Raw genomic sequence first — 71,486 nt, 5'->3', positions numbered from 1 at the left:
AAGATGAATATAATGAATTATTTTCATTGACGGAAAAGTGAAAAATCATGCGATATATTTGCATCGTAAATATCGAGTCGGTTTATCAATTTATTGTTTCACAGACAAAACTTTAGAATGAACGGTACATTTTATTTTTAACGCGATTCTTCGTTAATTATACAGTATGTGTGGAATTGGGAGGAAGTACGGTCGGTCAGCGGCATCCTGCATGTTAAAAACTGCAAGTTGCATGTAAAAAGACATTGAAAAGTGTTAGCTCATACTTGTTCGACTTGAATCTCATTGTCAAGCCCTGCTTGTATATAAAGTCATGTCGCAAACACGTGTCTATAAATTTCACGATTGCACGATTTTGAGAGACGCGAATTCTTTCTGTCTGTCGAAAAGTTGCGTTAATAAAATAAACTTTATAAAGTCAAGATTTTCAAGATGGAAAGAAAACTTTTGCTAGCTGAAGTGTCTAAAAATTTGAAATATAAATGTGAAAATAATTTTCATCAGCCACCAAAATAATTATGTAAAGTATCAAAAATTTTTTCAGGATTATTATCATGCTTAAGCGTCAATAATTTTGATTGGCCAGAATTATTTTCGGATCTATATATTAAGATAATTAAGCAAAATGGTTCTTTCCGTGTAATACATTCGAGAAAGTACGACTGACATGTAGATAAAGATTTATATTTCATTGCGGAATACAATTTTCTAACAAAGTTTCATCGACATTGCATAAATAAACTTATTCACTGACATAAATTTTATTTCTACCGATGTATCTCTTGAGAGACATCTACAAACGTTAAAAATTAAAATCATACAGGCAGAAAACTTAATTCGCGATTCAATTAGCATAACGGATATATCCCACGGGTGGATTATTGTCATTTTCTACGGCGTTAGACAACTCGGAAGCCTATTTTCTCATTGCAGTCGTGTACAAACTGATGTAATCTTGCACCATTTTACGATCGCCGCTATTGACGCATGACATCGACATCTTTGAAAACCATTTAATTCCGCCAATTGAGCTCCACTATTTGCCGAGAACGTACGACGTTTTACCACGTTCGCTTTAACATTTTTATTTTTCTCAACTTTTTCTATGCCATGTTTATATGTTTCACTGGTTATCTTGTTTGGCATGCTCGCGCATACTTATCAGTTTCGTGCAAGTGTATAGATTTTTCCTCTTTCTTACGACCGTGGCAATTTCGATTCCTTCTCTCGGAAATACATTAACACGTGGCGGGTTAGGGTAAAAGAGTAAGAAAACGCGAGGATTCCCGTTGAAAACATTGCTCAGTGATATTTTGTTAATATTATTCTTTTTACTTTATCGCCGGATCGAGTATTAGGCAGTATTTAAGTACAACTTACTCGAATCAAACTTAAGTCCTACTTTATGGCAATAAAATTAAATAAAAAGAATGATGAATTGACGAAATATTATCGAGCAAACGTCCTTCTTCAGGAAAGTCGAGTACACTCGAGTACGATAACGCGATATTAAATATAAATGCATTAACCAAATTGCGAGTACAATGTGCAACATTGATGGCAAAAGCCGTACAAACGCGCGGATGAAATTATGTAAATAGCATTATGTTACATCATGTACTACGAGTGAGCGTAGTGTGACTATTTTACGAACGTCACGTCGTGCATTATATAACGTTTACAGTTCGGTTTCCATTGATACGTATATTCTTTATGACGTCGTTCACAAGGTAGCCGGGCTCCGGCGGGCCGATTGTGTAACGATAAATAAATCCGCGGCCAACAAAAATAAATAAACCGCCGGCGCTCCAGTTTGTCGAATCGTTAACTATTACGGCCAATTTATTCGTCCATTCTTGTAGGTCAAGTGAATAGTGACGGGAGATAACCATCCTGCCGCCGCTGTCGGACGGATTGTGTTCCCTCGGTCGTGGATTCGTCATCGTGAATTCGGCCGTCGTGTTCCGTTAACCGAAAGTTGAAGACGGAATCGGATATAGCGCTGATAAATATGTCAGTGACCAGACGTTTCACCGTTGAATCGCGACCCTTGAATCTTTAACGCGGCGAACATTTCTGATCTCGGTCGAAGTAAAATGTCGTGACGCGAAAATCTCGGGGAGCAACAGTTCTACCCGCGACTTATTTCATCGATATAGCCCGAATTCTCCGAAAGTAAACCAGTCGCGATTTACCAAGGACGTTTTCAATTCGATCTTCGGCGGCGGCGGCGGCGGCGGCGGCGGCGGCGGCCGTCCGGTTCTTATTTATGATGTGAGTAAGACGCGTCGTGTTGCGTCGCGTCGCCTCCCGTTGCAGACATCGCTATCGTTTCAATTCTGATGACAGGCGACTTTCATAAATCATCGCGAGAAGACGCTTGCTTAATCGCTCGAGCCGCAAGCCCGCGAATCCACGACGTTGCAAATCGCGCGACGGCGCGCTCTCTTGCGAATGAGGAAATGGAACACCGGAATGCTAGCTCGAGCTCGAAAAAACGCGAGGCTGGGAAAGGGATCCTCGAGGAGGATTTTCGATCGGGCGAATCGGGTCTACGCCCGGAAATAAGATTTTCCCTGCGAATTTGGCGCACGCCGGTGAGACCTTGCACGCCAGCAGCAAGTCGAGTGACTAAAATTAATTAGAGACGTCGTAATAGATCACGTTTCCCCGCATCCGCGTCGTGGATCAATACGTGGAAACGCGAGCGAGAAACACAGATTCGCGGAAAAACTCTTTCAAATTTGCATAACGTTATAAATTCTCGTTTTAATGTAATTAAGAAAGTAACGATCAAATTTGAAGAGGAGAAGACTAGTTGTTCGCGAAAAATAATCCGTTGTTGAGGGAAAAAGGATCCGTCGTTCTCGCGAGTTTCTTACGAAACTCCTCTTGTCGAGGAGGAAAAGATCGACTCCTCCTTTAAGCGTTTCTCCTCTTGCACGCAGAAAACTCCGCGGTATCGCTCGGCTCGCGGAGGCAGCGGGATCTGCGTTGGCCGAGATCCTCGTCCTGCCGCCGCGGCGAGCTGTACGTGACTCATCTCCGGTTACGAGCGCGGCCAGTATCGGCACTTATAACCGAGTTATCGCTTGGCGGGGAACGGCGTATCTCTCTCGCGCGGATTTATTACGCATTTTCCGTTCACGTCTCTGCGCGCGCGCGCGTGCGTGCGTGCGTGCGTGCGTGCGTGCGTGCGTCCGGTGCACCGGTGCTGTGCACGCGACTCTCGGCAGCGTATCTCTCGCAGCACAGAGCCCGAGTTCATATTTTCTCTTATGCACGACGCAGGGATTGCCCCGGGGTCGGCACGTCCTCCGGGCCGGCCGGCAAGGAGGTTTCCTATCACGGGAACGTGGGCGGAAGCAGCGTGGGATATAAGCCGCCCCCGCAGCACAGCCCGCAGACGAGGGGCCCGCCGCCGCATTTCCCCCAGGAGCCGGTTGGCCCGCCGGCCAACTCGCCGCCGTTGCACATCAATATCTGCGGCCAAGTAACATATCTCTTCCTCTACCTTCTCCTCCGTCTTCCGCTCGTAAGAGGGTTGTCTAATTTCAACCACCTTCGTGATTTCAGGAGAACACGATGCGCGGCCCTATTCTGAACATGAGTCCCGGCCTCGGAGCCAGCGGAGTAGACATGGAGTACCGCAGGAATTCTCAAGGTATCTCGTCGGTTCCGTCCTCCGGTCTGTCCATCCGTTCATCTGCGACGGAAGTTCATTGTCCGAGTCCGCGCAATTCCTTTCTTTTTTTCTTTTTTTTATTTTGTTTTGTTCTTTCGTCGTGTCAGTTTAATTCGGTGAGGTGGAGACAGTCTCTCGTGATCGGATGTCGCGGGGAAAGTTACGTAAAGTTACTCTTGCTTTCAGCCACGAATCAGCTACCTCTGAGTCCCGTGCAGATCCAACCGTCGCCGCCGTACTACAGGCAGCCTAGTCAAGACGACGGTAGAAAGGTGAGTGAGTGTGTGTTGGTCCACTTGTTTCTTTTTTTCTTTTTCTGCGCGCGTTTTTATCACACAGTTAAAATGACACCTCGATGTCAATACGTTTATTCATATCTTCCATCGAATAATTTACACGAGAAAAAAAAATTCGTTGATAATGACGTCACGATTGACACAGAATCAACGAACTGAACTCTTTCGATCAAATGAATATTATTTTATACATTTAATATTATTTATACATTTCGACAGTTCGACAATCAAAAAGTAGACTTCTAAGAGATTTTTCTAACGACCCACAATATTCTTTTTTTCTCTGAAGAGAGAACGCTTGCGCGAAAAGAATAGAATTTTGCTGAAGTATCTAAAAATTTGACCAGATACAGATCTGAAATAAATATTAATTGAAATGATCAGTGCAAGCTTTTTAATGTTTCACCGGGAAGTTGAGAGTCAAATGGCATTTTCTGCATAATGTAAATGAGTAAGTAATAAGCGATACGGAACGCGATGTTTTGCCAGAGCGAGTCGCCGTCGAGGAAGCGTCGTCGAATTTCTCGCAACGGCACTGTGTCTGGTATAGAGGTCCGAGAGACGACGCCGCCGGCGCCAACGCCACCCCTGCACACGACCCCACCGCCTTGGGAATTCGGGGGTGCGCCACAACGACGTTCACCTCGCAATCGCATCTCCACCCGCGGCAGCCCAACCGTCAGGAATCGTTATCAGCGATACTTGGAATCGTACGGACTCTCCTATCCTTTCCTGCCGAATCCTCACAACATCCACAATCACGGCCTCCACAATTCGCATCACAACATCCATGGTTCCCACCCTCATGGACTGCATAACTCTCACCACAGCATCCATAATGCGCATCAGGCGCATCCCCATCCGCATCCGGCGGCAGGCGGCACAGGGCATCATCCCGCGCAGGGTACGAACGCCCCCGTGGTCGTCGACGTGGGTCAAGTTGGGGTGTCTGGCCTAGGGGTTGCCGTTAGTGGAGAGCCGCTGTGGCATCCGCAGGCGACTGGCTATAGAATCCCATGTCAGCTCCACAGTCTCTATACGCCACACGGAACACATCCGTTTGGACATTCGTGTCAGGTAGGTCGGTTATGAATTCATCCACCGTGAATGACTGAGCGAATGGTTGCTTCAGTTTTTTATTATATACACAGGTCGTCCCTTATTTGCAGACTGCGTTGTATTTATAACTCTGATATAAATGCTATTTCCATTAACTAAATCTTATGTTTTACCATGACATCGTTTATTCAGGTGACTCATCATCACAATCATTATTCTGCTGCACATCCGACGCATCCAAGTCATGGAATCGTCGGTTCTTTGGTGGGTGCCGCTCCCAGAGGGTACGCGCCACCGGCCGGGGGTGTTGCAGGTCTGCACACTGCAGGTCCACCGCCCGTCCACACCGATTACACAGCACATCATCAATTATCTCAGCAGGTAAATTTGGAAAACTTATCTTTGGTTTTCGTAGTCCTATCTTATCTCAAGACTATCCTAAATTTAATCTTGGGTAGTCTTAAGATTACTCGGTCAATATAGCGAAAGTATTATATAATATTTCGAAATTGTATCTCAGACGATCTTAAACTTTATCGAAAATTTACCTATACATTGTTTGACATAATTGTATTCTTCCAAGAAAAGTAAAATGTCATTAATCAGAATTCTCAGGAAAACGTTAACAATAATAATTTTTTAGAAAAAAGCTTTTTATTATGCTACGATATTTTTGCGCAGTTCTTAACGTTCTCTCTTTTATATTTCCAGAGAGATGTTGAGCTGGAACTGATAGAGTCCCATCATCATCACAGAGTGGGCGCCGCAGCTGGTGCGCCATTGCCATTACCACATTCGTATTCCCCACCGGCTCTTACGCCGACAGTGACGACACCGCCGCCCATATTCCTATCAGAGACGCGAAATAGTCAATTGGAGATTGTACAGAACAGATCTCGGCGACTGACGTCTAACATTCTGCGACGGCCGAGATTCGGTAGATGGAGGAGCACGACTCAGTTACCACCCATGGCTTATCCGGGATATTTACTACACTTCCTGTGCGTAAAGTTTCTATGTATCATAATAATTTCAAGGAAACGTGCGAAATACTGATTTAATCTGTATGGCGATCTGTATTTATTTTTACAGAGCGATGTTCAGCAATCCACCGCTATCTCCCTACAACCAGGCTGAATTATCTTCGCCGGATTCGGTGACGGAGAATTACGAGGCGCTGCTATCCTTAGCCGAGAGACTAGGGGAGGCAAAACCGCGAGGTTTGACTCGCGCGGAAGTCGAACAGCTACCCTCTTACAAATTCAACGCGGAAACACACCAGGGCGATCAGACTAACTGCGTTGTGTGCATGTGCGATTTCGAGGCCCTCCAGTCATTACGTGTTCTACCGTGTTCTCACGAGTTTCATTCAAAGTGCATTGATAAATGGCTTAAGGTGAGTCGCAATATCTTTTTGAATTTAACAAACCATATAATTATATCTTTTTTATATCAACAATATATTTTTCTGAAAAAAATAAAGCTTTATCTTACTTTGTTAAATTTATTTTCTTTTCCTTTCACCTTATATAAGTTTTTATTTGACAATGTCACATGAGAACAAAAGAGTTTTTATTTGACAATGTCACATGAGTTCAAAAGATGTAAATCGATGTTTTTTAACATTTTAAAAACTATATCAATTTTCCTCTATGTGTCAACTTAATTCTATAAATCCGATGATTTTATCTTTTCAGTCTAATCGAACGTGTCCGATATGCCGTGGTGACGCCGGAGAATATTTCGGTAATAGCAGCGGCGGTTCTGACTGACGCCAGGCCAGCGATGTACACTAGCGCGAAACGTCGCAGCCATCGAGAACATTGCCACTGCGCATTAGTGCGGGAATGCCAGTCGTTGCGTTGCTGCTATTTCACGCGAATCTGTGCCGTTAAACATTCGATCATCTGCTTACGTCGCTGGCGAGAGATGTTTTCACGGTCGATGGTCAACTACAAAACCATGTTTCGACCATCGGAAATAACGATGCTGTGACTGGCTGAATACAAATGTGATGGGAATGGTTATGATCGTACGATCTTGTTATATATCCCAGAGCGTCGCGTATAAGCAGAGATATCAGGCTCGAGGAAACGGTGCAGCGTCTTTTCGTCTTGCGTTTCAAGAGGAATAGCGAGATGCAATAAAAGCAATTTAGCGAAAACGACGAAAATAGGAGATTCAATGTTCCGTTTAAACTACAGCGCATTTTCCTATTAAAACGAAAGAAAAAGTGAAATCGATATTACTTGATTTTTGTTTATAATGCTTTAATGAATATTTTAACGCTCATTAATTATTTGTATCGCTACTCTGCATTCTCGAATTTATGTACATAAATAACTGTATACGCAAACATTGCAAACTTTCTATTAACGTTCCATTTTTTTATAGTTTGTCTTTCAATTCAGTAATTGTATATATTTGCATAAACACCCTTATTCATATATGTGTGCGCATACAAAACCAGTGTTAGTTTTGTTTGGACTTAACCAAATGTAGAACACTAATTCTTTTGCAATAAAAAAAAAAGTGTTTATCGTCAGGTAAGGGAAAAATTGTAACTTCCTATTGTTATAGGCTCTTGTGTCTTTGTAGTATATATACATATATACATATACATATATATATACACATATATATATATATATATATATATATATATATATATAGACCAGCTAATTATTTTATTATATAATAGAAATGTATGTAAGTAAAATTAAAATTAGTTGGCGCCTTAAGTGCCGTAGGTAGAAATTGTTGGATTATTGCACCAGATGCCACGTAACTATTTTACAAAATATCTGTAGGTTCGTGTTTAATCCAAATTTTGTTTCTCTCTCTTGCGGCAATTAATCATAGTTATCTTTTATCTAAGTGTGCTCTAACAGTGTGGTAAGATTGTTACATTGTGCACTTCATGAAGTGCTGATTTAGGCGATACTTTTGAATAACGCGTGAATTGCGGAGAAGAGGATTGCTTTTAAACCGCGAGAGAGACGACCTGGCGCATTAAAAAAAAACCAGTCAAGTGCACCCGAAAAGAAACAAAAAAAAAAAGGGAAAAAGTGGAAAAAAGAACGTAAGAATATCGCTTCTGTTTCCTGCGTATCTACCTCTAATAGAAGAAACGAGACGATTCATATTTTTTTATATACACATCTCTTAAACAATAAACATACCTACGATAAGTAAAAGCAAAAGCAACCGGCTAGGAAATGAGGTCTAGATGTTTCAAAACATTCGAAGAACGATAAAAAAAGGATTAATGATTGTAGAAAGAACTTCTGAGAATAAGCGAACGCCCTAAATACGGAATGCGGATATAATCTCACGGTTGAGAAATTTTTATTCAATATATGTTGAGTTTTTCAATTGGAATTAAAAATGTATATGTTTCGCGATTCACATTCGTAGAAGCGCTTACAGTACAGATCGGATTTTGCGATCGACTAAGTTGTGTGCTTTTAGTTAATTATATAACGCTTCCTAATTTACACGATATTTTTATATCAGTGTCAGGAGAATTGAGAAGATTTGTTTATTAGTCTTGTTATTTTTAGAGTGTTCATGTATACATTGTTAGATAGCGTATGTTATTGGCAAAAATATGAATTGTTGAAGATAGTTTATTATGTTTCCAAATTAATAAAATTTGAGGAGTATATAATGCGCATCGTTTTGGCGAATTTCTTTGACGTTATTTTTCTTTTTTCAATACGCTCCTTTCTGACAAGTAAACTTCCGTTCCAATTTCTCACGATAATCAAAGAGAGAATTTCGAATACGTGATCGCTGTGAAAACTCGATAGTCATCTCCAGATGTAATTTGCAAAAAATTAATATAATAGCGCATTGTGAGATCGCACGTACGAAGTAACAGTTCGCAAGCGAAATGCTCTAGCGAAATGCAATGTGGGCGATCCGAATGAAATTTACTCGATGGATGTGCGTGTATATCGCGTGTGTGTGTGTGTTTGTATGTGTGTGCGTGCGTGCGTGCGTTTGTGCGAAGAAAGATGCGTTTGCCTCTGTACATTTATTTCTCTCAGATGTAATACAACTAGAATGCGCGAAGAGATCGTTTTATGATATCTGCGTATGATGTCTAGTTCTATAAAATGCATCGATATCGCCTTTAAGCTTCAATACCGTTAATTGCGATATTAAGCGCAAGAGAAGTGCTATCCATTGCGAATTATAAACGTGCGTAAAGCGCCTCGCGAATCCCTGTTACAATTATCTTTTCTATTCGTTTTGCGTTAGATAGTCTCGTTTAAGCACATTCGAGAAGATCGACGTTACCACGAAATCGCGTCAATTCGAGGAGAAAATTCGACAGCTGGTTACGATCAGAATGCTGTTTTCCGGACGCCCCTCGCGCGATCGAAAAGCTTCCTCACATTCCAAGCACTGCGGAAACTTGGACACTCGAAAGAGAAAAAAAGAAAGCACGGAGAACGTGGGGGAGACATCTCTCACGCTTCCGTCTCTCCTGGATATCCTTCCAACTTTTCATTGCGTGCCTTTCTGTACACCGACCGAATCGTCGCGAGAACGCGCGTGCTTTGTTTAGGGGAATCCGAGCGATCGACCACCCGAGTGTCACACACTCGTGAAGCATGCGAAGAGAGGGGGAGAGAGAGAGAGAGAGAGAGAGAGAGAATAAAAAATATGTATATGTATATGTGTGCGTGCGTGTATGATATGGTCGAAATTTACATTTTTATATCTGGCAAACGTTTAGGAATACTAATGTGTCGGCGATATCAGGCCGATGCTTGATGAACGCGTTAATAACTCCCGGATAAAATGTCTCGGGCTATCGTATTCATGCCCCTATCCGGCGTCAAACGCAGCTTATCGGGGTTTTCGTTCTCGTCCCAAGGGAAAAAAAAAAATGTTCGATAGGATATGAGCGATAGGATGAAAACGAACAGAGGGAAAGAGAAGGAGGGTAGCTGCGTTCGGCGCTTATAAGTGCGCGGTGAAATACAGGCCTCTTGTAAAGCAGCGTCGTAGACGCGAGGAAGATCGAGCGAATGTACTCATTTGCGACTCATTGTGTCGTGAAACGACACGATGAGATATCTCGATGGCTCTCCTCTGCACTAGTTTAATTTTAATTCCACCGAGAGATCGACGGATTCTTTCATACGGCAATAGCCCAATTTTTTTTCATAGAAATCTTTGGAGGATCAATATTTTCGATATTCTCAAAGCGTTGTTGAACCTTCAACATACTTACTGATTGTACCAATCGTGATCGACGCAAAAGAAAAAAATGTTAAAAAAAAATGAAAAAAGAAATGTTGTATCAACGGTATCAAGTCTAATCGAAGATCTATCTCTCGTTAGCTTAACGATATTAAAATATAACTACATATATAACAAGATTATTTTTACTTAGCTTTGCTCTTGATACGATTGTACATTTTTTTTTTTTTTTTCGTATATTTTCTATCATCTACGATGTTTTCAATTTTAGAAAAAAACTATATATAAAATATATATGTATATTTGTAAAATTATAAATTATGTATATATGTATATATAAAATTTGATCGGTCCGTTGTTTCAAGCTCGTCTGTGCTTGCTCACGATCAGTTAACTCCCGAAGGTTCATCGCTCTTCATTTTGACTTTTCGCCTCAGTTTGTGACTTCGAAATATTGATCGCCGAAGCGTAATCCTTTTTAACTCGACATAACTCGTCCGTGTGTTCTACGCTTACGCATATACGTAACAAGCTATGTATACTTTCTAATAGCGTCTAGTTTCTAGTGTTATACGGGTCCTAACTTGTTGTCACGTGTGCCGCGGGAAAGCGCCAGAATTCTATGCCCTACAGGAATATCAAAAGTTTCACGAGGAAGGACGAGCGAAGGAAGCACCTATCGATCCTTTCTAGATGCGTAAGAAGACATATCATTTCATCGCGAAAGACACGCTGCCTCGCATTGCCGCGCTTTCTCTCTCTCTCTCTCTCTCTCTCTCTCTCTCTCTCTCTCTCTCTCCATCGCGCCGCGGTGACAGGAGAGAGGCGAAAGGAAAAGTCAAAGACGGCTCATTTACAACTAGTTTAAGCTTAATTAAGCGAACCGATGAAAATTGCGAGAAGGAACGAGCGCTCGATGGATGGAAGGCAACTCCAGAATTCGAGAATCGCGCTTAATTAACGCCTAACGAAGAGCAGATCCGCGTATTCTTCGAATGTTCGAACAAATCAAGTAAAATTGCTTTGTCATTAGTATCTTCCTATATTCTTTAGCATCGAATTATCTTTACGTCTAACAATTTTCAATGATCTCGCCGCATATCTCGTGAGTCATTTAAATTCATTTATTCGCATTGTAAAATTAACTGACCATGAAGATACGTTTGGTGTGTAAATAGAAGTCAAATTCTTACAGGAAATTTCCGAAGTTTCCACAATTGCAAATGATGCGATAGATAACAATGAAATAACTTTAATTACAGCAATTCCGACCATCTAACGTGGCGTTCCTTGAAAACTCTAGTTTAAAATAGTGTATAATTTGTCAGTAATACGTATCTTTAAGCATACTTGACCATTATATCAATCGTAACGGAAAACAATCGATTTTCAGAACGTCTTATAAAATGAACTTGATGAAATTGCTGTACTTTGAGAAGAAAATCTTATCTTAATATAAGAAGGAATTCTGCAGCATACGTCTGAGAATCAGTAATAGGATTAAAAGAAGCATTCCTGAAAAACGTTCGAGAAATCGATTGTTGAACAGTACCAAAAGTAATTGTTCCGTACTAACAAACTCGCGAGCCGTTTTTTAAATACGCTAAGCCTAATGTATATGTGTAAATAGGAAGGACCTGCATTACGTTTTTTGTGCGATACGCAAGTCGACTTGAACTTCTCGCCTCTTTCGCAAAAATTATTAGGGACGAATCGAAGTTACATGGTTACTTGATTATTTATCTCTTTGATCTCAAGAAAAATTTATAACGAGCATATATTATTGCAGGTATACAAATTTCTATATCTCCTTTTTTTTCTTCTCTTTCTTTTATTTAATACATCTCCTCCTGACACAGACAGTATGTGAATTTTTGCGTTTCATTTTCTTTTTTTTTTTTTTTTTTTTTTTTGAAAATTTAGATTTAATGCTATTTTTTGAAAGAGAGATATATTTTCTATCTGCGTTTTATGAGTAATACTTTCTTTATGATTTTCACATATTGAACTGTGTAAAGTTTTTGTTATGTAATTGTAAATTGTACTGCCCCGTGGACATCTTTGGCAATAAATACGACAAAACGAAGCGCGAGGCTTCTCTGTGAACGGGCAGAATCCGATTTTTTTATCTATACAATTAACTGTGTACTATAATTCGGTTACATAGTCAGCTTTATGAAGTCGACGCACCCCCGAGAAAGAGAGAGAAAGAGCGAGGGCTCGCGACTCGTCACCCCTTCAACGATAATCATATCAAGTGACCTGATAGAGGCTTATTTTTCATATTTCCGAAAATAAAAGACGTCGCACCGAGTTTTTCGATAATGCGTTTTTCGGTTCAATTAAATTCGCTGTCCGTGGGATGGAAATAGACACGACTGACTGGGTTACCATACGTATTATACAATATGTAGCTATTCTACACGTTAGTCGTTAAATACTTTGAAGTCCTATTTTCTCTCGCGACCGAAATAAGGAATGTGTTTCCAAGCCATTGTATCTTCTTCAAATCGTGGGTTTTTCAGCGAACAAAAGGACCCAAGATAGAAATAAAAAATCATATAAAGATATTAAGATGACGTCAAAATGATATCATGGTGGTGTCATCTTGATCTTTATATGATTTTTTATTCTACTTGGATAGTTATTTAGGTTCGAAACTGAAAAGCGTGATGTGGCATGCCGAATCTCAAGAAGACATCAATATATATAATGTGTCGTTTTTCAATTGATATTTGTACACACACACCACACACACACACACACGCACACGCACGCACGCACGCACGCGTACACAGTTGCGATTAATTAATTAAAACTTTAACAATAAATTTAACTTAATAAAAACTTAATGCGGCATTGAATAATCAAAATATATAATATCATAAATTAAAAAGTTATCAATAACGATCTCGAATTTTATCTAAAAATTTTAGATAAAAAGATAATGAATATTCGAAAACTCTTCTGAAAATCGAAGATGAAAGAAAATAATTCTGAGATATGTCCTGTCACAAAAATGATTCGTTACATATCCAAGAGAATCGGTCTATTAATTTTTCCAAAATGTCACAGACCGTTCGTCGTTTTCTGATATGAGAAAGAGATATGGTTTAGAATTTTGTAAATACGAGCGATATCTTCCTATCGTTTATTCTTTTTTTTTTTTTATTATCCAGCATGAATGTAAAAAAAAGAAGTTCATCTCGTTTTACGCGGAGGCGTTAATATTTTGGGAAGAGGAGCTTCGTCAAAAACTACGTGATAATGAAATATGCATAGACTTTGTTAATTCATAGGCTGTCACCTTGGCAAAATGCGATTGTGCGAGGTGTTGCGCGGGGGAAAGTGCGTCGTCGTTTCTAACAAACGAATATATATGATTGTTCTCGTATGTTAACTATGATCGCTAATAATTAAGAACGGCGGAGTGGCTGTCGTTATCGCTGTAATCTAATTTGTTTCTTAGTTATTGTTATCGCAATCAATATATTTTCGCTATCATTTATCCATTTCACTTCATCGCAACGCCGATTGTTATGGCTATTATTTCCGTTATTATTGATTAATTTTGCAATTTTGCTGGTTTACCGCATTATTATCTCGCGTCCGCCAGCCAGACGAGAGGATATAGGCTTTACTCGCTATAATCTACAATACGTTAATTTCGAAATGTTATGTGGCGAAAGTCCACGGGAAAAAAAACTCGAAAGCGCCGCAGAAAATAGACTATTGTACAGATGCAAACACACATAACGATGCCAAACATTACATATTACTAGCATTACGTTTTATTATTATTATTATTATTATTATTATTATTATTATTATTATCTCCATGATTATATATCATTATTATTCTTATTGAACAAATTACACATTTTTTCATATTAAACTAACATTGAGTTGACTCTCTTTCGTATTTATTTTAGTTTTTAATTTTAATTTTCTCCCTTGCTATCCCCATTAATCTATTCCGTTTTCTCACCGATTGTTCCTTGCGGAGCTTTAATTCGTAAGATGATTTTAAATATATATCGCGTGATTCTCATTATTATTTAAATCTGTAATGAATCGTGCTATTGTCTCTGATTATTTATCAAAAAATTTTTTTTAGCCTTCGATACGTCTGGCCTGCAATATTTTTCGAATTCTTAATTATTTCGTCATCACTCTTGTTTCTTGGCGTGAAAAATACGGACCATTTATATTGTCGAACTGCAACATCGCGCGTTCGCCCTCGGTCTCTCAAGCTCGAGCAACATTTCTAAAGCGGAAAGGGAAGGGCGCGAGGGAGGGGCGGGGGAGGGAATGAAAGGGTGAAGAGAGAATTGGCACGCGAAAGCAAGAGGAATGAAAGCGAAAGAAGAGGGACGAAGCGAGGGAGAAAGCGGGATGGGAAGGGGTGAGGTGGGATGCGGAGATTGGTTCGGGCGCGAATGTGCTACACGAGAGGGTGACCAGCGAGGAAAGGGGAGAGAATGATGTTTGAGAGGAATATATATATATATATATATATATATATATATATATAGAGAGAGAGAGAGAGAGAGAGAGAGAACCAGCTACGCACTCGAGAATTTAAGACGGATATGCCCATATCTCCCGGCATTCGGGGCGGCGATTCACGGACACCTTCATTCCCTTTAAAGGGATGCTCACTCCGTGCCGATAGCTCAGCTTTAACGAAAAGCTTCCTCTCCCTGGCACGTAGAATTTATGGAGGGTGAAGCCACGGGCTTTCGAGTATCGAGAGTTTCTCCCCTTTGGGCTTCCCCCCCTACGATGCGTCCCGCTCTCACCCTCTTCCCCTTCGCCCTTCGTGTCTGTAAAAAAAGTCGTTATTTCTCCTTTTTCTTGTTGTCTTCCCTGTTCTCTGTTGTTCTTTGCGCGAGTCCGCAATTGATCCCTGCTAAAATCGAACGTGTTTCGAATAGCTTCGTGTCCTTCGCCTTCCTCCCGCCCTTTTCTAGTTCGGGCGTATCTCTAGCACAATTTACCGGACTTGTATGAGATTGTATCAACTCTTATGCCTCCCTTTTATTACATATGTAAATATCCGAGATACTCACACCATTTTTTGAGAGATACCCTCTCGCCTTTGTCGTTCTTGAAACACGTCTCGCGTCAGCTTCCTCCCCTATTACGAAAAAGCAAGATCATATATTTTTGTTCCTTTCCACATTAACATTCATCCCAATTTTTACCCAATCGCTCATTCGTTTTTCATCTTCAATTTTCATTCTATGCATCGGGTCCGTACACTCTCTTTGTACAGTGCTTATTTTCACTTCACAATATTGATGCAGCAAACGGTAACAAAAGAGCAAGAGAAAGAGAAGTATGTGTATATGAGAGAGAGAGAGAGAGAGAGAGAGAGGAGGAGGATGGCCTGGTCAAAATCAATTCGCCCTACAGGATTAAAGTGCCCCTCAGGATCGTATCGCATGGGCGATGACGCAATCACGAGACACCCCTGTAGAAAATCAGTGAACTGTGAAGAGGGTAATTGGAATCTATTTTTTAAACTTGCAAATCCCTAATCTCGTCTCGCGATCACTCCGAAGTTCTTTCGAACACTTATTAATTCTTTTTACGCCACCCTTCTCAGGAATACACGTGTGAACTTTATAATTCAATCCATGATCATAAACTGTGTTAATTGACTTTTATTACCCGTGGCTTATCCATCCAGTCGTAAAATTATGCACAAGGAGAATGATATAGCTTGAACTTGGAATTATGACTCTTTTTAATGTTAAATATTTTTATGATTAATCGATTTTTCTCATTAAATGTCGCGAATGTGTATCGAGAATCATGCGAAATCTATCGAAAATTAGAGTTATCAATACAAAACGTCAAATCAGAATACATCTTTTTGTTCTCTTTACGATAAGCAATTGACTCAAACGCAATACATACATTATTCATCATAAATCTTTTGTCCACCCTGACTTTTCCCTCCCGCCCAGTCGTGAAAAAATTCCGTAGAGTCAAAAATCAAACGTGAAAGATTTATTTATTTTTGTGTATATATATATATATATATATATATATATATATACCTTTAGAAATACATATAAATCTTTACACGTACACACGTACACATACATTGTATATATAAAAAAAAAATATATATATATATATGTATTAGAATTCAATAAGATTTTTATACGCGATGCACCCTATATAAAATCGAAGATTTAAAGATTTACACAAATATATAATAATAAATATATATATATAATATAGATTGAGACACACACACATACACAGAGACCGATATACTGCGCGGATATTTTTCTAGTATGTCGTTGATGTTACTTCGTATTGAATTTCTTTCGTTTTCACGGAGAATATCCGTTTCGAGGATCGTCTTTACGGAATTTTCGTCGCAACGTTCTGCTATAATGTATGAGAGAAGAGAGAGAGAGAGAGAAAGAGAGAGAGACGGGTGAAAAAGATCTCTATCAAAATAATCTTCTGTAAAATGTCAAGTGAATTAGAAGAAATTGAATAGAATTTGCTAAACAACATCTATAATAAATTTTCCTGCTTTTTTTAAATCAGCAATCTATAAGAATTAAACATTTTTAATTTCTTTCTGTATTTCTCGCTGCGAATTTATATGATGAGATAGTTTTGTAAGAAACAAGATATATTGCAAATTTATATTGTGCCTTCTTCGAGCTTAATTATTTGCTGCATTTTAAGAAGAAATTGAAAAAGGACAGTATTTTTTTTTTTTTTTTAAGGAAAGATAACTGCTAATCTTAAAGAGATGAAATTTAAATGTAGAAATTCCCATCGGTTTCTTCTAAGCCACCTTTCCAGAATCGTGACACATGATCGAAAGGAATCTACCGTATATGTATATTGTAAAGTTGCAATAGAACTTCGTGAACTGTAAACAAAATATTTATTTTTCGGCGTGACATAGGTATCAATTAAATCAATGAAGCCCTAAGTGTCGGTCCACAATAGGTGATTTAAGCTTTAAGAAGTAAGAAATTGACCAATTATAATCGAATATGAAAAAAATACTTGACTACAATTGGTCAATTTCTTACGGCTTAAAGATTAAATATTTATTGTGGACCGACACTAACGAGACCGCGTACTCGGTCGACTTGGAATAATTGCGTTTAATGGGACAAAGGAAGGTACTATCGCCGCCCTTAGAAAAGAAAAAAGTATATATATATATATATATATACTTATATATATATATATATATATATATATATATATATATATATATATACTTGTGTACTATCTTCACGAATCGCTGCTTTATTGCCTTTCCCTCTTCGAAAACGGTCAGCGAGGCGTTATGTGAAGAATAAGGAGCGTTAAGCTGTAAGTTACGTGTACATGTGTATACCAGGAATACAATGTACAAAAAGCAATATTTACCGCATACTTAACTTATATGATTGTTACGTACACACTCGTACGCATATACGTAAAAAGAAACGATTATACGCCCATCCTGCTCTCCCGACTCGATATTGCTCGATCGTCGGAAATTTGCCATTTTCGATTGTAAATTACACCGGTATAGGAATATACCGCGCTTTGTAAGGACGCAAGTATTGTGTATATTGTATATATAATTTTTGGTGACGAGTGTGTGAACGAAAGCAGCTGAGACATTGTTTAGAGGGAGGGTCGTTGTCCAAGGAAGATAATGTGTCTTACGTATGGCAAATAGATGAGGTGAGAGAGAAAGAAGCTCTCACGCGATATTTCTCGTACTACACAATTAACGGTTTACGAAGTAATAGGTGTGTTCTTCTCGCGTTAGAGGGGCTGACGGTGTAATAGTTTGATAATTATTTATGAGAGAATGTGAGAGAAAAACAGAGAGAGAGAGAGAGAGAGAGAGAGAGAGAGAGAGAGAGAGAGAGAGAGAATGAGAGAGAAAAAAATACAGATTACAAAGTCACGAGGTCTGCTTTGTCTTGTTATAATCAAATACTTTGTATTATGTAGCACAGGTTGTCATTAAACGTGTGAACAAACCTATATCATTAAAGTCACTTCAATCAAATTGACATATATCGAAATGTGACATCTTATCGTCTTGCCCTTATGCACCCTCGACCCGCCTTAAGGGAGAAGATGGAATTTATCAGGAAACGTAGAAATGTAAATTTCCCTTTGCAAGGATTAAGCAGGGAAGCATAATTTTCTTTCTTATTTTGCAACTCTGCTAATTAAATATTTTAGCAGTGACCGACGCCAAACGAACTTTGTGAAACTTGCGATTGATTGAACGCAAGAGCAGATTGAACGCATTAATTGCAAGAGATTTTCGGAAATATTTTTTTAATTATTACGCTATAGATTCTTGTATCTCACTTTGCATTTCAGATTCATTTTTAAAATCACAAAATCGTTTCATCGAATAGATTTTTCCTGTCGCGATCATTGATGCGCCGCGATCGTTTTTCTGTCGCTCATCTTCAACTGATTTATGTTCTCTTTTTTCTCACAAGGCGTATTCTCCTGCGCTTCGTCGGAGTCGATCTCCACGATCGATTGCCAAGGAATCGGATTTATATACGCTGGCTTCGCCTTCTGATGAGCTGTAAAGTAACGCGTCGATTTGCTTCAAGATATTCGATTCGCTTTCCATGCGTAAAAAAAAATCGCAAAGCAAACGCGGGCACGTATGATCATTCTCACTTTATATAATGGACTCGGGATTAATTCGTTCGGGATTGCCCCGCTCGTTAGTTGCAATTACAAGAGTAGTTATTATCTTTATCGCAACGCAAAAATGTTCCACAGAGAGCGACCCTTAATTACATGTTACTAATTAATTGCATTGTCAGTGCATGATTATAGATGTAATTAAGAATCATCCCCCACAAGCGAGTGGCGCTTGTGCTCATTTTTTTCCTTTGTACTGGCCATTTTGTTATCACATCGTATTATTTTTCTCTACGTACGAAGCAGCCCCTGCGTGGCAGGCTTGGGCTTGTTCTTGGAATTCTCTCGCCACTTCTCGTACGCTTTTGCGCTTTGCTCCAGCCTCTTTTCGCGCTCCTCGTCCATCTTCTTTTGCCTCGTCTCCTGCTCCTTACGCCGGGCTGAAAAGCAAGATATATACATACATATATATATATATATATATATATATACAACGAGATATATATATATGCAATTTTTATTGTCGCAACCCTCTGTTGTTTGGTAGGCTATGCCGGAAGTATGCCGCACCCTTTTGCTCCGCCTGCTTCCTGTGAAACCACTGACGAAGATACTGGATGTTCGCGTCGGCGAGCTTATTCTCGAGCTCCTTCACGCGCCTCTGCAATTCCAATTCGTTCTCGAGCACCGCTCTCCTGTCGAGCTCCTGCTGCCTCTTCCTCTTCACCCACTTGAGAAAGTTCTCCTTTTCCAGCCGCATTTTCTCTTCCTTCTCCCGCGCGGCTTTTTCCTCCTCCGCCTGTCGCCTCTTCGCGGCGCGTTCTTCCTTCTCCTTCGTCCGCTGCGCAACCTCCTGCTTCCTGCGGATCCATTCCGAATGATCGATCCTCTTGCCGAGATCGGATTTGCCGGGCTGATGATGATCGCTGACATTTGAATCGACCGACGTCGTGGAGATTCGTGCGCCTTGGCGATCATCCAGGGCGACGTGCCTGCGACATGGAGAAAACAATTTTTTTTTCCAGAAGTAGCCACAAATTTGGTCAGATGGGAAAATAATTTTCTTAAGTCATCAAAAAAATTATGTAGGATGTTTAAATTGATTGATTGGAATATTCAACATTTTTGCGGCCCTATCGTTGTGTTTAAGAGTCCGAAAGAAATTATTTTTAAATTTGATCAAATTTTTTTTAGGTATTTTAGTAAAATTATTTCTCTCTGTTTATTCTTGAATATACGCTTTGAATATACGATTGAAAAATTGTATGATGAAATAAACGTACTTTTCCTGTTTTGTTGCCTTATTTTGATCAATATTCATCAAGGTACCGATCTTGCATCGTTGTTCCATTCGCGTGGACGAGATTGTGGACTGAGATATGGACTGTTCGAGAGGCATAACGTCCGAAAAGGATCCCGTCTTGTAACACCTATAAGTGCTCTGCCCCTCATTCGTATGATCGCTCGCTGTATCTTTTACGACAATAGGCAGATCGATCGCCGAAGCATTGGAATCTCCGTTACAACATTCTGCCAAGAAAATCAAACATTAAAATGAAAATTTATTTAGAGAAATTGAATTCTTGGATATCAAGAAAAGATAAGATTCTGTTAAAACTTTAATTTTTTTTTTAATTATAAAAATTATAAAAATCGCTGATTCTATAATAATTAGAGTTTTTTTTTTTATTTATTTTTACTACTGTGTTTACTCGATTAATTTAGTCTTTTGAAAAAATCTCAAAATAGATTTTTGTAAAATCCAGATTTTCGATCAAATTTTGCATCGACCTTGTTGCTCGCGATCGCTGTCAAATTCCTCTTCGCCGACAGACTCCGTATAAATGGCAGGGTTTATGTAACGGATTTCGGGTCGAGAACACGAGTTTTTCACTTGAATCGCAGTTACATCTTCGCCGAAACGCGCACTATGATTGACGATTTCCCTTTGATCAAATCCAACTATCTTCCAGCTGTCAATGTTGGTATCGTTGACCATCGTTCTTTCGCATGCTTTTGGCAATAAGTCGTTGATTTCACTTATTATGCCCGACGTGATACATAATCGCTTTGTTACGATTCAATCACGCGTAAATGTTTTTATGGAAATGTCATTACTCGTTCGAGAAGCCATCCACGTATGAACGTTCATTCATAATGAATTCGATGCTATATTTTTTGGAGAACAATGGACGAATCCTTTGAAGTGTTGGATATGTTTATTGACGTGTAAAGTGAAGAGAGAACCTGATACAAACTCTCATCATTAATTAGTGATTTAAACAGTTTTCTAGAAATCGATTTATTTGAGGAAAAATAAAATAAATTTAATATTCTGAAATTGTGTTTATTAAAATATTTAACTTTAATGTTTGTATGTTTCCTTTTTCCGAAATGACAAAAATGAAAATCAAACTTTGATCAAAAATATAAAAAATTATGGAATATAACACAGGTTTTTAGATGGGAAAGTTAAAATTGAAAAATAACAAATGATCAAAGATTAATTTTTAATTCTTTCTTCTTTTTTCCACAGTTCAAAATAGACTAGTTTTAAAAATATTCTAGTTTTTCTTACTTTTGGTTGATAACAAAATTTACATAAATTCCTTCGCTTAGTTAAATAATATTTATACAATTTATACATACTTTCATTATCCTGCTTACATAAAAATTGTACATAGACTATACTTTATAAACAGCGGTACGATTTTATTTTTAATGAATTAATGATTGAATGGTGACGATGATAATGATAATTTATACAAATTATTAATGATAAATCTAGACAAATAACATTAAGAAACAATATCTTGCTATTTTGCTTTTGTACAAGTTTTCTCTTTTAACTCCCAACAAGATTCCCAGAACTCTTTGAGTCTATTATCTCCATTGGAACAGAAGTGTCGAAAATCCTGTATAATTTTTTTCTGAAATAATTCATCGCCCGCCGAAAGGGACAATGATTTCCATTTACGGCTGACCATATGATTCCAGGACCACAAGAAGCCCATCTAAAATTAATAACAAATTGTAAATAATTTTATTAGATGATACAATGTATCTTTTTTCAAAAAATATGCCATTGAAAAAAAGCGAATGGCTCTAAACCATCATAATATATTTGAATATTTTTTTTCATATGTCAAAAGAAACTCTTATTATTAGATCAGAATCTTATCACTAATTAATAAAAGTTCAATCATTCATATGCGATCAATCAATATGCGATAAAATCACTCACTTTTCTATCTATGCTATGATCGTCTTTATTCTTTCCACCGACGTGTCTAGTAATATATGCTTCATGCGGACTAGGCTGGTCTGGATGAACCGGGTATCTTTTTTGCCCTGTATTCCGCCGTACGACATTGGTACCGGTTCGCGGACGTGATCGGGTATTCGTAGTGGATGGCACTAATATGAACGCATTACCAGTGATGTGAACGTACTGACGGTCATTCTCACTGTTTTCGACTAGACATGGCATGAAACCAAATCTTTGTAGAATTGCTTCTTGGAATAAAAACAATCTTTGCGCGTATGTATCTTCTCGAAATTCTGCAAATTTGTATTTATTGTTTTATCAATTAGAATCATTTTTCTTCGAATTGATAATACAGTCGAATTAATTTAGGACGAACCTTCGAAGAGATATCGTTTGTTTGCCATCAAGCATTCTGTGTCGAGTGGAATAAAAATGGGACCTCTGAGGGGATCGCTCTTCAGGGTATATGGCAGCGCTAATAAATCACTAGGAATCGGCACCATTTGTATTCCGCACATTTGAGCTTTGCGTTGCCAGAGGAATATCTTACAAAAATGGATTATTAGTGCTTCGATTGCATCATCATTTTTTCACGGAAAAATAAAAGATAAATTATTTACCAGATCGGCCACTATACTGCCGGATGATGCTACCCATTGTGCAACGAGTTCATAGGAATTATCTACTTTGTAAATGGACTGATACCTTAAGTGACCCCATTCAATCCTATCGCTTTTATTATTAATATCGATATCAAGATGAGTATGTTTATATAACGGTACTGAAAGAAAATGAGTTATATGAAGTGACTTGTTTTACATCGCTATGAACATTTTGATAAACGATATTATGGTATTGTTTTATAATTGTATATCTGATTTAAACTGTCTATTGTAAATTAAAGATTAACTTTAATACTTAAATGTTATAATATGTATGATAAACGAGCATATTTACTTGTTGCACTTCTATCATCCACTGATTCAGTCAAATCGATTTTCTCTCTCAGAAAAGATGGAACGTTAGATTCATCGATAGTATCACAACTGGGTATTGTCATAGAAGTCGATACTGTTGTCGAAGACGTTGGTTCGCACCATCCTTTCGGTGGTCGCATTTCCACTTCCACCCACTCGTTCTCGAAACTCTGCAGATCCCCAAGCGGAGCAGAATAGTCCGCGACTATTATCAAAAATTCAATTAAATTAGCTTGAATCATTCAATTCATTAGCTTGAATTAAAAAAATTCAATCATGCTATTTACCTTTCTGATTTTCTTTATCCTGCACAATATGATACAAATAGAATCCTAAAATAAATGATTTCGAGAAGTCGCCAGATGCGTGACATATCAATTTGTCTTGAATCATTCCCTGCGCAAAAATAAATTATTATTATTTATAATAAAACTTTAAATAAAATGCGCAATTAAAATATACTTTTTTTCTTTTTCAGTAGAATTCAATTTGCCAAAGATACTTTTATGATATAAGAAGATACATTTTTATTTTAATCTCTGTCTTATAGAATTTTGTAAAATAGATAATAAAAGTGAATATATCGATATTACATTCAAATTACAAACTATGTCAATAGATAAAATCTTTACCTCCATGACATTAATACCCTGTTCCACTCCCATGCCGCCTTCTATGTGCTTATTCAACCATTGGATCGCATCGGCGCTAACAAACGTTTGGCTAGGAAGCGAAGGATGTTGCGTTAAAAATCCAACACCAGTTTGAGGATGTTTCATGGCTTCCAAAATTTCTGCATTTGTCGCATTGCTTTTTATTTTGGTCAGTTCCATGTTGGCACTGTAAACGTGAGTAATCAATTCTATAATGATATTAAATGTTTATATATCTGAATTAAAACGGCAAAAGCCGTTATCCAGAAGATTTACTGCTTATTTTTAATACTGAACAAAATGAGAAATGTTTTTTCTCTAATTTTATATATAAATTATGATAAATATATAAAATCAATAATTCTTCGTTTCATAAGTTTTGTAAAGATTTATCTGAAATTATGATAAGTCACTAGATAATTAATGCAACTTACTGAGGACAATTCAAATGAATTATTCAAATGAATTATTTTGATTATAAATGTCGATATTTTTAAACGAATTGTCACTCGAGCAAATTGATGCGTTTTATTGACAAAGCAAATAACATTCTTGTACCTGTCGTCATTAGTGTCGAAATGATCCTGCTGTTGTTGCTCAAGCGACAATGGTAAAACGGCTTCGCTGGCAGGTGACACACGTCCTCTATCCATTACCTTGGAACCCGATCTGTAATCATGTGTAAAAATGAAAAACGTTCTTATTCGTATCGATGCGTACAAGAAAAGGCAGAATAAAGCAATTTATATGTTAACACTATCTAAAACAAGCGAAAATGATTCTACTTTGTGTCATCTTTACAGCAAATCACTTCACAGCAAATTAGATAAGAATTTTACAAAAAAAAATTCCTTTTCTATTGTTATTCAAGTTAGATTCATTATTATGTAAATCTTCATGATTTTAATTTTGCCAAATCTTTAAATCGTGAAACGTATGAAATAGTACTTGTTTCAGTTATCGAGTATTGTTTTAGTCACAGATACTTATAGATAATCTAAACCTTATATTCTTTATGGAAAAATTAGCTCATTAATTAATAGTCTTTTATTTAATAAAATATGACATGGTATTTGTGTATTTTTATGTATTTATTTTTTTGAGAAGCATATTTTTTTTACTGGATGAATATATATATTTATATATTAGATTTATAGGATTCTATTTCTTTTGAAATCAACGATGATAAATCTGAAGTCAAATTTTAGAAATTCAAAAATTATATATATTCAAGATTTATTTTGTAAACAAAAAGCACACAGAAATTATAGGATGTTATAGGATAAGGTTTGTTATATATTTTTAAAAATGTATAACTTTTTCGTTTATTAATATACGTGCAATACGTTTCAATTAATTTGAAAAATGTTAACGTGTAAGTTAAATATTTAAAAAAAAAAAAGGGTAGGAGAAAAAAACACATACATCCAGCTACCCCCATAAGGAATAATAGCGAGCAAGACTAAAAGAATACTCGACGACATAAATTTGAGAGATCAGAACCTGTACATTTACGTGTTATGAAGTAATACGATTAAAAACAAATAGCTCTGGTATTTTGAATTCTGAATTGCGAAAGGAATAAAGAGAATGAGACCAACCTGTTTGGCACGTGGCGAGGAGTGTCGAGGCACGTGCGGGCAGCCGCAGCGGTATTCACTACATGCCTCTCCTGTACAGAGGAGCAACAACCCCGTCACTCCCTCACTCAGTACCAAAATGCTCTAGACGGCCGCGCAGAGCATAGATACAGTGTTGCTGTTAAATTTAAGCTTTCGCATCTCGGCACAAAGTGTATGTATGCTCTCTGAGGCCGGACATTAGTCGAAAAACAAACAGAAAAAAGATGAAAGAAGCTAAAAGGTACAGAAACTATGGAGGGGGGGGGGGAGGGGGGAGAGAGGGGGGGGACTTCCTTAAACTCCCTCGCTTTCCTCCTAATGCGTTGCACCTTTTGCACATCGAGAGGATATTAATCAAAGTGTCGCGGCTCGGTTGTTATCAAAGCCCACCGAACGAAAGTGCGGAGAATAAGGATGATTCGCTATGTAACATGTAAAGGTGCTCGAATGTATTGTAAAAACCATGGACCAGGGAAGGAAGGCATGCACGATAGTAGGAGCCAAGAACACCGCTTATGTCAGAGAAATGTACCGGTGCGTCCTGTTTTAATTGTGCTTCTTAGCAAGAGCATGGAGTTATCATGTTAAACTGAAAAGAAACTGAAATTGTTTAATATACCCATACGTATTGAAATAAAGTCAAACATCCAGTGAAGTGTTAAATTTCATCATGTTATGTTTACATATACATGTTTATATATTTTGTCACTTCGAATGGTATTCCGAATATCTTGCTTCTTCTTTATCTTTAAATTAAAAGCATACTTTTGTCAAATACACACTTACATAACAAACATAAATACATATAACAAAATCAATGAAAATACATAACAAGATCAATAAGTCATTAAACACAACACGTGATGTAAAAGTGTCTCGCTCCAATGAGTCGAACATTCGCCACACACGATAAATCAAGCAAGAATAAAAACCATCGACACACCAATTTTGGGATAATTCACTGAAAAGAAAAATGGAATAACAAAAAAAAAAGGAGTTCGCAAAACTACGCAGTTAAAGATTGGCGCAAAGCAACAATGCTGAAATCATCAAGGTAGATGGCATATTCAAACCTTGGTCTCGGTTTCTCCGGCAGGCGGTTGCTCCCGAGTCGCTCCCTGAAAGGAGAGCTGCCGACTAGATTGGTCTGGAAAGTATGATGAGACGTATGGGTAACTGTGAATGGTAATGATTAAGCTGATGATATCGTGAGGATGTATATCTAACTGTAATGTGACGTTCAACATTAAGAAGTGTCACCCTCGTACGAGGCGTATTCGTTCGTATAAATGTAGAAATGAGAAAAGTAGAGTGTAAATCAAACACATCGTAACATCTGACGCATAACGGTTAAGCTCGCTAAAAATCATAGATGCACATTCAATGCAAAAATATATCAAGCACGATCACAGTTATCGTGAGATTATATATATTGTATTGTGTAAGCTGGCCTGATCATTCCAAGTAACACGTATCAAAGAAGCGATTCTATCGAGAAACTCGAATACATCTATGCCGTGAAAAAGAATTGAGGGGGGGGGGTAAAATTGCACCAGTAAGGATTATTTCATATCGAAGTCAAAGGAGACTTTACAATTCTAAAAACACGACGAGCTATTTCGGTGTTAATCAATGAAATTAAAAATTAACTAAAATTAAAGTTAAAATCGGAATTAACTTTTCTAAATTTTTCGATCGATCTTCCTTTCACTGTTCCACAGAATCGTCTGCCCTGGTGCAATTTTACTTCGTTTGTAAAAAATTTAAATCGGAGATGTATACTCAGTATGATAGTAGAGAGTCGAAGATGTTTAAAAAGAAAATATTCTTTTATTATACCGCTCATAATTAACTAGTCGGAAGCTCGTGTAAACGAGGATCCCAACAGCTGGACTCAGTGTATCGAGGCTACAGGAAGGGGGGATGTACCTGGTTAGTGAGGAATATCAGGCTCGTGCTGTGCCTGCGTCTGGTCAAATGAGAGGCAGGATCTCTTGGAGGGACACCACCTAGAGCTGTGGGGCTCTGAAACATATCATGCTGAAAACCCCTCCCCATACAAACATTCCAGCTACAAGTCTCTATCTATCGCATATCTATGTAATATCGAATTTTATAGATCTCTATTTATCATAAAAGTAGAGACTTATTGTGATTTTGTAGTCGTGATTTTGATCTGCTGCCAACGCTCAACAAGTACTTTGATATGTATTTCGGAACGATCGTATATATGTAGTATAGGTATAGGGATATAAGTATTACGTCATTAAAAGTAGTAAATTAATACTGCTGAATGTTGCTATTGTACATGTTATAGGCCGACGTTAATGCAAAGTGTCAAAAAAAAAAAAAAAACTTTGTCAAAAGCCGTGCATTTCCTTTTAATTTCCTAACTGTACATCCTAATTTCGTATATATTTTCTCCAGCATGTTATACAGCGTTACTTTATCTACAGACAATTGATAGAATTAGATTTTTATCAGAAATCGTTATTTTGCTAATAAGATTATATATATATATATATATATATATATATATATATATATATGTATATATACTACAATAAATACTGCTTACAGAAACTGCGCAATTCAAAAGTTAATAAGGTATAAATAATTAACAGAAGCATTAAAATAAATCTGCGCAAATCAATCAAATGTGAGCATGCAACATTCAAGTATAGTATAGAGGAGATATTTTAGAAAAAGGCAATTTATATACACATTTTTTCGTAGAAAGTAATGCACGTAAAAAAGAGTTTGTCTTTATACATTTTTTATATTCTGTGTCATGTGTAAAACATGATTCTTGCATCTTTATTCAAATACCGAAATAAAAAAAAATATAAAGTATATCTCCTCAAACAGCATAATTTACAACAAAAACTATCAAGCAAGTTTAAATAAATATCACGTAGAACGGAATAACTGCAATTAATTTATAAATATAAATTGGGATGTCCCAAAAAGATTTATATCAGCAGCATATGTTCAAGTGTTACACAATCACAAAAATCTCATATAAAAATTAATTATTATTATTATTATATATATATTATATTTATTAAAAATTACTTTTAATTAAACGAATTAAAATTTAAAAATTTTGTTGATGATAACTGCAAAATATCCTTCTAATATATAAAGTTTAGCTATTATAATGCAACTGCTTTTTGGAACGTCTTTCATCATTTATTACGTTATTATATATTTAAAACTCCTAACAAATAATTAATAATTTAGAATTTATTAAATCTATCTTTCTATGCAGGTATAGAAAATTAGAAAAATTTACCCAATTTTTATTGGGGTTCGGCCGTCGTATCTTATTCAGCCACCACTCGATGAAACGCAAGAAGCCGTCCATTAATAACGCCTGTTCGGCATTACTAAGCGGAGTGTATATGTCGCATCTTGGCGAATTCTCCAAAATTTTGCGGGTCGCAGAATTATTATATGGTAACAAAAATACTCGAAATCTCCAATATTTAAGAGCCTAGAAAGATAAAATGTCAAAGTTAATATTTTTTCAATAATGTACAGAATCAGATTTTTGGAAAAATTCACTCACTTCCACTAAAGCAAAATCAGTATGGCCTCGTGTGCAAATGTAATGATCCAAGTAATTCCAGTTATAGGTCTCGAGTTTCTCCGTGGTGAAAGATACCCACGAAACTTCGTATGTGTCGTGATGCGGAGCATGAAATCGATATTGATAATGAATATTGAAAGGTGGATAAGGATGTCTGTAAACATAATTATTGTTAATATTTATCATTTGATAATTATTTAAAAAGTACTTTATTATAAATGAACATAGTATGAATTCTACGTCCATCTTCTTGGTACAAAGCAAATCCGTCAAAAAGTTTTTAAAAAACTTCAGAAGGATTTTTGTATATAAGAGAGAAATTCAAGTAAATTAGACGATATAAAGTTTTGGAAAAATTGCAATATGGCTAAGAAACAAATGCAAAAGCCAAGAAGAGATGTATTTCACTGCAATGAATTAATTTGTAGACTTAATTTCTAATTAATAATAATAATTACCGTGGACGGTATCTCGTGACCGTTATAGAATTATCGAACAGTGATATTTTATGAAAAATCCTTCCGATACTAAGCAGGTATTCTTCTTTAGGCTCGGACTCGGTTTGTCTGCCGCGCATTATCGTACTAATCGCGGGAGCAGTATTGCTGCCAACAGTATTGCTTTGATTTTTATTGATTGATGGTAGAATAATTAACTGGAAACCCTAAATAACGGAACATTTGTGATTAGTTGTTAAAACGTAAATACAATCATATAAAAGTAAATAAAACTAAGTATTTTAATTATACTTGGGCCAAGCGTTGTGAAACTAGCTCTTTAAATACTTCCACAGTTGTGAGCGGTTTTTTATATATCGCTCGCTGCTGGGCAAAGTCAGCGTTAACATCATCCGGGAGGAGATTGTAGTCCGACACGACGTAGTCGTTTTGCAAGCTTCGCTTGTCTGGGAAATAATCAGTAGTGATGGGTAGGCACGCAGGAATTGTCAAAGATTTCCAGTCAACTCCTATTTTGAATTAAAAAATTTTAAAACAATTGCAGAGATGAAAGATTCGTTCTTATGTATGCAAGAAGAAATAGATAAGTTCTAATTTATAATTCTAATTTTAATTTAATTTTAACTTACGTCTTTTTAAATTCTTTTACTTGATATCTATTTCTTCCTTATAGTCAGAAAGAATAGATGCTCGATAAGATACTTATTAAAAATGAATAGAAATTATAAAAATCACAGAGCCAATGATGATTATTTTGAATTTCGTTTAATTTCATTTTTGTTTAATTTCATTTCTGCCGATTAATTATCTCTATAAAAAAATGCAGCTTCTCAATTTTAATATTTGAAAAATGTTATGTTATCGAGAATCTACTGCCGATTCAATGTCCCTTTACCAGTACTTTAAGATGTTTTTGCTCTGTTTCTCGGCAAAAACTATTGATAAATAGTTTCCATTACACAGAATGTTCTCCAGTGTATATATATATATATATATATATATATATATATATATATATATATATATATATATTAATAGCAGCTTTATATCTTTTTAAGAAATCTTATATTTTCTTAAAATCTAAGCTAGAAAGAAATTCTAGAAAGAAATTTGTCTACATACACAAAAGAATCTCTATTTAAAAATTTTCTGGAGCATTCTGTATATTTAATTCAATCTTTATCATATTGAATACGTTTTCTTTCAATAGGTTTAATTACCAAAGGCACATTATTGTACACTTCAATCCAATACTCCTGTTTTGTAAATGCTGTAATTAATATATGATAAAGATTAAAGACCTTCTCTTTTTAAATGCATGCCATCTAACAATTATTAGTCATGATGTGCTCAATAACAAATGTTCTATAGTGATATATCAATTTTGAATTATTAAGTCACGTGTATAACACAATAGATAACTAATGGGTCTAAAATAGATACGAATTATTCTCCTTATACTTCAGTGCAATAAAGTTACTCGATTAGATCTACAGAAAAGAGAGAATATAATGTAATAAGCAACTACATAGTGTAGGTACGCCTTAACATAAATGTGAAGAACCAAAGCTAATATTGTAGCACGCTTTGTCAGTGAGAGGAAACACATAAAATAATAAATAGAAAACAATATTAATAATACGAGAAAATATAGATTTTACATAAATCTGGCAGCAAAAGTGCGATTCGCGAAATGCTCAATAGAGAACAAAGCAGCGATCTGTGCAATAACAAAAGCTGCATATAGCGAAGATGTTAAGCTTCAAAGAAAAAGGTTGAAATGTCAGGAGAGAGAATATGTGTTTTATATTGTTTTAAAATAAAAAAGAAAATGATTAAAAATTCTGAAAACTCTTGCTATACATGCACTAGAACATGTAAAACAATTACGGCGAAAAAATGATGAAGAATTGATGAAGGGCTTAATAGAACTAATGACGCTTCTACTTGAAGCTAATGTTCCTAATATAAATAAACAAATGTATACCATAACCGGATCAATCCCTAATAATGTATGGCGCTAACCTATGATTGCTGTAAAACAGCAGTAAGTGACATCATAGTTGTACATCATACACGTATCAATGCGTCCAGCGTTGTATCCCAATTAGACGTACCATAGCATGGAAATAAATAACATTATTCGTGTCGATCAATGGTGAAAATAAATATTGGATATTTTCAAGAATGAAAATATTTCATTTTTTCGTTTATTTGCAAAAATATATTGCAGATGTACGAAATGTATAATCCGGATGTGATCATCCAATGATACAGAGATGCGATTCTATGAGAACAGAGCGTAATTGGAGCAAGATTGAATTAAGCAAAGCTACTATAAAAAAAAAAAAGGACTACTTCACTCGCATAAAATAAATGCGAAATTATAAATGAATAAAAAGATGGACATTATTGAAAAATTATGAAGAATTAACTTTTATGAGTACAATAAACGATGTCCTATATATTTCTTTTAGACGTAGCTTTCAAGTATTTTCATTCTTTCGTAAATGTTATCAATTATGACTTATCTTTTCTGATGCTGACATTTGGTATAAAATTAATTTAAATTAATATAAATTAGTATAATTTTAATGTAAATTTAAAATTTCATTAACTATTATTTTGTCTATAAACAGGAGCAAATCTGTAGTGATTTCTAACAAAATCTGCTCCGACTATTATCTCTAACTTTATCGATTAGTCATTTGATTTGAAGATAATATGGTATACATTTTGGAGTAAATACAAGATTTATAATATAAAACACAATAAGAAAGGAAATTAATTTTGATTATTCAGAGCCGTACTGCAACTTGAAGCAGGACCACAGGATCACTCCTGCTTATTATACATCAATATTTATATTATTTAAATTATATCAAAAACTTTAAGACAAATATATTGTGATTAAAGCACAATACACGCAGGAAGCGTTATATAATTTATGGATATTGGAATCATATATTGGAATTATATATGTGTGTTATATGTAATGTAAATAACTTGTTATTCATGTATATCAAATAATTTCAGATCTTATTATTCAGGATTATTCAGGAATTCTCTCTTTTGTCTAGTCTGTAAACTTATCGATGATCACGCCAAGTCGATAACTTTGTTGCATTTTTTTAAAGCTTATTAGTGTAAAATAATATTAAATTTATAAATATGTAAATAAATAATCTTTTTTAAATTATTCAAATTGCTCTCAATCACATTGATCTTCTCGACAATCTAAGTAATTATAGAGAACAATATATTAAATAAATATTTGGACATATCAATAATACCTCCATTATTTCCTGTAAAATATATAAATATAAATTTAAATAATTGTTAAAAATACTAAAGCAAACCTGTTGTTAGAGCAGGTGTCCATTCCTGCTCACCAGTGGCACCCCACAAGAGGGTAAGACTCTTATTTGCCATAGCCGAAGGATTCGCAGTTTTATCTCCATTAGCTGCGAGAGGATTAGATCGCGATAACTTTCCTTTAATATCTGTAAAAACATGAAATTTATTATTTATTATATTGTTTATATTTTTTAAGGATGCTGTAATTTAATAATTAAATACTAACGATCTTGAAATCCTATTTGAGATGCTGATCTCGAAATTTGATTTGAATTATTCGTCCCTTCCATCGGGGATCCGCTTACTGTCGATGGTGTAGCTTCACTTTGTGACTCTAAACAAGTCTGCATTGGAATAGCTTGATAGTGATGTTGCTGTATTAGAACTCCTGTAGGTCCTATAGAATGATATTAATTCTAATTAATTCTAATTAATTTTACGTATAAATTTGTTATTTGCATCTAATATATTAAATAATGTGCAGGAGAGATCAATTTCCTGATTGTTATATATGAATACGGCATTTAATATATTTATAATTACACACACACACACACACACACACACACACACACACACACACACACACACACACTCTCTCTCTCTCTCTCTCTCTCTCTCTCTCACTCCTCCCCTACACACACACACACACACACACATTTATCGATTGTATATTACAGAAACTAAACTGTAAAACTAATATTATAATTACCTTTTGGGAATATGTGAGTCCATCGTCGTCTATTGCTGGTAAGTTTAATAGTAACATGTGATGGATCGAAAGGATTAATTAGTGCCCTACCAGGTCTAAGTATATTCGTTGGTTGAGAAATTGAATTTGTTGGGCTACCAGCGCTTCCAACAATAGGTCTAAAGGGCGGAGATATCTCTGAGTCGGTTAAATCACTTTTAACTGGCGTCCTGGATACACCTAATGCAATTATTCCAGCTATGTAATAAATGCAATTTGACATAGACATTGATATCATACTTGTGCTCACCAGTTCTATCCTCATTAGATTCGATATTATCGTCATCTGTCTTGTGCGGTATTGTTATTGCCGCACTTCGTAATGCAAGAACCGGCGGTGAATGTGTTTCAGGTGGAGGATGATGTATATCAGGATCCGACATTTTGCGTTTTAAGAGTTTTAACAATTGGCCATTATTATGGGTTTCAAGACACGCCACGCTTGTTTTCTTCGTCCTAGTGCTTATTCTCTGTACACTGCAGAAAGAAATGACAATAGAATGATTGGATTTATCTATTTTTCAGATATATAATTCTTTCAAAGATATATAATTCATATTTTCAAAAAAAAGAAAAGAGAAAATATCATGTTTTGTCACCTTGCAAAAAATTGTTCGGGAATAAATAATAATTAAAGGACAATATATTTTAGTTAATTTACCTGGAAGTATGAACTGTTGGTAATTGAAATACTTGTGCATCATAAGCATCATAATCGAATAAAGTATTGTGCAGACATTCTCTTGGATCTTCTTGCAGAAGTCTTGTCTTGCAATGCAATTTTCCATTATCCGTCGGATGTCTCGATACCCTTTGTGGCAGCTTTATTCGCGGTATAAACGTAGAGTAAGGAATCTTCTTGTTTGTGGAATAAAAACTGAGATTTATCCAGTGAGGCATGCTATAATCATCTGGTGCATTGATGGAAGAATCTTTGTTGTGAAACTAGAATCAAATATAAATATCATTTTAATATAAATAAATTGTGCATATTTGTATGTCTATGCATTTATAGCACCTTCAATAATGGAACTGCATGAAGCGGTTGTTCTCCAACGCACACCAAGTCACTTCCTACACCATTATCGATGATTCTCTGTTTTGTCACATTTGTCAGCTCTCTGTCCACTTCAAAAACTCCAACTCCAGGTGTAATTACTACAGACAACTGACCAGTTCTATCAAAACTGCGATCCAGATAATGTTTTTCAAAAACTATAAAAATATCACGGGATAAAGTTAAGTATAAAATGGATAAATTACAAAATGTAATGTTATGGAACGTTTTGGTCATTCTTTATTTAATATTTACCATTCAGAGACATATTTAAGACTTCCAGAAAATTGCCTTGTGCAGCAGTAGAATTTGTTGCATTAGGTAAGTTAACACCTGGCTTTTGGTGATATTCCAAAACAATTTTCTGATAATCAGTAAATAATTTGCGCAATTGTACCAATATATTACTCCAATCTTCAAATCTTTCATTTTGTACCGCAACTCTGTAAAAATCTTCATAAAATCTCCCTCTATAATCTTGTTGCAAGCATTCCCTCATATGATTTGGAAATTCCTCCAGATTAGTTGCATTGTAAAATGTCCTCGAGAACAGTACTATGGTAACCTCGTGATTGCTGCCATTTTTCTTCCATTTTTGAAATAAATCTGCCAGAAATCCATTAACTGCTTTCTCAAAATAGAGATCCCCATGTATATCAAAATCCCACATTTCGGAGCTCATTTGAATGAACAAATATACCATACTTGTAGAAGATCGAAATACTACCTAAAAATAAAATTTCCTTTTATAACAGGAATAATAGCTTTGTTAATAACGTATTAGAAAATTGCAAACTTTAGTATCATCCGTTATAACGCCACAAGCAACGCGATCACCCTGTGACCACATTTCATACACTTGGCAACGTATACTACCACCACAAAACTCTATCTTCTTGTTGATATATACACAAGTGTTCACCTAGAAAGAAAAATTCTTGTTATATCTTGTCTAGAGACCTCGGTAAGAAATGTAACAAAAAAATGCAATACCAAGCTGTTTTTTAGACGCCACATCTCGCTACGTCCCATATACTGATCTTTAAAGGTCAATTCTATGGAATCAAGAGCCACATCATCTGGATTTACTATGTTCATGTATACGTCGGCGAAAGTGCGCAGCTGAAACATCGACGCTACGTTATTCTCCACGCTGATGGTCTCGCGACCCTGGAGGTCCTCCTTGAAGGAGGTGACTTGCAATAGCAAGCGACTGAACTCATCCTCGGGATGATAAATCTCGACGACATCGCCGGTCTTTATGCCAGGGTAATCTTTCGGATTAATGATCAGATCTTCCCCGCTGAAATTCTTCTGATGCACTATCAGCTTGAAGAGTTTCAATGCTTTATCCGGCATTCTGATCTGTGATATAAAGTTCAAGTATTGTCACCTCTCGTACATAATGAAAAATTAATGTATTCAATAAAGAGATTCACAGATTTAATTGCAATTCTATTATTAACGTATATATTCTTTTATTTTTTAGATTTTATATATCACCACAGCGATGACCCTACGCGTGATCATCATCAGCATCAACAATCATTGACGAAAAACACATTCAGGTTCTTTGTGAAATTGAAGGGTTGCGATGTTAAACGACATCTTACATGAACTATGTAAGACTCGAGGCGAGACCAACATTAATTACAGAATCGATAAAAGATAAAAAGAAAAGATTTTTATTAATGGTTGGTATAGTTTAACACATTTGTCGTTATTTAATATTTTTAATCTTATATTGATAGCTTCAATAAAATTATAACTTGGTATTATAATTTTCTTCTTTCGAGACACAGCTTAATATCCTAATAAAAATTTATATATGTATATTATTATTTCAAACCATATCAGATGGAATCGAAAGCTTTTTACTCGTCAACGGTCATATCACGTTGTAAAGTACCAGTTCTCGTCCGATCACTGAAGTCAAGCAACGTTGAGCATGGTTAGTACTTGGATGGGTGACCGCTTGGGAACACCATGTGCTGTTGACATTATTTTTGCTAGTTCAAACTATATACATTTAAAATTATTAATTTCTTTTTAAGTATTAATGAATGTTCAAGTGCTTCAAACTGAACTTATTTATTAATAATGTGCAAGACACAAACCGTTTTATATTATAACATCATCACGCAAACTTTTATTATACTTATACTTTTGTTGATAATTAATTCTACTTATAAAATTGATAAATATTAATTGATGAATATTAATTTCAATTGTAAACAACATAACATGCATTGTAAATTAATATGGAGAGTTATGCACATTTATGAATATTTAATTGCTAAAAATTAATTACATATTTAATAAAATAATTTATAATTTTATTGATATAATAAACTTATTATTAACAAAAACTTATGTGATAATAATTGTCAGAACATTTATTTCTCTCAAAAGCGCGACATATATTTATTTTTATATAATTCTGGATTTATTCGCTATAAATATTACAAATTGATTTTATCACATTAAATGCATAATTCTCATTAAAACACTCTCACAGATGTCTACATATTTCTTAGGTCATCCTGACCGCTAATATAAATCCATCTAAAATTGTTTTTTTTTCCTTATTAAATCATAAGAGAGAATAAGAATTACTTAACTTCGTTCATTTTTATTAAAACTTTCACGTAAGTTCTCTTATATACATATATGTAATAGATACATGTATACCTTTGATCAAGTATCAAGTGTGTTCAAATTGATTGTCATAGACAATCAATATCATCGCCATATATATAAATGTATATATCAATATATATCAATATATATATCAATATCCATGCACTATAAATAAATTAAAAAAATGAGTGCAAGATGTAATATTAAAACTATAACGTAATTGTCGAAAGGAACAAGATTTACTTTGTTATGTAATAGGATCATATGCTCGTCATTGGTTTACAACCATATCATTCTTCAACAAATTTATGTGAAAGTTTTAACTGGTCATGATTTATAAAGCAGCCTCTAGTCTCTTTATTTCTTTCGAAATCTCTGTTTTTCGCGCGACTTTGTCCAGTATCTCCTTATCAGGATTTTTCAGAGCACCAGTTTTGATTTTATCCTCTAACACTTCGATTTCCCTAATCTTCTTACGTAAATTTTTTAATCTCTTCTGGGGATCAGTCGTTTTCTGTGTAGCATTTAAATTCTCCTTAGTTACGTTATTTGTTGTGATTTGTTTTGTAACAGACAGTATCTTGTCAGTGTGAGTTGGAGCTTCTTTATGAAATTCAGGCTCTGTGATTGTAATTTTGGACAATCCTTCAGTGACAGGTTCTATAGTTTTGGATTTACTTTTCTTTTTCTTCTTTTTGGATCCTTCTTGGGTTTTTGCTTGTGCACCAGGTATTATTTTGTTTTTCGCTGCTAGAGCCTCCAACTTGGCTTTATGTTCAGCTATAAATTCTGGACTGGCACCCACAGGATACAAAGGCTTTTTTACCAATTGCTTTCCTTTACTTTCGTATCTGCAAAAGGCATAATAGAACAATAGAAAATATAAAACACAATCATCAAGGAATATTAAGATATTTAAGTACATATCACGATTACTTACAATGGAACCTCTTCCTGAGGAATATATCCATCTTTTACACGTCGTTGCTTACGCCATGTGCCATCCGGTCGCTGGCTCGCCGGGATAAACGTACCTGAAATAACAATCACACGTTTTTAATTATAATAATACCTAGAGCATATCTGCACAAAACGAAAACATTAAACGTTTATAACTGCAAAAACATTTCAAGTGTTTATATTAAATAAAAAGAAAGATACTGTGTCTAATTAACACAAGTGCAAGAATTTCAGAACGGGAATTAGCCGCGGGGACACGCCGCGGCGTTCGAAACGCGTGAGGATTCCCAAAGGTTGACGGTCTAACTATAGCACATGGGGAAAGGAACGATCTATTATTACACAAGACCGATCGTTTTACACTTGTTTACACGACCGCCGAGGTTAGAGCCGGTGCGTAACGCGGGCGGCGGGTACGCTTGTCCGCGGCGCAACGAGCAATTGATCCTTACCCGTCTCGTCCTTGATATAAGTCGACGCCATCGCAGGACCTCGCGAGGGAGCGCGCGTCTGCGAGAAATATAAATAAATGTAAAAAAATCTCCCTCTCGACTATCCGCGTGCCATCCTGCGCGATCCCCCGTATCGTGCCAGTATCGCGCGGAGTGAAGCTCCGAGTTTCCTCCGCTTTGGCGTGGCGTGCGAGTTTGGCGACGTGTCTCGCGAGGCGCGCCGACAGATGTCGCCAGCAGTTCGATTTCCGAGTTGCGTGGGAGCGGCCCACTCGCAGCCGGCAAGTCCCGAGTTCGAATCTGGCTGGTCCCGTACGTCCTTTCGAGTGGTTCGTAAGCTTTTTTTCCCCACAATGATCGAAGAGAGTTCCCGGGGATTAAGAATTTGGAAAAAAATTAAAGCTGTAACAGTAGGCTTAAGATGAAACCAGTTAAACTTTATTTTGGCGTTTTTTTCATATGTTGCATATATTTTTTAAATAAAAATTACAATCTGCATGTGCCGATTAAAATCGAGAACTCTCTATTTTTTTCATTTTTATAATTAATTGATGCAGGATTTTCTAAAAATCGGATACCGATGCACTTCCTCTTGTTCGCTGATTGTTTCGTAGATAGAATTGACTTTCTTGATAAGTTTAAATAGAAAGTTTCATTTTTTAATATTTTTCAACAGAGAGACAATTGATATATGATTTCTTAAAAATATTCAAGAAAATGTAAATTTAAATAATGTATATTTTTAATAAATAATTTTGGCTAAAATATTTTTAAATGTATACAAAGAATATAAATATTTTATCGAGGGAATTATAAAAGAGCATAGTTCAATATTTTATAATTTATTCGTAATATTTTCGTGAAATATCTTTATGATACGGTAAACAACAGACCGACAGTATTAATGAATGTGACATAGCATATATATTATTATTGGAATTATATAAATACATAAATATACATAAATATAAAAGAAGAATATATAAAATTTCTATTCTAAGAATAATTAAGATTTACTCAATAAATATTCTATTTCAAAAATACGATAAAACATAAGATGACAATAATATAAATAACAAAATATTTAAAATTAGAAATTACATAATATTTTATGATATATTAAAAGTTTATTTTGAATAATATTAATATTTATATAATTTTTTACCATATACGATATTAACACCAATAATTCCGGGCCTCGATTTTAAGCTTTGATAATAATAATTTGAGAAAAAGAAATCTAAAATATATGTAAATTTCATTTGAAGAAAATAAAATATTAAATTCTAGTTCCAAGATAACGGACGGAAAAGTTTCAAAAATTTTATTTAACAAAAAAATATTTATTCTAAACTTTTGACAGAACGCGGAAATAAGTATCGAGGAAACGAGGGACGCGGATTATTTCGATTATTTCGACGCGAGAAGTTACGTTAGTAAGCGGTCCCGAGGGCTACCCCTTGATCTAGCCGGGCTGCTTCCGGGGATGCTGCGCGCGCGCACCGGGGGTTGCGCTCCGCTCTCATCTCGCAGTTTCGCAGCCTCCCTTTCGCGACCCGTGTCAAGTCCATCGCAGCTCGATCGGAGGTGTACGTGCAGTTTCCCGTATCTCGTTGTCCCCGGATCGACACCTGGACCCATCGGTTTGGTACGATCGTTATCGCGGCCCCGGATCTCCCGGCTTTTCGCGAGTCCGGCTCGTCTCTCGTCTTCATCCGGGCCGTGTACGATTCGGATGCATCGCTCCGCGCCGGAAAATGGAAACCGTAATTGGTATGTAGCCGCATTAACGGATCCTCGTCGACCAGCACCCTCATCTCTCTGTGCGATTAATTAAACGATTCGATCGGTGGGAAGTAGATTCTAATTGAATATAGTTTACCATATGCGTTTCTGACACTCGCTCGCGACCGTTCCTTTGGTAAAGGCCACTGGATGTTACGTGAAAAAAATGGAACCGCACGACACGTTCGATAGACATAAGTTCAAAGACTCGTTATTCCCTAAGGTCACAGAAGCAATGCAGCGAATAAACTTAAAAAGAATTCTTCCGATTACGACGTCTGCGTGTAAACGGGAGTCCTGGCTTATGTAATCATCGTTAAGCAGCGATTGGTTCTAAATAAAAGTTCACGGCGGTTGATTGATGTAAATATATTTTGTAGCATTGCATTTTACATAAATTTACACGTAGTTTCGGTAATGCGCGTGATAGAAACGTAGATGAAACTGCATTTTAAAAGTTGTGTTTTTTTAATATTAAGCATAATACGAGCGTACGATTGAAATGTCGAATAATAGAAAATAGTTATTAAAAAAAGGCAAATTACAGAACAACGGCAAAGAGATGAATATTGAATAAATATTAGTTTAGAAATAATACAATTTTTTGTATCGCACTATTGTTGTTTTACACTATTAAGTGAGATTTTAAAAAGGCAAAAATATACACATAGGCAATCTTTCAAAGTAATATTCTTTACACATAAATTTGCTTTTTATAAATTGTTGCTCTAAAAATTAACTTTATTATTTATAGAAAATTATAAAGAATAGAATAGAATTTTGCGTGATAGTTTGAAATTTTAAAAGGATACAAAAGAAGGATAGAGAAAAAGGATGGAGGGAATATTAAAATTATATAAAAATAATATAATTTTCCAGCGCATAATTTGTGTATTATGTAATGTTTAATTATGACATAAAAGAGAATTCTCTGCACTGAAAAGAAAAGAAGAAAGAGAAAAAGAAGAGAGCAATAAATAAAGGTCTTGGTTCATGTTTTTATTTTTCATTTTCTCCCATTATTATACTTACCAAGACAAAAATTATAACATTTATCGTTTTAAATTACACATTTAGTTAAATAACATCCAGTTAAATTGCACAATAGCAAATTGCATAACAGCGCGATAGATAACGAACGGAGAATATACCGAAGAATTTCCTTCCGACTAATTGGGATAATTATACCAAGCAATTTGGATTTTGCGAAGTAAATGTTTTAATGACACGATCGCATGTTGTGGACGCCTTGCAGCCAGTTGAGAGTTAAAAACAGGAGAATCTAGAAGAGAGCTGCCGTGACGTGTTGAACAGCTTCACCTAAACCGCGATCCTGAACCTTGCAGCCTCCTCCTCCTCCTCCTCCTCTTCCTCCTCCCTTCCTCTCTCATTCCCCCCTTTTTCATCGGACATTGCACCGATGCAGGCGTATGAGAAACGACCGCCTTGCCAGAAGACGGGATCGTCATCCGCGGAAGGAGAAGCTGACTTATGAGCCTGTGCCCCGCCGTATCTCCGCCTCTAGAAGATGCAATCTGCCGCGAAACAAAATCCCGGAAAACTTACTTTACGTAATCATTGCGATATCCCTCGTAAAACTTTTTTAGGACAATTTCTTCTTTATGAAAATTTTCAGCTAAAAGTCGAGCGAGACTAGACGCGGGGCGGGGGGGGGGGATAGGTAGCGGAGAGATTCTAAGCGTTTAGAAATGTGTATTTCAGAATACATATACACTTCACTTAGAAAAAAAATTCATACGTACATTTTTCCTCATAGCAAAATTTTTATTTTTCTCTAATAAAAGTATTTTTTTAACAGTAGCGGCTTGTAGCATTTTTTTTTTATATCGACTTGACCTACTCCGCGCTGATGTGCTCCAAAGAGCACAACGATATTTAAATGCAGCAGCCGATAAAACACACATTCTGATAAAATTATAACGATGTTAATATTCGGTAATATCTCGTTGAGCAAAATTGCACTTATGTGTTTTACGCCTTTATTAATAAATAATTTCGCGCATTTAGTTTCGGACATCGGCGGGACGGACTAGTTTGCAATCATCCGCGGCTATCGGATATCAGGTACTTCAGGAGAAACGCGCGTTAATTTTTTACTCCTACTTCGCATTTCCAAATGGGATTTAATTTACGGGGTGTCACGGGGTGTCGATGCGGCAGGCCGCGCTTAACGCCAGATTGAACTTTATCTCCCGCGTATCTTGGCCTCGTTGCATAGAATGCTGCCGGCGCGGCGCGCTACGGTGCACTTTGCAAGACCGAAGCGAGGCCACCATACATACACCATACGTCGCATATATTGTAGCATGCGGCGGCGGTATTATGCGCGCTACATAGCATATCGAGTACATCGAATACCCATCGCGACGACGGCGCGGCGCGGCCCCGCAAGAGATCGTCGCCTGGATGATTTTCGCGGTGTGTCGCTTCGCGTATGTACGTATATCGCACTAGCATAATCGTAGGGGAGGAGGGATGGGGGGCTTACAGCTTACATAAAGCTCTTACAGAAATCTTAAAGCAAGCCTGTACAAGATGTTCTCAAATTTCCCGCAGCAAAATTCCCGCGAATAATGGCCTCCTTAAATTGCTCGTACTACACGACTCCTCGTCGTCGTCGGACGAAAGTCCCTCTCTAATGAGAGAGATTATTAAATCCTAAACTTGCATTTGCGAAAATGTTAGGTAGCTTCGCGATTAAATTTTGAGCTGGAGTTCGATCGAAGAGTCGACGCAAAGTTAATTAAATGTTCTGTTATTTGGAACTCTTGACACTTGATTCGACCTTTGAAGTTTTAATTTATTTTACTACACGGAAAGAACACTTACTTTTGCTGGCAAATCTAAAAATTTGATATAGATCTGATATAGATCTATCCAGATATAGATCTGAAAATTATTTTGTTGGCCCATCAAAATTATTTTGTAGAATACTTAAATATGATGATAATACTGTAAAAATGTTTGATCTTCTAACAATCAATTTGAACATCGTATAATAATTTTGAAGGTCCAACAAAATCAGATCTGTATCTAGCCAAATTTTTAGATTTGCCAGCAAAAGTGTTCTTTCTGTGTAAATTATAGATCCAGGACAGGATAAAAAGATTATATTTTTAATAAACTAGATAGGACAAAAAGAAAAAAGAATACTAGTAATATAATATGTAATATGTAAGGCAAACAAAATTTTAGATGCCTAATAATTTTTTTTAATTTTTAAATTCATATTTATAAATTAAAAAAAATTGCTTATATTACCAATATTACTTTTTTTTAATTTAAACATAAGTAATTGAAAACATAAATATTATATTTTTCAAATCGTCGTGCTAGTTATAATCTGATTTAAGAAAAAATAATTTATTAAGTAATTATAAGTAATTTCCATACTTTCAATTAATTAGAAATAAAATTTGTTGCAGTGACGTATCAAAATTTGCCAGAAAAAGAAGAATAAATTTCGTTTGCGAACAACGTTCACGATAAACGACCATGGGAATAATGAAAAGGCAAACGATAAGGACGAGAAAGAGGATCAAGTAAATGCAAACAAAGAAGATCGCTTTTCCTTTTTCAATGTAACTTGTAAACCGCTACTTTTTTAAAGTATCACCTTAAAGAAGATAAGCGGTAAGAGCTACGTTTGACAATGTGAAGAAAGAATCAGGATAGAGATTAATTTCTTTCATCGCCATGTTTCTAATCTGGCATTTGACATCGTCGCTATTCAAAGCGAAGGTGATTGAACGACGATCCAGTACTGCAATAACGATCTAGTGAAAAGCTCTGTGAAAAGCTCGTCGCAAATGAAATGACGTGCGTGGGCAATTGCATGTACATGTACATATATGTATAACATATACGTACGTGAAAATGTAAGGCTCTTGTAGATTTACGATACGTTGAACTCGGCAAGGAATTTCTGTGTGTCTTACACGTTAGTTCACCATCGAAGCGAGAGAGAGAGAGAGAGAGAGAGAGAGAGAGAGAGAGAGAGAGAGAGAGACAGACATATACGATTAAATGCGATAGATTGATTCAGAATTGGATTCAGTCGTGACAGTAGAAGATGTAGAAGAGAAACGAAGGAGAAAAGGAGAAGCGGAATGATCGTAGAGAAAGAAGGGTGAAACGCACGCGTAACGTAGATCACCCGATTAGCCTCGCCCTTACGCCTCATCATCCTCCCGTCGATACGCCAGAATTCGCTCGGGCCGCCGGTTTCTCATCTGGTGATGCATCGTCGAGCACGAACGGGATGGCAGAAACGATGGCACGCAACCGTACGACGTACGACGGAACGGCGACAGGAAAGCTGAATCTCACGTCGATGACATTCCCTCCTTCCAACGTGGTAGCGGCCGCGTTTAACGCCGAGACGACGCTCCCGACTAATCCGTCCACCGCGATGACGGGCGACCCCGCGGTCGTCACCACCGTCAAACCGCACCATCACGTCCAGAACGTGACGGAGTATCTCGTCGAGCAGGACGAGCTCGATCACAGTAAGTAGCACGAGGTGTGTTATAAAGTAAGCCCGATAAAGTCGCGGCGAGGTGGGTGGCGACGCCTCCTCACAGGCCGAATTTTAATTAATTATGCATTCGGATGGTGGAGACCGGGGTGGATCTACGGGATCTTCTCCTCGATCTTTCGATCTCGCATCTCGGAGCGCTCTCGCGTTTCGAAAACGGTCGCTCTTTAAAAACGACCGCTAGTCCGCTAGAGAGAGAGAGAGAGAGAGAGAGAGAGAGATCTAGCCGTCTAAGCTGCGAAAGCGGGACAATCTTTTTCAGATAAATTTACGATCGATCATACACCGTGACAAGACTCCGCTGGAAAAAGGTCTATCGGTGGAAAAAGAAAAAAAAACCTCGAGCAATGCTACGACGAGGGCTAATATTAGAAAGTGATCTCTTTTATTTTGTAAAATTTACTTATCCTTTTTCTTATTTTTCCGCTTATAAATACTGAAAGCAGATTTCGAACGAATAGAACGTTCTTCGTTCGCGAGAGAATCGTTTCTTATCCGGTTGCCACATCCGTTTCCGTCGATACACGGCGTATAAGCTTTGACGGGATAATCGTACGAGAGGAGTCTAACTAGTAAAATGATTTGAGTTATTGCCTTTACTTTCGCTTCAAGAATTTTATGATTATTGCATTTCAGGTATCCTCGCCAGCTTTTCAGATATACAGACCGTTTTGCTCGCATGCATATCGACATTATTACCGCTGATCATCGCATTGGGGATCGCCTTCGGCGTCAGGTATGCTAATTTTGCTTATTGCGAAAGCGATACGCCGTCCGAGGCGCCGGCCGGTCATTTCTTTTCATCCGCACAGCAAAGATTTTTCTAACATGCGTATCAGGCACGTGTGGCGAAAATATCGAAACGAGAGGGACGGTGGAAATGGCTTGCCCTGGTACAAGAATGTCTGCAAGCGCGATAATACGGTCGAGTCGCAACATCATCATCCACATTCCGGAAATGTTCCCGTTGAGGCTGCCACGAGGGTCCTCTCCGCGCAAGACGTAAGTTAACGACTTTTTAACAGCCCCGCAACTGCGCGATCTCGCAAACCCGAGAAGGATCTTGTACGATAATATATAGAGTATATAGAATATATAGCATATATAGAATATATAGAATATATAGAATGTCGCAACCAAACTATCGAATCGTCCCTCCTTTTTTTCCTCTCCTCTTCCACAAACTGTTTCGAGACATTAACATTTAATATTAAATATCAATTTTCCTTTGTCAATGAGATTACGAAATGACTCGAGTGGGCCATATTTTTTTCAATAGAAAAATTTATTAATACTTTATTTAGAATATTGCCAGAGACAAGATCAAATATTGACGAAACTCTCTGAGAGAATTACAGAGAGATTAGTGAGATTTTTCGTAAATCGCGAAGAAAAAGCGCGGAGGTGATAAAATTCGGGACATTAAAATTTCAGAATGTTAAAAATAAATTTTTTTCCTTTGTCAATGAGATTATGAAATGACTAAATCAAGTTTTCAATAGAAAAATGTATTAATATTTATTTAGAATATTGCGAGAGACGAGCTCATCCGAATATTGACAAAACTCTCGGACAATTAGAGTGAGATTTTTCGTAAATTCGCAAGGAAAAGTGCAGAGGTGAGAAAATTCGGGATATTAAAATTTAACAGAATGTTAAAAATAAATTTTTCTTCGTCAATGAGATTATGAAATAATTAAATCAAGTAAGCCAATTTTTTTAATAAAGAAAAAAAAAATTATTAATATTTTACGTAGAATATGGAGAGACAAGATCGTTTGAATTATATCGATGAAATTTTTTGACAATTCGAGTGAGATTTTTCGAAAAATCATAGGGAGAAGCGCGGGGGTGACTCGAGAGGAAAACACGCGGAAAAAAGCTACGGCTAGCACGACGTTATAAACTTTAATGGAATCGATACTGGCTCGTTTGATCCTCGTGTGCATGCTCGATTAGCTTACATAACACGGTAACCACGCAAATACCGTCGGCCTTGGTTTAAATCTTGATGCTGTGCCGTAATAGGATATGCGGCAAACATTTACGGAACTTGCCCCAGATTACACAACGGGGACGCGAAGACGCCACGGCTGCGTGGTGTGCTACGTATACAATTGTCATGGTGTTCCATGGAGCGTTTCAGGAGCCGTGCGGCTCCCTACTGGGAACCGATCGCACGTGCAAAGCGGCCATCAGAGCGACCGGGGAGCCGAAATCTATGGCTACGGATGTACCGTTATAACGCTTTGCATTTAATAGCGATGCATCGCCGCGCTGTTGCGCCCATTCGTCTCGCTTGACCCTTTCGTTGGCGAATTCCTTCCGGCTAAAAACCTCCTCGTAAAATATCGTGACGCGCCGTGACGGACGCTCGTCCACATTCGATTCCCGCACAATTGACTCGAAGCCGACAGAAATTTTGTTATTATTTACGTAACGTTCGCTTATCAATTGAGTAGAATTTCGTCACAAGGAAATTAACTGGAAGATATAAATAATTTATTTGAAGTCTCTATAGATTTTCTGAAGATATTTAAATTGAATAGATCAGAATATATTGAACTTGTATTTTGCATATCACCGTCATCGATCAAGCTTATACCAAGTCCTGCATTAAGGACTGAATTCATGTTTTATGTAGTTACTATTGCAAAATATGAAACTTCATCCTACGGATATAGCGAAAAAATTTTAACGGCAAAGAAATTAAATTTATCAACATTTTATATGTTGTTGTGAATCATTATCCTTTTCTCTGAAATAGTTCATTGGAAATTTTAATTTTAAAATAGTTAAAAATATCCTCTTGTTTATTAAAGATACTAAACTTAATTTATAATCACTTGATATATTATTTTAAACCTTGATCGCGAAGCTCTCATTAGCAGCCAAGTTAGTAATTCCTAAATCTTTTTCATTTATAATACATAGAGTACTTGGATATCCATTATTAATCCACACAGAAACTAATTCGATTCTGAATAAATCATGGTATTCTTACGAAATGGGAATCCGCAATCGAGAAGATAAATTACTTTAAATTAAAAATGTTAAATAACTGCATTTGGTCGTTCTCGCTCGAAGAGACGTTTGACTTAAATTGTCCCAAATACGTCCGAGGGGCTCTCCAAGTTCTCCAGTCGTACGACTGCGATTCTATTTTCCGTCGTGTTTGCAACCGCCGTATTTCCTTCGCGGCCAGCCGGGAGAATTATAACGGATCGCGTTCATGATGCATCATGCACGTGGCCAATAAATTTGCGTTTGTTGAGCCTACGTAGAGGAATCCATTAACTTTGCCTACCAATTGACGACGCATGCAATGCATATTGTTTCGAGCTGCGTGTTATACGCCGCGGTGGACGCGCAACGCTCTTGTGTGTAGGCGAGCACACGTTGCAAACGCATAACGCATGTATGCATATATATGTATATATTACATACACACACACACACACACACACACACGCGCGCGCGCGCGCGTTATTATTTGCGTATGTGCGTATGACTCAGCTAAAAATACCGTACGTCTGCTTGACGCGAGGAGGACGGTGGGATTGACCTGATTTTAATTTCGCACATATGCAAACGCGATAACGGCGTTTAGCTGAATTTGTCCAAGTTTCTATTTCGATGCGCGTCTACCGCAAATTTTATTTCGTTCTACTCTCATACGTTTTTCGCCTCTCGAGCCCGTCACCGTCACCCGATGCGCTCGTGGCGCGCGGATGCAAATGTCGGCGAAGGTCAAGAAAAGTGCACTCCATTATCCCGACATATATCTAGTGCGCTGCTAACTTGTACGAGCGTGCAGAGATATATGTCGGTATAATATATATATAAATAATTTATTATTATACAAACATCTCGTCATCGCGGTTATACAAATGTAAAGTTTTAAGATCAAGTTTTAGAAAAGAAAAAAAGAGAAGGTGGGGACGATACTCATACCAAGATCCCTCTTTTCCAAATAGCTTCGAGCATATTAAGTGTAAATCTGTTTTGCTATAAATATTTGTCTCGTTTATGATATAAATAATTATTTTAATTATTTTTGTTACGTAATAAATTGTACCGGCTTAAATGCGAATAATGCGAATTTATTGAAAATGCCTAAAGTTGCTATAAAAAATGAGGTTCCGGTAGAACCATGTTTCAAAATTGAAACGTTGCAAACGGAACAGAGACGTTTTTTTCGACTGACGTAGCATATGTCGAATAACGGCGAAGAAAGCTTCGCGCCCACTAATGAAATATATTATACGCCTTTCTTTACCACCGTTCGTCTGCCCCACGACCGTAGTCTGCGGAGCAAAAGGGCATATAATGCATAAACACAGACGTCGGTGAAAGTTGCATACGATGTTTGACTTCTGCAATTAAACCGGGCCAGCTTTCCATGCGACGCGATTCGTTTCTTCCCGGAGCGACGGTTCCATTAGTACCGCGGGTAATCCGCCTCTCTAATTTCGCCGCTCGTCGTCGTCTTCGCATACTTTCTAATAAAATTGCGGTCAATCATTTCCAGTTTTCTGACGTAACGGTGCACGGCTGCGACCCACACGGCGACGGCGCGCAGAAAATATCTCTCGTAGAAATATTTATCCTTTGCAACGGTTGCGATATCACGCATCGGCGTGGCGGTTAAAAATATAATGCACGAGATTGTAATTAAATTTATAGATATTTTTATTATTCATAGATTAAATTAAAGTATGAATTTCCATCGTTATTTCACTTTTTGCGTGACACGATTATCTTCTGGCTGATCAGAAACGCGTAAGACAGTCTTAAATGAACATCCGCCGCGGCATCTGAATGAATATGAAAGTCAAAGAGCTGAATTCAAATAAAAAATGCGAACAGTTTTTGTCGTAGAAGAGGAGAACATTTATCGTGCGAATCATGACTGACGCGGAGCAAGGCGGTGACCGAGCAGTGCAACTTTCATTGATCACACGTGTCTCTATGGAATTAAATGCACTCGAGAGCAACCAAAAGCGAAGCTGTATAGCATATGATTCAAAGTAATTCAAGAGTCCTTCAACAAAAGTAGAAAAGTACATTTCGTCGACGTGAATAAGCGTATTCAAAAGATATACGATAGAACAGTATGTTCACTTGCCATTTGCGTATTTGATTTAAATTTATCTTTCATTTCTTAAAAAACAAAAAGGGAAAGAGAAAATGTTCTCTATTTTAGGAACAAGCTTTTACTTAAAAATATCACTTAGAAATTTATTCAAATTGAAATTCCACTGAGCAATCAAAATTAGCTGTAAACTTGGTAAATATACACATATACACAATATTTGTTCACATTTATGCACTGATTAACGATATTTCCGTTTTTTGTGTTTCATCATTTTTGTATTATTTTTCCACCACTGAAGCTCATCGATGCACGTCACAAAATGTTATAACACCATTTTTTTGGTCTTCTTTGTTACTATGTGCGCAATTACATCGGAATAAAAAATTGAATGCTGATGTCTTTCAAATAATACTTGAAAAATAAATAAAATATGTAAAATAGAGGAGAACGAGAAAGAAAAAGAGAGAAAGAATCTAGAATTCAATATATATAAATGCGATTTATATAATGTACATGAATTATATAACAAGCTTTCTCTACGAATGCGCTCATTCTTTCACTTCTGTAACTTGCAGAAACAAGTGCTGCCAGCAACAAGTACGGAAGCTGCTTTCATATAAATGTATTCGTTTCTTTGTATCTTACACCTCGAATTAGAGTAATATATTCGCTATATTCGCAAAAAAAAGGGAAAAAACAAAATAGAAAAGTGACGTTTGAAATCACACATTTCAAATAGGTTTTTTGGATTCACATATGTTCTCGGTAAAAAACTCTGAAAAAAAACTCCGAAGGAGAATGCACTTCTCACTCGGCCGAGCTGCGACAACGGGAGGAATTTTCACGGCGATCGGCGGGCCCCCGATGTTGCACCCGTACTATTTTCCGGCAATAGAGCAAGCGCGGCGCTTGTCTATGTCGGCCGCTAGTTGCCCGCGTAGTACTCGGTGGTGGGGGGTACCGCGCGCCTTCTTAAAGCCTTGCGCTTTTTTCAAAAACGGCGCGCTACCCCCACCACGCTTGCTCTAGCCCCCCACCGTACCGCTACGCATACGCGTTGCATGCGTATGCCGCGGGACTTGTCCCGCGTCACCCTCTCTCTTGCCCCTCTAGATTGCACTTTCCCGCCCCACCCCGACTCTCCCTAGAGCCGTTGCTCTTTCGTACCATCGCTGCACCTCTCGCCGCATACAAATATATGTACTGCACTCGCCTTTGCACGCCTCCCCTCGCACCGCACCCTCCCCGGCTGTGTCGTAGCGCCCACATTCTACGCCACACGCACAGAGAGAGAGACACGTATATGAATTTTTTTTCGCAATGACGATTTTTACTGACTTCATTTAAAGAGCTTCGTAATCGACAGCAACTTTGAGCTACTTCTTGAGGTTCTTCTTTCTTAATTGATAGAATCTTCAAAGATCTCAAGTAAAATCGTATGCGCGCAAGCGGTCAATGACACCGAATATTCTTCAAAATTGGCGACATTGTCGCTTTTGAGATTCGTTTTTCATATATCTTTTTTATTTAATCTGCTTTGTCTCGCGACGATACGAACACGCGCTCGTTTCATTTGACGAGCCAGGAAAGAGGAGCTACTAAAAAGAAGAGGCCTTTTGTTCCGCGCGTTCTGAATACGGGCTTTGGATTTCAATAATCGCTATGTACTACATGTGCATCGCGAACGGACGTAGCGATAGCGACAGAGTGTCGAGAAAGTGTGTCATTGTTTACGCATAGTCGGTTTACTCTGCGACTCGTGCCGATACTCGTTTAGCTTCCACTCGTCGGTTGGTTTAGTGCTGTCGCGATATTTTCAGATACGCGTTAAGGAGAGACGGCGATAAAGTGTTAGATACCGAAAAATGATTCATCCTAACTCGCGTCTCATTTTCCTCGTTCAAGCTTATTCTTCAATTCACAATTCACAATGTTGCGTTCTAAGAGTTCCCAGAGTTCTCTTTTTCTATATTTTCATCGAGAAATTTAATCGAATGTTTTGCAAAATATACGAAATAAACGAAATACGAAATAATACGAAATTCACGTTTTTGTAATTTAAAGTTCGATATCTTTTAGAATATTTTTTGCATTATATTGATATTATTTTATATTAATATTATTATAATTATTAACAGTATAAATTATTACATTTGATATTGTTGATAATGTAACGTTATGTAATTATTATTAATATGCTATTATTATTAATAGTTGATTCTATTTAACTGATTTTATTTAACTATTTTATAGTAGTTAATATGCGATAACTCTATGATATATAATGATTTATAATAGTACAAAATATTATGTAATAATATTATTTTTAATAGTATAATGTTATCGTTCTCTCGATGTGAGAAATGAAGTGAAAACTGCATTGTCCAACTTAATGCGAAGGCGGATTTGGTTCAAGCGCCACGCCTTGGCGAATCGAAAGTGATTTCGAATGCAAAGAGGCATTCGCGCTCGAGAGTGATCAAATTCATTCTTAGACATGATTAAGCGCGTTGCACATGGCCATTTTATTTTTATCCAAAGCAGACACCACGTCGAAATTTCTTCGTCGCTGCTGCATTGCGATAATCCGAACGACTCGAAAAGAGAAGAAACTTAATGTACGTGCTACATACTTTCCCCGTGAATCACACTATTTATCCATACCGGCTTCAATGGCCGATCGCATCTTGCAATCGCGTGGACGAAACTCTGTTCCCGGGCGCGCGGGCTGTATGCATATTAAACGTCATTTTTGCCGATCGCACACAGATACGCACCTACACGAGCGCAGAGCGTGAGAGAAAGCGATCTGTGTCCCGACAAATCGTCGGTCGATGTTTCGAAGCTCCGACTCGAGAAGAGACCTTAGCTCGTTCGGTGAAAACTAGGCCCCTCTCTCTCTCTCTCTCTCTCTCTCTCTCTCTCTCTCTCCCCTCGCCCGCCATTCTTTACCATTCTCTTCCCCCTTCGTTCGTCGTGGTTTGCGGTGTCCAGCGTGCTAAAATAAAAAAAAAATCGCGGAATAGGAACGAGAGGGGAAATGCGCGCCGATCGAGCACGAGGAGCGTAAGTTAGGTCACTGGGCGCGTTAATGCGCCGGCTAACCTTACTTTCGCATTGCTAGATTCAATTCATGCCAAGGCTGACCGGGTGCGTTGCCCTCGATTGCCCCTATGCCGCCGTCGCTGTTGCTGCTGCTGCTGTTGCTGCTGCTGATCTCCTCCTCTTCACCACTCGCCGACCGCACGGCACTTCGACGCCGCTAGACGCTCGCCGCCTCGTCCGCTCTAAAGGCGTCTCCGCCTGGAGAGTCTGGCCGATACGACGACACTACGTCATTCAACGCAAAAAATAGAACGAACCGCGTGGCTAGCTGCTATTTAAGAGATGTTTAGAAAATTAACGCGAAAAAGAATGCGAGCGATTTCCGAAGTCCGCTTTTTGCCGCGGACTGCTTTATCAGGATCGAGGCCGCGGTGCTCCATTTATTTATTTGTGATTTGCGAAACGTGAGGATATCCCGTTATTTTTATTTACAGTTTAAGGCTTAAGAAGTTAATAATTTCGAATCTTTTGTTAGTTGTCGAGCTTTCTTCTTTCTAATCTCTTCGAGACTTCTGTACGTTTATTTAGTGCTACAATAAGTAACTGAGTTTCAATCTTTTTACTCATTGTCACTTATTGTCCGGTTGTGTATCTGAATAGATAAAGAATTCAAAAAATTACATTGGGCAGATTTGGATATTCATTACTGCTCGCTAAACGCTTTTTTATAATTCACGAATATTAATTTTCACATTTCCACATTTCATGAATATAAGCACCGGAAAACCGGAACGGAAACCGGAATACCGGAAACGCTTTACCTATTCGCATTCTTCGAACGAACAATGAAAAAGCCGTCCGCAATTCATAATTCATATATAAGTAGCATCGGAAATGTGTGTGTGTGTGTGTGTGTGTGTGTGTGTGCGCGCGCGCGCGCATTGTTCCAAGTCTGACTGGCCTCCAAAATTATTTTTCCGAATATTCTCGGAAATCTACAAATCCGGAAGAGTCATGTAATTAGAAAAGCAGAATTAAATTCAGATCTCAGGATTTTAGGATTAAAATTAATAAAAAAATTAAAGTTAAAACAGATTAACGTAGTTCTAAGTACTTATCAAACAAGTCGTTCATCGCTGCTCATCGCCCATCATTGATGAGTAGAATCGCTCTTCGCGAGTATTATACGGAATTGGATCGATTTCTCGGTCGTATTGCACGAAGATTCTTCGACATGTTGTCGCGTGTATCGTGTATCATTTTCTCAATAGAGCTTGTCACAGCCATTCATTGCATTACGGTTATTGATCACGGCTACTCTTCAATGTATTCAATACGTACGTGCGTCAAGTTTGAAATAAATCTCCGATCAATTAATAGCCGCGTTTCTCCCGGCGTCAGATTTCTCCCATACTTATTTCCGTCTCTCACGTTCATTTGCTATAAAAGTTTATTTATCAGAAGTTATCCCTACGTATTTTCATACCAAGAATAGAATGTAATAACATTATTGTATGAAAGCGCCGTGCATATATATCGCTCAAATTAATCGATAAATGGGGGATGAATAAAATATTCTTGAAAAAAAGTACAAACGCTAAGATTCTTAGTACATTCTCTTAGTATGTTCAAAATGACCTGATATTTTGTACGATTATTAAAGTTCAATTAGCGAGATATTTGAATAGTAAATGCGAACAAGACATATACATTAGGCTTAAATATTTTCAATATAAAAATGTAATGAGTTATAGAATTTTTTACGAAGGTACGATCGATTATTAAGTGGAGCTAAATGACATTTAAATTCTTGTGGAACATAATACACATGTTTAGCTGTGCACTTGAGGCTTGTGACATGTTAACGTACGGAACAAAAAACGATGAAAGATCTCTTATCAGCGCAGCTTCATTCGAGCAAACAATTTCTTCACCGACATACATTCTGATAGCTAGATAGATACGTGCCACCTGTCCGCCCGTTCTTATTAATTTTTTAAGCGACAACCTCACGTGCTATGTATCTGTGTCTCGAATCTTCTGTCGCCGTCGTCGTCGTCGTCGTCGTCGTCGTCGTCGTCGTCGTCGTCGTCATCTCGCTGGTCGACTCGCGATTACAATGTTGCACGGATATCTCGCCTTCGCGCGAGAGCCACTCGCCTTCGCGCGAGAGCCACTCGCCTTCGCGCGATTCCCTGGACTTTATCCGCCTGATCGCGGCCGCACGGCGCCGTACATTTGTCCATCGGTGTGCATCGCTTTGACCACCCGTTTATTCAGCCGCGCATCCATGCACCCGTCTCTCTGACCATGCGCGCGGGTCCGCTCGGCGGGCCGGACCCGCTCTCGCAGTGTTGTATCGTGTCCGCGGGGTGGCTGACCTAACCGAAGGGGTCGTTGCACCCGTGCGCCTGGGTCCGCTTTCACCCCACCACCATCTTCCTCTCTCGCTCTCTCTTTCTCTCTACACCTCCTCTTCTTCTTCTTCTTCTTCTTCTTCTTCTTCTTCTTCTTCTTCTTCTTCTTCTTCTTCTTCTCTGGTCAGCCTCGCGAGCGCGCGGCCAGACCTATCCTCCCGTCAAACATCTTGCTTCCACCATCGCGATGTGTGACGGCTGCTCTTCCTCCTTTCTCTCTCTCTTCTCCTCTTTCGTCCTCGTTTTCTTATTATTATTCTCTTTCTTCCACCTCCCCCCTCCCCCCGTCCCTGCGCCCTGGTCTCCTTCGCTCTTATCCTATGTATTGTCCATTTCGCTCAAACCCCGGCTGTGTAGCCGAGTTCAAAAGAAATTATAGTTATTTGCCACCGACCCTTTCGGATAGTCGATTATTTCGCGGCAGTCGCCCGTCCCATCACCCTCCCCCCCTCTCTCTTTCTCTTTCTCTCCTCTCCCTTCCTATTCTCCTTCTCTCTATCCGCCTTCCCCTACTGCATCTCCTGTCTTTCCGCCAACTTTGATTGTGTCTAAATTATTTCGACTGATGTAAATAAGCAGTAATTAGGATAGTGAAGTACCAGAAATAAATATTCATTGATTCACTGTTTTACATTTGTCCAACAGAATGATTTTAATAGAGGTATTCTATTTCTTCCTGAAAAATTTAAAAATATGCTGTGTATCTAGCGAAAAATATGCCAAAATTTGCCAATCTTCTTCGCTCATTCCATTCTCTTTTTTGCTCTTTTAATTCTTTTTTTTTACTATTCTGTCTTTCACATCGTTGATTATAAAGTTTCTTCATCGCAAAACAATTTATTTTATTTTTTCTAAGTAGACTGAATTTTTATAATAATTTTAATAAATACACATCATAGTTGATTTTAATATTAATAATGAAAAAGTAAAATAAATATTCCACCTCAATAATTTATATTTCTCAACAATCTCGTATTAAATGTTTTTATAATTGATAATATAAGTGCGAAAATTACAATTGATGAAAATTCAGTTAGAAATATAATTATATATACGAGAGAAATTGGATTTCCATTCATGGATATATAATCTTTATTATCTGAATTATAATATAATATAATAAATTATATATAATCTTGTAATTTAATTTTAAGAAAGTGGGATATAATTAAAGTTTGACAAACGTATATTTATATAAATATAAGGTCATATGAATATAAGTGATGTGATTATTTAACGATGAAACGTTTTTGAGTTATTACCACGCTGATGACAATTCCAACGCTACATCAGAAATATAGTAACTGCAAATTTAGGTTTTTAGCACGGAACAACGAAGCGCAGTTATCGAATGACGTAGTCCGTGTAAAATGATAAGGCTCGTTGTTTGCTATACGTTTGCGAGGCGTACCAGACTATGATAGAGATTAGCTTATCTCGACTACGAACCACAAGGAGGTCTCTGTTCATTTGCCAACACTATGTCAATATTATTTCGCTGACCGCCGTCACATGCGCGAACTCCAAAACTACAGCTTTATTCGCATCTCTCTCTCTCTCTCTCTCTCTCTCTCTCTCTCTCTCTCATATCATATTTCTGATAAAAAGATATTGTAAAAGCTAAAAATTGATTTTTTTTTAATCAATAAAAAGAAGAGGAAATTATAAATTGCTTCACAGAGAAGCAATGCTGCTACTTTTTAATCTTTTATAGGAATATAACATTTATAATCATAATATTTTTAGTCGATTGTTGAAACTATTTTTCACAGTTTTACTTAATGTACTTTTCATTTAATGTATAATATAGAATTCTTCGTGATTCTATTTTTGATAATATCTAATAGTATTTTGTTCTAATATTTGCAAATTTACAAACGGAATTCTCTCGTGCACTTTTACCTCTCAACTTTAAATGCGATTTGGCTCGTCTCTCGCAAACGACAAAATTTCAAACTAGCGTATTTGCCTGCGATGAAAATAGAGAGACAAAACTTAAAACCGTTGTATGTACCGTTCATCGAAGTTGCCACTACTTTTTATCTGGCACGACTTTTATCATAAAGGTCAAACAATTCGAGTAGCCAATTCGTATCTTCCATGGCTGTCTTTTCTGAAACTGTGTGCCGTCGGCATAAATGTTGCATGAGCATCCACAGTGACTGACATTAATATGTAAGCGCCACGAGAAAATGCGGATATGCTCATTTCAAAATATGTATAATGAACACTATTGCTCGTATTTGATAGCTGGTCGTTTTATTTAATAATTTCTATTCTATTATTTTATAAACTTAATAGATAAACGCGAGGTAAAAAAAGATCAAGTGTCAAAAATTGAAATTTAAGAATGCACGCGTAAACTATTTTGAATAACATTTATGTACCTCGAGGAGGAGGAAGGAAAGGAGGAAGAAAAAATGTGCATTTTGCATTTACTTTACATATCATAAATAATCTCGCAACTTTATCTCTAATCTCATACTGTCACAGCTTTTATCACGTAGTGTTGTCAATGTAGAGGAGCAAAACGCTTGAATAAGACATTTTTCAATAAGACATTGTTAAATTTGAAATTACAAGAAGAAAACAAAATATCCTATGATTTATTCTAAAATTTTTTATATAAAAATCCATCTTTCTATTTTAAAAAGTTATAAATTATAAACGCTTTGCGATGTTTATCGCAAATTATAAGATACAAGCAGGAAATAATAATGAGATGAGAGAATCACATTGGAGAAGCTTGAAGATCCTTCACAGCGAGATCGTCATTTCTCTTTCTTCGATGCATCAAACATTCACAATCAATTACCAATGACGCATTAGAGTGTTTGGCCTCGACGGCGAAATATCGCCATTGGCTAGCCTTTCACATTTGACTTCTTATTAATCACAAATGCAAATATAATCTTAAATAAGTTTTTCGGAGTCTTCGTAAAAAAAAGAGAGCTCGATAATATAATATCAAATATAATATTGACAATTAAGTAAGCAGTTATGACAAATGGGTTAATAGTTTCTCATTACATGAGAGAAAATAGATAGCAAATTTGCAAAGGTTATACTGTAAAATTACGTGATATTCTTTCTTATACTATCTTTGTCTATCTCTTATGTCCGTATCGTGCTGCTTAAATGAGTTATATCGAACGTTTCTTCTCTCTTTATTTTTCTCCATCTCCATCGTTTAATAGACTTTTTTAGTAGACTCACACCACATTTTTGTTCGATTAGATAGCAGCAATTTATTCTATGATTTTAATCGACTTAGACATCGTGATGATATGTAATCATGATTTCAGACTACTTTAGACGACGAAATAATTCAAGGCCATTTTTATCCGGTCCGTATAAATCGGATATCTATTTGTAGAGCCACGTCTGTGTGTGTGTGTGTGTGTGTGTGTGTGTGTGTGTGTGTGTGTGTGTGTGTGTGTGTGTGTGTGTGTGTGTGTGTGTGTGTGTGTGTGTGTGTGTGTGTCGTGATATAGAGAGACTAGAACATTTTGACCGTCTGGGACCTCTAACGGTATCACCTCTAAAAGATGCGTCACGAATCGAATATCCACGCTACTTTTGGGTACTTCAACTAACACACGTCCTCCATTCGCCGTACTATTGCGCGTTTACATATCCCTTCTTCTCTCATTCTTATTTAACAGACGAAAAAAATTACAAAACTGATAACTTATAATCGTAACTTGAAAAAATGTACAGATAAAAAAACATACACATATAACGTACACGAAATATATATAATGTATTATATTGCTAGATTTTTTTTCTAGATTTTTTGCTGGTCTTTTCTGCCGTTGTGGCAAAAAATGAAACATCCGTGGTTTTAGTTTTATTTAAAGGAACTTCGCTTTTGCCAAAAACTGGTATTTTTAATTACAAATTTAATATCATTTTCAATGACAGTCTTTTAATGTGCGAATTTCTAAATAGCGACGTAATAGCATTAAGATAACCCGCTGATTCATCGAATATTCAAAGGAGATAATTAAGCAACTCTAATATAGTCGTTGCAAAATGAAAATTTTATTCGTCTACGGGCGATCATATACTCGATTGTTATAATTAAAACATTCACCTCTATCGTGATGATTATATTTTTAATGTGTCTTGCAGTTATAATTCTTACTTATTATTAAATGAATATTGTACATTAATTAAACATCAAGCAGATCGATCGTGCTAATTGGTTTCACCCAACAAAGTCAGCTCTTGTTAAAAACAAATATTTCTATAAACCAATTATAAAGTTAATGTCATCGTGAAATAAATAATAGTCGGTCAAGTTTCCAAATCAAGTTCCCAAATACGAGATAATAGCGCAAATTATATATGCTGATTATTCATCAATATATTTGATAATTCGATCGAGGACAGGCGATCGAGGAAGTCCAGCGCGATCGCCTTGAAATGAAAATTACATTTGTCTACGGACGATTACGTATCTGACGTGTCATCGTATTTAGAATGTTCGCCTATAAACGTCCTTCATTCGTCTTGACCGTCTGCAACCTCTAACGGTGTTAGCAAAAAAAAAAAAAAAACGCCAGACGTAAAGCGACGAATGTCCTTGAGTGCTTAGTACTTGGATATCCGCTAGAAGTTGCGGTATAATCGTGATACGAACTCGTATAATCTAGGTACATTTAACGATCCCACACAAGTGCATGTGAATCTACAGCGTGTTCGCCATCTGCCAATTTTCTGTAAGCTGTCGGCTATATTTTGGAACGATTAGTCTCCATTACAAAGCCGCGCGGACGCGCGCACATGGATCGGAAATTCAATTAGTTCTGGTTACTTAATTAACGTTCAAAATAAATCAATGTTAACATTAAGCACTTAAGCGTCAAATGCTATCTAATGTTGTCTATCGTGTTTCATTTCCGCGATATTAATGAATTATTACAGCCACGTTCGCGTACCAGCGTTGCTTTGCGTAATCCTATCTCGCGCGTCAATAATTTGCAAGTTTTTACAAATCACGATATCTCAACTCGCGCCTATATAAATTATTAATTTAATTCAATGTTTTTCTATAAGAACTATAAGATTATTATGCAAATGTTATCGGGTTGTTGTAATATTAATATATTGTTTCTTTGTGATTTTTTCTAACACGTGATGCTCGGCTGGCCGATTTATGGTAAAGCTGAAGGCTTTGTGGAACACAACAGCTGGCCAGAACTCGTCTACGCAACATTCTCTTTTCCGCGACATGTGCCGCTGGGCTCGAAATATATGTAAATAAAAATGATCAATGCATCAATGTTTACAAACTGGATAGGTTTTTCGACAATTTTTTTTATTCAAAACTCTCAAGCGCTACGACAATATTCTATTAAATATTCTATTCAATAGGGAAAATATTGAGATTTGGAACCACGAGCGAAAGCGAAGGAAGTAAGCTTCCTGATTTTCAAGATTAAACATTTTTCAAGCTTAAAAATCTTTTGTACTTCAAAACAGCGATTTTACATCAAACTTTTCATAAAAAAAAGAAAAAAACAGTCTGTTTCATGATAATCCTTCGATTAAAATTTTCACGTGGAAAGGAGAGATGAGACGATTCAATCTGGAACGGATGGCCGTGTAATCTGCGAACGAGTATCGCGCGAGGTGTACGTAACAATGGGCTTTCCATTCGGGCTCCGATTCGGAGGACGGCGAGGCGCACACGCGCGCTCGCCGGCCGCTAAGTAAGCGCGAAAGCGCGCTTACGCGTTATACATACGTTATACGCTCCGCGTTTCGGCGCACCGGCGTTCCCAACTTCGCCATCCGCGAAGTACCGCGAGTCGGAGGGGGCCTTCGCAATGATACCTGCGCTCGCTTTGGCTAACGTGACGACCGATGTGTATGTGTGTGTGTGTGTGTGTGTGTGTGTGTGTGTGTGTGTGTGTGTATGTGTGTAGCGATCTAACAGAAAAGGAACGGAGAGACGCGCAGCGCGCAAGAGCAATGCCCCTTGGGTCAGGTTCAGTACCCTTTGGCACAAGGCACTCGGAGAACGACGTAACCGGCATGCATCTGCGTGCGTATAGGTGAACGTGTACACGCGAACACCTACTTGCATGCGAGATGGCCTTTTCGCGACGCGATAGATAAAAAACTGAACGAGACGTTCCCCTCCCCTCTCCTCCGTCCTCCGCCGTCCTCTCCCCCCGTCCCACCTCTCTTCCCTCCCCTCTCCCTCCTCCCCCTCCCCCTGCCCCACCCCCCCGGGCGCGTTTCGTAAATTGGGACAGCCTCGCGCGCATCGACTGTAACTAAATCTCCCGTATCCTGCGCGAAGGCATTCCCCGGGCAGGATCGCCGAAAAATCGCGCCTCGCGTCCTGCGAGGATTTTGGAATTTCATCGGTTCCCGAAATATGCGAGCGAGCGTAACGTCGGAAAGAAAAATTATCCGATTACGTCCGTGGCGTCCCTCTCTTTATAGATAAAAGGATGTCGGGAATTTAGATAGAGATCTCTCGTCGATCCTACAATAATCGACGGAAGGAAGCGACGAAGTTCTCTCTTCTCTGTTTCGGTGCGCGCGAGGTTTATACTCCAAGATTTTACCTCTACGCCCGCAGAAACGCGACGAGTGAGAACGCGCTTTTGGAATTTCCGCAAGCGCGTGCTTTTTCAGCCGCGCGAATGAAGTTTCCGTGCGTTTTCAGTTGGTGAATGGCCTAGACGTACCCCGTTACATGTGCGAGACAGAGGTGATGGAGGACGTAAACGTTGCCCCGGCGGCGGCCGTGATGGAGTACACCACCACCACCACCACCACCACCACCACCACCACCAGCACTTCCGGCAATCATATCAGCAAGAACGCAAACGGGAACATCATCACCCTCACCCTCAAGAACAATCATCTTATCGTGGAGACGGAGGAGCGCGCGGTACGTACGTTCGCCATAGGAAATTCCCAATAGGATTATCGTAAGTTGTAAACAAAGCAAACGTTATTATTGCATAAATCTCCCTTTCTTCCCCTCCGACGACCGCGCGTTTATCCCTAAGCGCGGAGCGAAACTCGTCGACGTAGTCGCCGTAACCGGGTCAGAGACTGGCTCGTTTTCAGGCTGGAGAGTAGATTCGTAATTATCGAACTTGGCCGACCCTGGTAAGGTCGGAGGTTACCGGGCAATTTCGTCCCCACCTATCGTCCTACTTACGGCCCCGTCTCATTCGCGGAGGCTCGTTCGCGTCGAAGATTCTCGAAATCTTCCGCCGAGCCACCTCGCCTTCGCCGACACCTACGTTTCCTCTTTCTCTCTGACACACATCTCTCTCACGGCACATCCTCCTCCTCTTCCTCCTCCTTCCTACTCGTTCCCTCTTTCTCTTTCTATCGCTCGTCTGTCTCGCGTGCTTCCTCATTTTTACCACCCCGATCTCTCTAAATGCTCTACTCGCGCTCCGATTCAATCCATTCCTCTCTCGCACGTACGTACCTGTATGAAATGCCCTAACTTTCGAACAAGGAAAAGGCGTGGAGCCCGATTCGGGCCCGTAACTCGGGCCCATATTAAAAAGAGATGAAAAACAGAAATAAAAAAATAACAAATTGAGTAGATACGCACGAGTTCCCGTGAGAGAATTGGAACGTTTGAACGGAATAATAAACTTTGAATTTAATTGGACGTGCTTTCTAGGAAAGAAATTCGGGGTATCTGATTTTTTAATTTTCTTTCTAATTTATTGTATGATAATAGCGTTAACTAGCGCTTATTACTTTTGCGCACATGTATCTTTAATTTTTTATTCAATTTCGAAATTTAGCAGAATTTTAATCTGATGCTTATAAAGATACATAAAATATTTGTTAAAATATGTAGTATATCGAAAAAAAGGAACTACGGATTACTTCTTCATAATTAGGATACTTTGACTTAATTTTTAGCAGAGACTCTAACTGTTATCTTATAATGAACGTTACTTATCGCATATTTATTACACACTAACTGGTGCTTATCACCTTTGTGTGATGTACATCTTATTTATTATTCAATTTCGAAATTTCAGCAGAATTTTAATTTGATGGTAAAAAGATACATAAAACATTTGTTAAAACATAAAACGAATGTAATACAGCAAAGGAAGAGAATTATAGATTACTCCGAATATTTCAAATTGAGAAAGATAAAATTTAGAAAACGTTGCAACTTATATCTGATATTGATTTTTTCGTATTTGCTTCCAGGTAACAATGGAGGATAACAAACCGACGTCGAGATACAAAGACAGTGGTTGTTCATTTGTGGTGGAAGTACAACCGGATTATGATAAGAAAGAGACGGAGGGTAACAAAGGATCGTCCGATGACATGGCCGCCGGTGTTGCCGATCAACACGCACTGGTGCACAGGGAGGAAATACCGGACGACAGATCTTCAGGTGATCACCCTCGTAATGAACGCGGCATCTTGTTTTTGGGATTTATTTTCTATTTTGCCGTCTCTTTCTCTCTCACAGGCTTCGAAAATACACGACTGTTTGGGAGCACCAATACCGGTCTATCACAGTCAGACCTTTCGATATCCAGTCAAGGTTCGGCCAATCCGAGCTATCGCTATGGTAATCAAGTCGAGTACGATTCTGGCCACCTTGGTTACCCGATGTACGGTGGTAGTTACGAGTCCGATGTCCTGTCGAGGAAGCTAGAGGGACGATCGAAATGGGTGGAATTCGACAAGTCGCCGGATATAGAAAAGATATTATTGGACGACTCCAGAAATTTTGCTAATGAGGAAGAAGAAGAAGATAAGAGCGTGAGTAAAAGAGAGATTAATTGGTTCATTCGAGTCATTGTTTGCGTGAGGGTTGTCTCATTTGAACAACGTTAAAATAAAAAACGAAAAATAAAACTCTACTCTACGTATTAACTGAAAGGTAGAAAACTTGTTCAATTGACCTTGGATCGAAACAAATATTAATCTACACTTTGGAGATTTAATTCGTTAAAATATTTAGATTTAAATCTTTCAGCAGATTTAAGTGTTAAAAAATTCTTTAGATATTGATCTTCATAAATATTCTATATACGTAGATTAAATTAAAATATTTAAGAAATTGTTTGATAACGATAATTATACATTGGTTAAAGAAAAATTTTTCATAAAACACCAAAAGTGTTCATTTCTTTTCAGCCGCAGTTTTACGGAAAGTCAAAAAACGTGTCATCTCTGCAAGACGTCGTGAGCGCGGCGATACGCGGGGAGGACTCGTTGGACATCGACGGCTTCCCAGACGCCGTGCGATCGAATCCGAATCTTCAGGTGAACGGCACGACGCCCAACAAGCTCGAGATCATGGAGCAGAAGGCCCTGAGCAACGATTTCGCCAGCAAGACGGAGAGCAACAAGCCCGTGATAACCGGCGTGCTGCTGAAGGACGACGTTCAGGAGGACGCGTTCCAGGAGCAGCAGCGTAAACTGGGTAACGGCACGCTAACGCCGGAACACAAGGGGGAGAAGAACAACACGGCGGCACGTAAGCCGGAAGGCAGCGTCTTCGTGCCGAGTCACAAGCGCGCGGGCAGCATCCCGCCGCGATTGATCGAGGAGACGCTCGAGATGGATCGCAAGAAGTCGCTGGACATCTACAATAAGTACAGTCAAATCAAAACGAGCACCAGGGGCATGCTGCCGAGCCTGAGCCCGAAGTTCGAGCTGCTGCAGAACGAGGTGAGTCCGATCCAGGAGAAGGAGAGTTAATGCGCGCGCCCATCAGAGAGAGAGAAAAAAAAGAGAGAGAGAGAGAGAGAGAGAACGTCCCCCCCCTCCGTCTCCATTTCCCCCTGCGCTCCCCTCGTCGTCATCAGACGCCCGGCTGTGTCGTCGGGGCGCAACGTCCTCGGGATATAATAAATTGCAACGAAAGATATCAGTCAGGGATTACTCAAGAAACGCAGCGAATATGCGGTTAATGGTGCGCTAATGGTGTAGGAATTTATGTTACTTGATGTACCGAATATTATATATGTATATGTATAACGAGTATCGGCATTGTCGATCACGATTACCTATTTCAGCAGACGGCAACGATTTCGGAGATTTGAGTCGAGTAGACGAGTACCTTGAACGAATATCTACACAAATTTCCACGCGACGAGGAGGATTTTCACGTGAGAAGCCAGTGTTTAATTATATAAGCGACTTGATCGGACGAAGGAAAGACACAAAGCTACACTGTAGAGACGCTCCGTTTCCTTCAGTATGTTTAAAGAGCCACACGATTAAAATGTTTTCCTTTTTTTTCTTTTTTTTTTTTTTTTACGACACCGAACACAAAGTGTAACAAATAGACCGATTATGTTTTCCTACTTGGGCTTGGGAAATCTTTCATCTCTGTTACGCGTATTACGATAATTTAAAATACAGAAATTTACAGACTACTCGTTGTTACTCGTGCCATGGAGAACTTTCCGCGACCGAAACTACTAACGAGCGATAATGATTAATGTTAAGCGTAATGTATGCCGATCGCGAGCTAATCAAAAAAACACATTGCATGTAAGAGTCTTTTTTTCATCAATCTCTTCAGTAGATGTAACAGTTCATCACCCGACTTGTGATAGTTACGTAATCATATACTTTGCGAAATCAACGTTAACGATGTTAGAAAATATACATACGATGATATTCAATTTCCATTAAATTCTATTTTTTATTAAGCAAACTCACTAGTCATATTTCATGTTTTCTTCTCACGAGGTGCGTTTAACATTTCTCATTTTTTGATTGATTAAAATTAATATTTATAAACATTTTGAATTATTCGTTAATATATTTCTAAATAATTAGAGTTGGACGATTCTAAAGAGGAACACACTTTTGAATAATAGATAAGTTTCGAAGTTTCTTAAAATTCAATGCCGCTGAAATATAAAAGCGCTAATAAATTAAATAAAATTTATTTCCTAAGTGGTTAAAATTCGCGTACGCCTTTCGGGCTCTTGATTCGCAGCTGCTACAAGTTCATTAACATTCTTCGATCCAAGATAAGTTGCTCGAGCATAATCGTTACCATAATGATATTACGCATTGTAGTAGTCGTAAGTTCCCCTTAACCTGTAAGATATTATACATTTCTAAACATTCATTATTTAAGTAACGTCAGTCAGTGTATACGTATACACATCGAATGTATATACATATAACGAGGTTTATAGGCGTAATGTAAAAGCACGTACACGCATGTACACGTATACATATAAGCGTGCACATGATGTTGACAAGATTTTTTATTAGCTTCATAGGCGTTTCACGACGTCGAGTCTTGAAACTTAACGATTAACGGTGGATTCTAGTGCCAAAATAGTTTAAGACGTCTCGACGAGTCGAGTCGACCTGCGACGAATCGACGAGCGTGTTTTATCTGTGTATAATTGCGTTGAGAGGGAAAGATTATGTTATTGACATTTCAGATTTTATATGATTACGTTGAATGTTGTAAACGTTATCAAATGTTGGCTTTGCGAATGCTTTCCCGTTTGAAAGTTTCCACGGTGTGGAAAATTGAATATATCCTTCATCTGTATATACCCAGAGAATATTCTCCTTCGTGTCAAAAAATTTTCCCAATTTTTCGCAAATACTCTTTCCCGCTACCGCCGCTATATTTGCCACCACCTTGTTCTATATAAGGAAATCAAAACTTCGATATTCGACACACGGATCACCTGGGCGTCGCGCTAAGCGCGAACAGACTTTCGAACAGCGATGGGAATCGAGACGTTAGAAATTATATTAAATCCTGTCCACAATTAAATGTTCTATCATCCTTCTGGTACGACAGAACTTCGGGATCATGTTCGAAGCGCTTGTCCGACGCAGCAACGTTGAAATTACAGAAGTGCAATATCGATTTTACGACAATCCCCCCCTCCTCCCCCCCCAGTCTGCAGAACATATCTCGGTATTTACATAAATGATCCTTATCGATGCGATTATCTTAATTTTATTGCAACTTAAAAATATCGCTCTGTCACTCTTTCTCGATTATCTCGATATTTTTTTATCCACATGCTACGGTTGAAATGCAATCTAGAGGCAAGTCTTCGAACGTGATCATTATTATGTGTTGTTGAAGAGGAAGCTTTTATTTTCTCTAAATATTTAAAAGTCTGTATTTGCGATATAAGGTAATTCGATAGAGCATAATTTAGAGGATTATTGTAGATTTAGAGTTGAAATATATTACAATCGCGCGAAAGTAGAAGTCGTCCGAATACATAATGCAAGACCGAGGAGGAATGAGAGAGGAAATGTTACGGTAGTGATCGATTTAATTGCGTATTATAATTTATCTCTTTATAAGATTATTACCGTTAAACGTGCGTTAAGGATTTGCCGTGTTCCTTAAAAATATAGGACACAACTCACATAATTTAAATGATCGTACGAAATTTGTTTATACAAATTTTAAGGAAATCACATCATTATACGATGTATATACGATGTATATAGTTTTGACTTTTATTAATTTGATTATATATTACATATTTTATATGTTTTTGTTCTATGTTTATATGTTAAATGAATCAATGTAATAAACCAAAAGTAAGTTCAAAGAACAGAATATAATAAACGGTAAAATATTCGACAGGCAGAATCTTAGACGTCTAATAATTTTCTTTTTAAATTTACATATATATATAAATTCAAGGTAATTGCTTATATTGCAAACCACGTGCCGTTATTTTTTAACGGATTTCCAACGTAGCAGCTCAAAGTCATAGCTAAATTTCTCCCTTTAATGATAAATCGATAATCAAATTTATATATTTAAATGCATATATTATATTTAAATTTTTAAATATATTTTATCTCAAATAATATAATTCTTTTGTTGGATTTTTATACAGGATGAATCATACAATCGGGATGAATTACAGTTTTTATTAGTTGTAGATAAAATTGCTGTAAAGAAAAAAGTATATGTGAAACAAATTGCAAACAGAATTGCAAATTACAATTTACATATATTTTTTAAAAGTAACTTGTTTTCTTTACCTCAATCAATTTATTTTAATTTGATATTAAAGAAAGATAACAGAAAAATAAATATTTTATGAGATACTTGATATTTTATGTTGAAATATTAAGAAAACAAAGTTAAATTTAAATAATTTGTAAATTATTAATTTTTGTAATTTATTTTAATTTTAATGAAATGTTTGTAAGAATTGATTTGTGGAAAAAATTATTAATTTATTTAAGAATAATGCATTTACACTTTATGTGTGTGTGTGTGTGTGTGTGTGTGTGTGTGTGTGTGTGTGTGTGTGTGTGTGTGTGTGTGTGTGTGTGTGTGTGTTCTATTTTTATATTTACCGAGAAAATGTGCAAGTTTTAGAACTTTTACTATATTCAATTTTTTTCATTTTTCATATTCAGTTTTTTTCTATAATTAACAGAATAAAAACTATAATTCATCTCAATCATTTGATTCATCTTATATTAGAAGTAATAAATTAATATAGAGATCTATTAGGGAGAGGCTTTATTAGTGATAAACGATTAATGAAAATCGTATTGTTATATTAATTTTATGCGAAATGCTTATATATACAATTTTTTCTGCAGGGCAGGATAATATAAGGTGTGGTTCGTTCATGTGAAAGTATAGGACGACACTCGCTTGTAGAAATCTACTCGAGATTATAAAAGCGATGAAGGTGCTGGAATAATGACATGAACGGCTACGTTCTTTCTTATGTAATTAATAAATGCAAATTTGGACCCGTTAAGACACGCGTCCATCCTTCTATGTTCATATTTGCGAATGGTTATAAAAATTAATTCATGCGCAACATTCTTTCATGCGCAAATTAATTAAACATTATAGTTCTCTGTAACGTTTATGTTAATCGTTTTTTTAACCGAAATTCGTTTTTAAACTGAAGAATTTTATACTGAAAATTCTATACTATTTTTTTTCCACAATAAAAGCTCATATTTTTGGAGAATCACGCTTTACCTACAATTACTGTAATATTTAATGATAAAAGTCGTATCTATATACGATATATAATAATATTTCATATTGCGCATGAGAGAATTGGCGTGAAGATTTTAATATAACGCGTAAGAGAGAGAATTGATAAGGACATAGCAACTGATAAAGGAGCGCGATGTGAGCTTCAACGTCGGAGGCTGTTTTAATATTTTATAAGATGCGAGCTACGTCAAAAACTGCAACTTTCTTACCAAACACTTTTTCCTTTCCACTCATAATTGACAAGTCGAAAGTCATACTAGTTATTGCGCTCGTTACATGTAATACGAAGATAACATATGCGGAGGATTTTTCTTACAGATATTTATTTCTAACAATTGCTAAGCTATCTCATTGTATATGTCAACTTATTTTGCAAAAATAAACTATTGGGCACAAAGAAAGCATTTATTGTTACCACAATTACAGAATCTTTCTGTTTGTACTGCGTACTATTAATTAGCATTAATAGCACGTAAATGTAACAATTTTTATTTGATTTTTCCTAATTTTACACATATTACATTTTAATGTATAAAAGCTTGATCTAATGACATGTCAAGCTGTCATATTTTTCACGAAAATAAATGAACAAACTTCTTTGTCGTTAATAAAAAAATTGATATAAAAAAAATTCTTCTTCGCAGCTTTTAAACTTAATCCCTGATATATTGTCATTTAAGAGAACCTGAGACTTCCATTGGGACCATAATCGGACGTGTGGATAAACGTAAATCAAGAAAGAGTCACATTTTTCTCCCATACTTAGCTTGTCATTATATCAAGCTTTTCATTTCGAAGTAAAACTGTAAATGCGATTCATTGCCTTTGCGTTAAGCAATACTTTATTTACATCAAATTGTTATGTAAAATTATTAAAAGACACGCGTGAACATTTCTATGTTTGTTTCACTAAAGCAATACGAGGAAATAAAAATTTTGCTCCTTATTAATTCAAGATTAATTATTTCGCCAAAATCTCGGATACTTCCTGTAACGTAGTAATCGTCAAGTGAAGAAAAAAATGTTTAAATATCATAAGATTGGCAGAATTAGCGGGAGAACTACTTTATCATCCCAACTCGATCGGGGAGGCCGAATCACCATAGATCTCTTCCCTCTTTCAGTTTATAATTACATGCATTCGCGGAATAATGAATAAATTTGCCCGATAGACACGAGTCAGACGCGTCTTAGTCCGATGCCCGCGTACTATAACCATTTAATTAAGCATTCGCTTAATTAACAAGGCCAAGTATCTGACGCGTCGTTAACACAGGGAGCTAAAATATTTTATCAATACGTTACGTTACGCATGGAAAATTTTGCATAGGCCACACGCTCCGGTCCGATGCGTATACAATTTATCGTTATATTATATTTCAGCAAATAAGGCAAAAAACAAAATAAAAGACGCAAAGATAGCGCTTCGATTGCTAAATCAAAGGATAAGTGCTCGGCGCCACCTAGGCACCAATCGTCGACGGGTTATACACGTGCAGATTAATTATCAGACAAAGTTATTGTTTATTATCGTAGACGCATACGAGTACGAAGAGTAAGTATGAGTAAGTAAGAGTAAGTATGAGTAAGAGTAATGTATCGGGAGAAACGCGTGGGAGGAATTTCCTCTGCCATCGAGGCTGCGTCATGTATTTTTTATTTAATAATCGATGACACAAGCGCGCTTATAAAACCACTATTTTTTTTTATAGCCAAAATCAATGATATTCTTGTTATTTAATGTTCGCCGATTGCAAGCTAAATATATGATCGGCCAGCGGGAAAACTGTACTTCTCTAATTAAGTAGCCAAACCCGAGCGAAAAAGTTAATTTATTTAGCGAGATATTTTTTGCCATTGT

General features: G+C 37.2%; 5 protein-coding genes, 1 long non-coding RNA gene and 1 other non-coding gene across 20 annotated transcripts in view; 3 read left to right on the top strand and 4 right to left on the bottom strand.

Annotated features, from left to right (window-relative positions):
• Window positions 1-14,167, top strand: part of mura (ring finger protein murashka) — a 39,035-nt gene extending 24,868 nt beyond the window's left edge. For 4 of the 5 annotated variants that reach the window (XM_089082537.1, XM_011645585.2, XM_011645584.3 and 1 more), the window contains 8 exons: window positions 3,292-3,493; window positions 3,577-3,664; window positions 3,872-3,957; window positions 4,471-5,058; window positions 5,233-5,421; window positions 5,752-6,041; window positions 6,133-6,436; window positions 6,738-14,167. In XM_089082537.1, coding sequence (XP_088938663.1) covers window positions 3,292-3,493; window positions 3,577-3,664; window positions 3,872-3,957; window positions 4,471-5,058; window positions 5,233-5,421; window positions 5,752-6,041; window positions 6,133-6,436; window positions 6,738-6,812 — 1,822 coding nt within the window. In that variant the 3' untranslated portion in view covers window positions 6,813-14,167. Of the gene's footprint in view, window positions 2,275-3,291; window positions 3,494-3,576; window positions 3,665-3,871; window positions 3,958-4,470; window positions 5,059-5,232; window positions 5,422-5,751; window positions 6,042-6,132; window positions 6,437-6,737 lie in introns of all 5 variants that reach the window. The other variant, XM_089082538.1, reaches the window with a different exon arrangement.
• Window positions 14,168-17,436: 3,269 nt separating this feature from the next.
• On the bottom strand, window positions 17,437-21,270 carry LOC105431417 (uncharacterized). Its single transcript, XM_089082540.1, has 5 exons — window positions 20,710-21,270; window positions 20,202-20,433; window positions 19,489-19,910; window positions 19,218-19,358; window positions 17,437-18,851 (listed from the first exon to the last, which is right to left on the bottom strand). The coding sequence occupies exons 1-5, from the start codon at window positions 20,915-20,917 to the stop codon at window positions 18,691-18,693; spliced, it is 1,164 nt and encodes a 387-aa protein (XP_088938666.1). The 5' UTR covers window positions 20,918-21,270; the 3' UTR covers window positions 17,437-18,690.
• A 141-nt stretch (window positions 21,271-21,411) lies between these two features.
• Window positions 21,412-36,234, bottom strand: Iml1 (GATOR complex protein Iml1). Of its 7 annotated transcripts, none has more exons than XM_089082529.1 (25): window positions 36,157-36,233; window positions 35,647-36,018; window positions 35,450-35,575; window positions 34,909-35,380; window positions 34,615-34,811; window positions 34,258-34,541; window positions 33,847-34,073; window positions 33,558-33,776; window positions 33,072-33,242; window positions 32,848-32,991; window positions 31,514-31,522; window positions 29,780-29,997; window positions 29,489-29,694; window positions 29,010-29,184; window positions 28,734-28,934; window positions 27,368-27,478; window positions 26,512-26,585; window positions 24,375-24,485; window positions 23,796-24,003; window positions 23,451-23,559; window positions 23,144-23,368; window positions 22,807-22,967; window positions 22,563-22,731; window positions 22,163-22,479; window positions 21,412-21,932 (listed from the first exon to the last, which is right to left on the bottom strand). In XM_089082529.1, exons 1-25 carry the CDS (start codon window positions 36,190-36,192, stop codon window positions 21,735-21,737), a joined length of 4,740 nt encoding a protein of 1,579 aa, XP_088938655.1. In that variant the 5' UTR covers window positions 36,193-36,233; the 3' UTR covers window positions 21,412-21,734. The 7 variants fall into 7 exon arrangements, with proteins under 7 accessions (XP_088938655.1, XP_011643879.2, XP_088938653.1 ...); XM_011645577.3 differs by having other exon boundaries at window positions 27,368-27,463; window positions 36,157-36,232; XM_089082527.1 differs by lacking the exon at window positions 31,514-31,522 and having other exon boundaries at window positions 33,558-33,794; window positions 36,157-36,234.
• Window positions 36,235-36,533: 299 nt separating this feature from the next.
• LOC112552930 (5S ribosomal RNA) lies at window positions 36,534-36,653 on the top strand. The gene has a single exon (XR_003096876.1). It is a non-coding gene; the product is annotated as a 5S ribosomal RNA (ribosomal RNA).
• A 370-nt stretch (window positions 36,654-37,023) lies between these two features.
• Window positions 37,024-38,876, bottom strand: Pym (partner of Y14 and mago). Its single transcript, XM_011645573.3, has 3 exons — window positions 38,706-38,876; window positions 38,234-38,327; window positions 37,024-38,144 (listed from the first exon to the last, which is right to left on the bottom strand). The coding sequence occupies exons 1-3, from the start codon at window positions 38,734-38,736 to the stop codon at window positions 37,628-37,630; spliced, it is 642 nt and encodes a 213-aa protein (XP_011643875.2). The 5' UTR covers window positions 38,737-38,876; the 3' UTR covers window positions 37,024-37,627.
• Window positions 38,877-40,223: 1,347 nt separating this feature from the next.
• On the top strand, window positions 40,224-70,575 carry LOC105431437 (uncharacterized). Of its 4 annotated transcripts, none has more exons than XM_089082275.1 (9): window positions 40,224-40,478; window positions 43,937-45,019; window positions 45,685-45,784; window positions 45,888-46,050; window positions 62,294-62,521; window positions 63,826-64,018; window positions 64,097-64,392; window positions 64,771-65,307; window positions 65,658-70,575. In XM_089082275.1, the coding sequence occupies exons 2-9, from the start codon at window positions 44,773-44,775 to the stop codon at window positions 65,679-65,681; spliced, it is 1,788 nt and encodes a 595-aa protein (XP_088938401.1). In that variant the 5' UTR covers window positions 40,224-40,478; window positions 43,937-44,772; the 3' UTR covers window positions 65,682-70,575. The 4 variants fall into 4 exon arrangements, with proteins under 4 accessions (XP_088938401.1, XP_088938400.1, XP_088938399.1 ...); XM_089082274.1 differs by having other exon boundaries at window positions 65,655-70,575; XM_089082273.1 differs by having other exon boundaries at window positions 64,771-70,575.
• LOC148935150 (uncharacterized) lies at window positions 50,263-57,876 on the bottom strand. Its single transcript, XR_016140574.1, has 2 exons — window positions 55,062-57,876; window positions 50,263-54,631 (listed from the first exon to the last, which is right to left on the bottom strand). It is a non-coding gene; the product is annotated as an uncharacterized LOC148935150 (long non-coding RNA).
• Window positions 70,576-71,486: the final 911 nt, after the last annotated feature.

The sequence above is a fragment of the Pogonomyrmex barbatus genome, unplaced genomic scaffold (assembly GCF_055798465.1).
Source record: "Pogonomyrmex barbatus isolate J1 unplaced genomic scaffold, ASM5579846v1 scaffold6, whole genome shotgun sequence".
NCBI classification, from domain to species: Eukaryota; Metazoa; Arthropoda; class Insecta; order Hymenoptera; family Formicidae; genus Pogonomyrmex; species Pogonomyrmex barbatus.
Note: the sequence above shows the minus strand (reverse complement) of the source record. Positions and strands in the feature narration are given on the sequence as shown.

What these genes read in the sequence shown, in the direction of transcription:
- LOC105431417 (XM_089082540.1), bottom strand. Translation starts at nt 20,917, where the DNA reads ATGGTCAACGATACCAACATTGACAGCTGGAAGATAGTTGGATTTGAT. An exon ending in GAAGCAGGCGGAGCAAAAGG is followed by an intron (nt 19,359 to 19,488) that starts GTGCGGCATACT and finishes CTTGCTTTTCAG; the next exon opens with CCCGGCGTAAGGAGCAGGAG. An exon ending in TGCCACGCAGGGGCTGCTTC is followed by an intron (nt 18,852 to 19,217) that starts GTACGTAGAGAA and finishes GTTACTTTACAG; the next exon opens with CTCATCAGAAGGCGAAGCCA.
- Iml1 (XM_089082527.1), bottom strand. Translation starts at nt 36,192, where the DNA reads ATGCTGATGATGATCACGCGTAGGGTCATCGCTGTG. An exon ending in TTATAACGGATGATACTAAA is followed by an intron (nt 35,381 to 35,449) that starts GTTTGCAATTTT and finishes TTTTATTTTTAG; the next exon opens with GTAGTATTTCGATCTTCTAC. An exon ending in GACTCACATATTCCCAAAAG is followed by an intron (nt 33,243 to 33,557) that starts GTAATTATAATA and finishes ATCATTCTATAG; the next exon opens with GACCTACAGGAGTTCTAATA.
- Pym (XM_011645573.3), bottom strand. Translation starts at nt 38,736, where the DNA reads ATGGCGTCGACTTATATCAAGGACGAGACGG. An exon ending in TTATATCAAGGACGAGACGG is followed by an intron (nt 38,328 to 38,705) that starts GTAAGGATCAAT and finishes TTGTTATTTCAG; the next exon opens with GTACGTTTATCCCGGCGAGC. An exon ending in CCTCAGGAAGAGGTTCCATT is followed by an intron (nt 38,145 to 38,233) that starts GTAAGTAATCGT and finishes TGCCTTTTGCAG; the next exon opens with ATACGAAAGTAAAGGAAAGC.
- LOC105431437 (XM_089082273.1), top strand. Translation starts at nt 44,773, where the DNA reads ATGGCAGAAACGATGGCACGCAACCGTACGACGTACGACGGAACGGCG. An exon ending in ACCGGACGACAGATCTTCAG is followed by an intron (nt 64,019 to 64,096) that starts GTGATCACCCTC and finishes TCTCTCTCACAG; the next exon opens with GCTTCGAAAATACACGACTG. An exon ending in AAGAAGAAGAAGATAAGAGC is followed by an intron (nt 64,393 to 64,770) that starts GTGAGTAAAAGA and finishes ATTTCTTTTCAG; the next exon opens with CCGCAGTTTTACGGAAAGTC.